The sequence below is a fragment of the Schistocerca nitens genome, chromosome 5 (genome assembly GCF_023898315.1).
Source record: "Schistocerca nitens isolate TAMUIC-IGC-003100 chromosome 5, iqSchNite1.1, whole genome shotgun sequence".
NCBI classification, from domain to species: Eukaryota; Metazoa; Arthropoda; class Insecta; order Orthoptera; family Acrididae; genus Schistocerca; species Schistocerca nitens.
Window position 1 is genome coordinate 670,281,443 of NC_064618.1, and position 72,089 is coordinate 670,353,531.

Consider the following 72,089-nt stretch of genomic DNA (forward strand, 5'->3'; position numbering starts at 1 on the left):
ACCAGGAGTACGGAGCTGGAACTGTTTAAGTATCCCCATCTCAGTGTGTCCCCACGAGTCGAGACAGAAATTACGATACTATCGGATTCAGCCATTTGGTACCACTTATTTGTGTGAATCGTTATTTTCAGCCACGGTGGCCATTAAATCAGAATATCGTGCAGTCCGGCAGAACTTTGAGAGTGCCACGAGAACACAATGAAGGACATTTTAAGCAACACTTTTACATCTACATCAGTACTCTGCAAACCACCGTGAGGCGCATGGCAGAGGGTACGTCCCATTGTACTAGTTTCTTCTTGTTTCATTCACGTGAGGGGAGCGGGAAGAATGATTGTCTGAATGCCTCTGTGTGTGTAGTAATTATTCTGATCTTATCCTCACGATCCCTATGTGAGCGATACGTAAGGAGATGTAGTACATTCCTAGGGTAATCACTTAAACCAACTTTGTTAATAGACTTTCTCGGCATAGTTCACGTCTTTTTTCTAGAGTCTTGCAGTTCAGTTCTTTCAGTATCTCTGTGGCATTCTCCCACGAATTAAACAAACCTGTCACCATTCGTGCTGCCCTTCTCTGTATGCGTTAAATATCCCCTATCCCCTATTAGTCTATCTGGTACGGGTCCCACACACCTGAGCAACATTCTAGAACCGATCGCACGAGTGATTTGTGAGTAAGCAATCTACTTTGTAGACTCATTGCACCGTCCCAGAATTCTACCAATTAACTTAAGTCGCCACCTGCTTTACCCACGACTGAACCTGCGTGATCATTTCATTTCATATCCCTACAAACCGTTATACCCTAGTATTTGAATGAGTTGGTCGATTCCAACAGTGACTCACTGATATTGTGGTCATAGGATACTACTTTTTTTTCGTTTTGTCAAGTGCAAACTTGAAGCAAGTTACCAATCTCTGCACCACGTTCAAATATTATCAAGACTGAATATTTATGCAGCTTCTTTCAGATAGCGCTTCGTTATAGATAACTGCATCATCTGCAAAAAGCCTGATTTTACTATTAATATTGTCGGCAAGGTCATTAATATACAATATGAACAGCAAGGGTCCCACCAAGCTTTCCAACCAAAAAAATTCTCAATCTAGTCACAAATTGCACTTGATATCCCACATGATGGTACTTTTGACAACAAGCGTAGATGCGGTACTGAGACAAATGCTTTTCGGAAATCTAGATTTTACTGCTTCTACCTGGTTGACTTGATCCAAAGTTTTCAGTATGTCACGTGAGAAAAGTGCGAATTGGGTTTCACATGATCAATGTTTTCGAAATGCTGGTTGGCATTGAGGAGGCCGTTCTGTTCCAGATACCTCATTATGTTTGAGCTCAGTATATGTTCTAAGATTCTACAACAAATCGATATCAAGGATACCGGACGGTAGATTTGTGGATCACTTCTACTACCCTTCTTGTAGATGTGTGTGACCTGTGCCTTTTCCAAGAATTGGGTAAGTGTTTTTGTCGAGGGATCTACTAGATTATCGTCAGAAGAGGGGCCATAAATTCAGTGTAGAATCTAACAGGGACTCCATCGGGACCTGAAACTTCGTTCAATTGTAACGATTTCAGCTTTTCAGTGCTACGAGGATTAAATTGAGGCAGTTCTCCTGGGTTTTCCTTTGTAAAGGAACATTTGAATACGGAGTTAAGCAATTCAGCTTTTGCCTTGCTACCCTCAATTTCAGTTCCTGTCTCATTCGCTAGGGACGGAACACTAACTTAGGTGTCACTAAGAGCCTTTACATGCGACCAGAATTTCTTTGACTTCTGTGAAAGGTCATTTGACAATATTTTGTTACGGTAGTCATTGAAGGCATTATGCACTACTGTCTTGACAGTCAAACGCGTTTCATTCAACACCTCTCTCTCTCTCTCTCTCTCTCTCCCTCTATAGCCCCAGCCTTTGTTTTACACCTATTACGTGGTACTATCGGTAATCTCTGTCTTTAAAAATTTCTTTAAGGTGACTGTATACCATGGAAGTTCCCTCCTATAATGATGTGTTCTACTGGGTACACATCTATCCAGTGCTTGGACAACTATTCTTTTACACTTGGGCCAAAGTTCCTCTACATGCTCCTGACCTGTGCTGAAAGTTTCAAGTTCCTCACTGAGACACACAATATTGATTTTTTATCTAGTTTACTGAACATGTATATCTTTCTGCTTGTTTTAGTTGTCCTTTATACCTTGGTAATCATTGTTGCCATATCCATGTCATGGTGACTCATACCAGTTTCGATTTGAACATCCTCAAAGAGGTCAGGTCTGTTTGTTGCCATTAGATTCAGTTATTTCCATCATGAGTGCGGTTCCAAACTATGTTTCACAGAATGTCCTAACGCGCCCACCATTAACAAAATCGTAATTTTCCCCTTATTGACTGTTGCAAGATTAAAGTCTCCATCGATGATTACAGTGGGACTGGGGAACTTATGTACAAGAAACTGAGATTTCCTCTAAAGTTTCGGTTACATCAGGAAATAAGTCTTCTGGGCGATAGAAGGATCCAATTATCATTTTATGCCCACCCCTGATACTGACTCTTGTCCAAGCAGCTTCACATGCGGCTTCAATTTCTACCTCGGTGGGTTTGAGTTTCTTGTCTAATGCGACAAATACACCCCCTCTATTTCCCATTTGCCTATCCTTTCGATATATACTTAAAATTTCCCGAAAAATTGCACTGCTATCAATTTCAGGTTTCAGCCAGCTTTCTGTACCTAGTGTTATGTGAGCTTCACTGTTTCTTCATGAGCACTTCTAACTCTGGCACTTTGTTGGGAATCCTGCAGCAGTTTACCATTACGATTTTAATACTGTCACCTATGGTAGGCATTTCTTTCGATCTTAAGCTGATACTTCTGGGTTTCTTACAGCTATCGTTATTTGGATTGGATGGAGAGTCACCTAATCTAAAAAAAAAAAAAAAAAAAAAAAAAAAAAACTTGTGTGCACGCCACACACAGTCAGCTACCTGAGTAGCAGCCTCTAATAAATAGTGCGCACCTGACCTATTCAGAGGAACCCTACAGTTCTCAACCATATGGCGCAAGTCCAGGAAGTAGCAGCCTAGTCTCTGATTCAGTCCTTCCACTCGAGTCAAAACCAAAGGGCCACGATCAGTTCTCGAGACAACGCTGCAAATTGTGAGCTTCGTCGAAACTCCGCGCGCAAGGCTGGTCTTTTCAACCTTCTCTGCCAGTCGCTGCAATGACCCAAGAGTGACCTCGGAGCCCAGACGACAGGCATCATTTGTTCGAAGGTGCGCCACAATCCGCAGTCGGTTGGACCCTGTTCCCTCAATGGCTGCCGGAATAGCCTCTTCAACATGTGAGCGCGCCTGGTGCCCTTTTCTGTCTCTTGCTGCCATTTTCCTAAGGAGTACCATCATTCGTCATACGTTTGAACTGCCGACGATTAATATACCCCGTCCTTTAGTGTTTGCCTGGTCCTGACACCGGACAAAACAGGTTTCCCCAAAGCAGGTGAAGTGAGTCCCATTGGCTCAGTTTCAGAGAAAGACAGCACCTTAAACCGGTTGGTTAGGGGGATCGGTGCAACACCCTGAGTCCTCTCTGGTCCCCGTCCACCCTGTACAGGACGCCTAGTCTACCACTGACACGTCACTCGCAGTCAAGTGGACGGTTAATAAGAGATACTGTACTTTCTGCAGAGGAGTCAGGATTTACAGGAGAGGGTAGTATTTGAGGTAACTTTGGTACAGATATCACAGGTACACGACTCCCGGGAGCTCTTGCAACACACTGATTCGCAGCAGCAACCAAATTCGAGCTATTGTGTCAGAATAAGCAGCCACATCTATCGCACTGAAGGCAAATTTATGTTTTTTTCAGCTTTCAGTAAAATATCCTTTTATATTCAAATTGTATTTATAAATTAATAGCGTTTTTCTGAAGTTTTAGTAACTCATTCTTTTTGTTCACTCCCTTGGTTGGATCGTAGTATGTTGTAATCATAGTTCTTTAATGATTTACTTATCTGGTTCAAGTATTTTTCATCAAATATTTTCCGCGTGTAGAATTCACTCGGTTAGGATTTCAGTAAAAGAGTGTCATTGTGATAGTGTTCATATAGAAACATACACAGTATATTGGTTCTTTGTGTTCGCCGTCAGCATTGTTTACAATTAACATTTATTACCAAATGCTTTCCCTGAAAACCACCTGGAGCAAACAGTTCGGAACACTACTGAAGACGATAGAGAGATGCGGAATGAAGCGTGTTTTGCCGTCAAGAGAGGAATGCGTGAAGTCTTCAAGGATTCCACAAATCTCAAAGAAATTCTGGTCGTATGTAAAAGCTGTTGGTGGCACCAAAGGGAGCGTCCAGTCACTCATGGGCAAGAAGGAACTGAAATTTAGAGAAGCAAAGCAAATGCAGAAACACTTAATTCTGTTTTCAAATGTTCATTTAAAAAAGGAAGCTCCAGGAGCACTGCTCTGCCCAAATTTAATTCTTAAGCCACTGAAAAAACGAGTGAAATAGATATTAGTGTCAGTGGCGCTGAGAAACAGCTAGAATCGTTAAAACTGAACAAAGCCCCAGGGCCCATGGAATCCACATGAAAGTCTATACCCAGTTAGCCTCTCTGTTCATTATAATCGCTAGTAGATCCCTCTAACAAAAAACCATGCCCAGAAGTTGCAAGAAAGCACAGGTCACATCCATCTACAAAAAGGTAGCACAGGGGAGCCACAAAATTACAGTGCTATATCCTTGACATCTATTTCATGTAAACGTAGAATCTTTGAACATACTCTGAGCTCCAACGTAATGAGATGTCTCGAACAGAAGGACGTCCTCCATGCAACCAGCACGGATTCTGAAAATACGAATTTTGTGAAAACGAACTCGCACTTCTTTTGCATGACATCCTGAAAGCCACGGATCAAGGCAGGTAGATGCTGTATGTCTAAATTTCCGAGAAGCATTTCAACTCAGTACCACACCTATGCTTAACATCAAAAGTACGATCGTACTGGATATAAAACGAAATCTATGACTGATCACAGGTGGAATGTGTCAACTCACACAAATACCTGAGTGCAACACTTTGCAGGGACATGAAATGGGAAGGGGAAGATCACATAGGCTCAGTTGCGGGTAAAGCCGATAGCAGACTCAGTTTATTTCGGGAATACTAGGAAATGCTTTCAGTCTACGCAGGAGATTGCTTACAGTTCATTCGTGCGATCCATCCTAGAATATTGCTCTTGTACAGGGTACTCATACTAAATAGGACTAACAGGGGGTACTGAACGTACACAGAGAAGGACTACACGAATGATCACAAATATGTTTTGACTCACGGGAGAGTTTCACAGATATGTTGAAAGAACTGATCTGGCCGACTCTTGAAGGTAAACGAAGACTATCCCAAGAAACTCTGTTTACAAAGTTCAATAACCAGCCTTAAATGATGACTAGGAATATACTGCAACCACAAATATATCGCTCCCATGTGGATCGTGTGGACAAGATTAGATTAATTACAGCTAGATTCGGCTCCAGGGATTTGGCTGCCTCACGAAAATTTTAAGCGCCCCCCATCCCACCCACCCCGTCTTTCCCCACCCCCACCCCCGCCCATCCCCTCCACCCCTCTCACCCCCACCCCCACTCTCTCTCTCTCTCTGCATGTTCAGACATAGTTAACTTTTTTCACAAAGTCATTTGTCCGTGGCGTCTTATTGTCACATATCACACTTACTCACACGTCTTTTTGATGTGAGTACGTCTTTAAGCCCGGAGCCATCCATGTATGGGACACCATCTGGTGAAACAGGAGCATTTACATTTTGAGTTATAATTCCAAAATAAATTTACGTCACTCGCAGAGTACATAACTAAAATCTGTTTAATTTTTGCCGTTCCTTGGGCAGATGGAAGCCTGCTGTACAGAGGGAGAAGCACCATGACCACCGCAAGGGAGTAACAAGAGGGAAGTAGAAGTGATAGAGTTCTCGCTGTACTTCCAACACTCATGGTATGCACTTCATACCGATTGCCTGCTCTTGTATAAGTGGCGCGCGGGAGAGTCAGATTTCGTGAAAGCGCGAATTTACGTAGAGATTTATCTTCATATGCGGTACATTTTCATAGCACACCACAAAAACAAAGAAATGAACGCACACTTGTTCAGTGAACTCTTAACGATTGTTCACTGCGGCGTAAATCGCAGACTTTGCCAGAAGATGCAAAAGCCACGAAGCGTTCCGAGTTACGTCAACGAGTTCCGAGCAGAACTATGGGTCTCAGGGAACAAGAACTAGTAAACACACCATAGTAGAAGAAATAGGATCTCCAAAAATGGGTTTCCAAAGGCGGATGACATTTGGCAACCTGTATCGCCATTAGACAAAATAGATTTAGGCCTATCCTAAAACAAGTCTTTATTAAGTAAATGAATGAAAAACCACAACACACACAAATAAATAAAAACTAAAATTAATGGTAACGACTGCTCGAACATTTATTCCATAGCAAGAAAAGTGTTTGGTTTAGATACAGTTGCAGAAGTGCAAAGAAGTGATGTGAAACCAAAAAAGAAAGTTCAGATCATACCATTGGGCCTTTATGGCCTGTTCGGGCAGAGTTTAGTTTTTGCATAATAAAAGCATGCGCGAGAACTTATGGAAAATTATTAGAAAAGAAATGTAGATGCCAAAACGAGATTAGGTATCCATTATCTTTACGATTGTTCGATTATAGAAATCTAGAGTTCGAAATCAGATAACGACGGCTTCTGACTGTATTTCCCAACGTCTCAAATACCATATCACGCATTAGTCTGCTTCAACTTTGCATCCGTCGGCGCAACAATTCTCACATCCAGACACGTACCACTCATTTTGGATTATTATCGATTTCGATTATGTTATACATCAAAATAAGGACAGACGCTGCATGAGAACAATCCACGCTGTCTACGAATGGCGAACTGGTGTGTCCACAGTCGACCAAGGGTGAACACAGAACGTGCAACACACAAAAGCGACGAACACGTAGTGGTCTGCCGCAAGCGAACTTCTTACACTATGTGATCAAAAGTATCCGGACACCTGGCTGAAAATGAGTTACAAGTTCGTGGCGCCCTCCATCGGTAATACTGGAATTGGATATGGTGTTGGCCCACCCTTAGCCTTGATGACAGCTTCCACTCTCACAGGCGTATGTCCAATCAGGTGCTGGAAGGTTTCTTGGCGAATGGTAGCCCATTCTTCACGGAGTGCTGCACTGAGGAGAGGTACCGATGTCGATCGGTGAGGCCTGCCACTAAGTCGGCGTTCCAAAACATCCCGAAGGTGTTCTATAGGATTCAGGTCAGGACTCTGTGCGGGCCAGTCCATCACAGGGATGTTATTGTCTTGTAACTACTCCGCCACAGGAAGTGCATTATGAACAGGTGCCCGATCGTGTTGAAAGATTCAGCCGCCATCCCCGAATTGCTCTTCAACAGTGGGAAGCAAGAAGGTGCTTAAAACATCAATGTAGGTCTGTGCTGTGATAGTGCCACGCAAAACAACAGGGGGTGCAAGCCCCCTACAAGAAGAACACGACCACACCATATCACAACCGCCTCCGAATTTCACTGTTGGCACTACACACGCTGGCAGAAGAAGTTCACTGGGCATTCGCCACACCCACACCCCGCCATCGGATCGCCACATTGTGTACCGTGATTCGTCACTCCACACAACGTTTTCCCACTGTTCAGTCGTCCTATGTTTGCGCTCCTTACACCAAGCGAGGCGTCGTGTGGCATTTATCGGCATGATGTGTGGCTTATGAGCAGCCGCTCGACCATGAAATCCAAGTTTTCTCACCTCCCGCCTAACTGTAATACTACTTGCAGTGGATCGTAATACATTTGGAGTTCTTGTGTGATGGTCTGGATAGATGTCTGCCTATTACACATTACGACACTCTTCAACTGTCGGCGGTCTCTGTCAGCCAACAGACGAGGTCGAAACGTACCCTTTTGTGCTGTACGTGTGCCTTCAAGTTTCCACTTCATTATCACCTCGGAAACAGTGGACCTAGGGATGTTTAGGAGTGTGGAAATCTCGCGCACAGACGAATGACACAAGTGACACCCCGTCATCTGACAACGTTCGAGGTCCATGAGTTGCGCGAAGCGCCCCATTCTGCTCTCTCACTATGTCCAATGACTACTGAGGTCGCTGATATGGAGTGCCTAGCAGTAGGTGGCAGCGCAATGCACACCTAATATGAAAAACGTATGTCTTTGGGACTGTCCGTATACTTTTGATCACATAGTGTGCATCTGGAAGCAACGCGCAGTGAATAAGCTGCTTAGGAGTATGTTCCTACGTGTAGAAAGTTTTGGCTCCCTTCTTTTCATATTAGGGACGGATTTCTGACCCAACTAAGAAATATAAGGATCTTCCACCTAAAAAAGAAAAAATACAAAATAAGTAAATAAAATGATGTCTTCTATAAATTCTAACAGCCATCCACATTATCCACTGCTGTAAAATCAATACTCAGTCTCTTACAGCAATGGTAGTTCCCTGGTTTCAGTCCTCGTTTCCATGAGATGAATTGCATTCGCATATTTCATTTAGCACTGTATGGTCATCATCCGGTTAGAATAAAGCAGCAGTATTATGATTCGCCACCGCCGAAGCAGTACTGGAGGAAACAATAATCGCGGCACGAGACCACATTTAGCAACCAGACATGTGAGACCTGTATTGTCGGCAGTATCGCCGGCGCCTCTGCTGTACCAAGTGGAAGGTCACGCGACAGCGATAATTTACGTGTAAATGTTTTATTTGTTGAAAAAAGTGTATAAATCTAGTGTGTAGTTAGTATGTAAAGCAAGCCGGGTATCGAGACAGCGTGCTTTCCGACGTATTACGACCACGATTTATGGCTTAAGACAAGCAATTTTGAAATCATTTTCATTTCTTTTAGCGAAAAGTTAAATCCTCAATGAAGTTGTTGGGACGCAAACGATGTGAAATACGACGGAACTGCATAAACAGTTCGTGTAGTACAATTTAGTTGCTTCAGCTCCAAAATAGAGATTGATAGATTTTTTCCTTATAATTTAATATTATCTACTGATTATGGCTTCAATCTGAGAAATAAAAGGGATTGAGGGAAGACCTAAAATATGTCACAGAGAAAACAGAAGAAATTAATTGAGAGGTGCGTGGCACATTATTAATGGCAGACCCACAGCAGATGGAAGGATATCATGCAGCTTTCCACGTGTAAACGGCACTTAATCACACTGTCTGGGTTCAAACGACTATGGCATGAGTCGGGCAGTGCTTAGTTTACTTATTCTTTATTTACCACAAAGTGTTTTTATCAGCGATATTGTTATAGGAGTTTAAGGCCCTGTCAGCAACTGTATAAATATTAATTTTAATTATGAACAGCCTCAGTTGCACCGGTTACCTAGGTTTCAGTCGGGATAACCCAGCCTTCTTCAGAATAACAGTATCTACTGTTTGTCCATAGTGGACATCGTCAGGCTAAAACTACAAATCCATAAATTATCGTCAAACTGTAAAACTTATCTGGCACTTTCTAGTACAGCACTCGTAGCTGCCGCATCGCGGTCGCGAAGTGGGGCCGAGGCAGTGCCAGTTAAGTTTTACAGTTTGACGATAATTTATGGATTTGTAGTTTTAGCTTGACGATGTCCACTATGGACAAACAGTAGATACTGTTATTCTGAAGAAGGTTGGGTTATCCCGACTGAAACCTAGGTAAATTTTAGGTAAACGGTGCAACTGAGGCTGTTCATAATTAAAATTAAGTTTAAGGTTGCTTTATAGGAACTGTTAGGCCATCATAATACCGACATTTATCTTTATTTTCTTATTAAAAGTTTTTTCACATCAGTAGGGGCTTTCAAGCTGACGTAGGTACATTTCAAGTACTTTGTAGGCGCACATGGTATAAATTAAACTGTCAACACTGCCACTACAATCTTTGCTATTTTGAAGGACGCACCAAAGGGATGTTTCACAATTTTGTAGATCATTTCCAGTACCGTAAGAAACTATAGTTTATCAGGGATTTGTATTTCCAAATTATTTCCACAGTTTCTCATTTAAGGAAAAATTTCATTGAGTTTTATAATTCATCCTTTTGGAACCATTTTAAAATTTAATATTTTTTCGCCTCCCAAAAACTTACCACTCTGGGTCGTGACACGCCCCTCCCCCCCTTTTCTATCCCTAGATCATAGCATCGGCATTTTTTCCCCACGCTCTATAAACGGAAGAAGCCCGCGTAATTGTCACAATGGGATGTACCGTCTGCCATGCACTTAACAGTGGTTCGCAGAGTGTGGATGTAAATGTAGAAACTTAGTGGAGATCGTGAGGAAACGCGCCTGTACGATAGGGGTTGCCGAGGAAAACGTTTGAGAAGCCGTGATCCACAGCGATAGTAACCTACGTACTGAATAACAAAAAACTCTAAAGGGGGTTTAGGAGTCATTCTCATCCGTCGTCAGTGACGGCGAAGACGAAACGTATTTTGAGAATCCTCTTAAATTACAAACAGATTGTGACGCCGTCTTACCTCTACTCCCAAAGAACCGAACCCTGGATCCGCTCCTGACTGCAAAGCACAAAATAATGTTTACCTCCATTGTATACATACTGTGGAAACAACAGCTCATCTGTATACCCTTACAGATCACACAAAATTATGGGGAGTGGAAAAACAGACAATACGGTAACATTGTTACAGAAGATTGCACAATGAAGCATACAGAGTGACTTGCAGTTTTATACAGCGTCACATTAGGACCCAAGGCTGTTAGCGAAGATGGGAAGGTGCGTCTGCCTGATACGGGGAGAGGAAGGAGTGGGGGGCGTGTGAGTAGCGCAGGGGAAGAAGGCGGGTCCAGAATAAATACCGTGTTAAGCTGCCCGCCCTGTCTACATTGTGTCATCTGCTGGAGGCGGCCGGTTGTGGAGAGAAGAGGACCAAATTCTCAGCGTCATGGCGAAAAAAGTGGACATCAAGTACACACAGGTTAGTGCTGGATGTAAGAAGTGTCAAGATCATAGCTGTCGCCAACAGTGCTTTCTTTTAAAGAAGAAAATACTGCAAGAATGGACAACACAGAAATTTGTATTGTCTGTAGGGAACTGTATTAATAATGATGTTATACACTGGAACCCACTGTATGGTGCATGGCCGAGGGTACATCGTAGTAGTATTAGCGACAGTTATATACTATTCTATACGCGTATGGAACTAGGAAAGTTAATTGTCTTTATGCCGCTTTAAGTGCTTGATCTCTTTTCTTTTATTCTATTAGGCTCCACGCGAGGTTGGCGACGGTGGAGTAGAATAAATGATGCCTTCTTCGGGTACTATTTCTCTGAATTCGTCCCTAGACAGTTTCGCAAAAACCTCATCTTTCTTCCAAAAAATTCCACTCACGTTCCCTGGGCATCTGTTAAACTATCACATGGGTTGTACGGACCCGTTACAATTATATAATCACGTCTCTAAATTCGTTTGATGTTTGCTTTGTTGACTCCCAGTGAATAGTGACCACTCCGAATCCGAAAAACGGTTTTTCCAGATCTAGGAGATGTGGAAAAACGACGTCCAGGGGGTTGATAGAGAGGGCTAACTATGATGAAATTAGGAATAACTGCAAACATGTTGGCTGAAACAGAGAAACTGAAATAAGCCGCTGCACTTAGAGCATGACAGATTTCGAACCGTTCCCGTAGGTTTTTAACTAATAAACCATGGTTTGCACTCCTACAGTTGGTCGGATGAAGCGAAATAATTGCAGACTTCAAGCAGTCTGGACATCACTCATAGACACACAGCGTCAGTATGCTGTACGGTAGTACTGATTGTGGAACGAGAAAATGGGGAAGTGTGATACTTGTCATTCCCCATACTAAAAAAAAGCGTGCGCGTGTGTGCAATACCAGAGTGAACCCTTGAACAGTTTTTGATTTTAGTTTTCATATTTTGTTGTTTTCTGTATTTTAGTCTGAAGGCAATGTAACAGACATAATCCTTTTTTTTTCAGATATTCATCAACAATGAATTTGTTGATTCAGTTTCCGGGAAGAAATTTCCTGTTTACAACCCCACAAATGGAGAAAAAATTGCTGATGTTTCAGAGGGTGACAAGGTACAGAAATTTTAATTTTCTCATTCTTACGAAAATGTGCTTACTCAACTCGTAAACACAGCTTTCTTTGATTGGTGATGGAATTGAATTTTACAGGCAGATGTAGACAAAGCAGTTGCTGCAGCCAAAGCAGCATTTAAGAGGGGTTCAGAATGGAGGACAATGGATGCTTCAAAGCGAGCGTTACTGATGCACAAGGTAAACATTACAATTCAGAACTATTGACATTTTCTACAATTCCTCTCCCAAGATCAAGGTTTTGATTGTATAGCTGCCTTCAGCACAGTTCAAAAGCTGGTATTATACTGTGTAGTCCATAACTATGTCATACCGATTCACAAAGTGATAAACAAGTATTGTATAAAGCATTCAGTGAATGAATGAAAAGAGGAAAAGTAATTTTCATTCATCAGTTTTCCCCCTTCTTAATCTTCTTCTTCCCCAGTTCAACAATCAACTCAAATTGGTTGAGCAATTTTGTTTTAGTTGGTTCTCAACTGCACAGGAATAGAATCTTGTCATTAGGCCATTACAGCAATAGACAATGTCACACAGTAGGTACTATAATACAATTGATAAATCCTTTATTTTGTAGGATGGATGTATGAATAACTAGTCATGAAGTGTTTGAATGCTTATTCAGATAAATCTTGTATAGTTTGTGGAAGCTTATTTAATAATTTGTGCCCCATGAGTTTATAGGTAGGGTCGACAGAAGCGTCCGATCCCACGCGTCGGCTTTGACCCGTGACGTAAATGAATAAATCACTCTCAATAACTTGCCACTAACATATTTTATGTGCTGACCCCAAGATAATTCATAAACTAAAAATAACCTCAAAAATTTAACATAACTTAGATAATCTGATGGAAGCCTGTCTTTGAGAGTAGACAACCATCTTCAGAGTTTAGTTTTCTTTCAGCAAGATACCATTTCCTTCAAACCAGTAGAATGTTTGAGTGATGATCTTTTCAAGACAAGTTTTAAGTCTACTGACATTATTACTTACTCCTGCCCCTTCTCGTCACATGCCGATAATGACAATATAAATGAAGTGCAGTGCCTCAGCAGGGTGTACTGCTGTTGGGCTTGCTGATGCCACATTCTCTTGTGTTATGATGCCCGAGGAGATGGTGTATGCAGGGCAGTGAAGGAAATGGCTAACCATCTTCTCATCTTGGTTATCACAGAGTCCCCATTTTAACACGGCAGTTTTACTTCAGCCATTTCCCATTTGAAGACAACTGAGTGACGAGCAGACGTATCCTGGGGGTAGCTACTCGAGCAGTGGTATCCAATCACTTTTAGCTCTGATCTGCTGCAAATACACTGAGCAACAGGGTCAAGCGCATGATGTGAGTGTCCTATCATAAGTGTGGATTTTGCTCCTTTTAGATTTTGCTGTTGCTATGTGTCTAATGTTTGGTGGTGCTCTTCCAGCCAGAATTTGGATCTTCTCAATTGGAACTGGTGACAAGCATCCGGTCAGCTGGTGGCTAGTTTGATGAAGAGCAATGTCAACCTGTTTTGGGTGGCAGGATTGGTATTTTCCAGGGGAAGCCTAGTCTTCTGCCGAGTAACACAAGGCTAGAGCCAACATCTAAAGCACATGTCGGCTTGCTGCCCAACTTGTGCCTTTTATTTTTCTTAAGACATTGTTTTGTGTTGTGTCTTTCATTCTGGTACTGTCACATTGCTCCTTGAATGTCAATCTGCCATCAAGGGTTGAGCTGTGTTTGAGAGGAGTTCCGAGCTGTAAGACTTCTAACTGGTAGTAGGCTTGTTTGTTGCGGACGAGGAAAGTGCTGACTACTGTTTTGGTTGGATTTGGCTTCAGGATGTTGACTTCCTAATACTGCATCAGTTAGTTAAGAGCAGACAAAAGCTGTCTTACGATGCCTCAAATGTCTTAGGTCGCGAGGGGTAGATTGGATGAATAAATGAGATGCAACCCTTATTACGTGGCTGGTTACTGGTATAAAGGCTAAATAATATGGGAGAAAGAACAATTCCTTGGGAAAGACCATTTTTTTGCTTTCTACCACTAAATTTTGATGTTTTGAAAGCTAACATAGAAGTTACTGTTGCTCAGCAGCTCTTCAGTGATCTTCATAAAGCTGTAATCTTTTGCTGTATTGTACACCTTTGGAAGCAGTCTCCCAATATTTACTGTGTCATAGGCTGCACTCAGAACAACTAAGGTGACATCATTAACAAGACCTTTCTCAAAGCCGGGTAAACCCACACTGTGCAAAACCACCCTTGTCAAAAGCCAGCTTGTTCTCTAATGAACTTATCTTTAATGAGTGGTATAAGCCAAGACAAAATAATTTGTTCAAATAGTCTGAATGAATGGCAATGTTAAGATATTGGCCAAAAATTTCTCAGGTCATCTGGTGATTTTATGGGCTTGAGCAATACCCTTTCTTGGATGTAATACGGAAGTTGGGTGAGAGACTAATGAAGAGGATAGGGTCCATTCACAGAGGTGAGGATGTAAGCTGATGATAGATCTCGACTCACTCACAATAGCGAGGAGGCCAGATCCACAGTAAAGAAATTGTCTGATGACCTGCATGAATGTGTGCTGTTGTGCAACAGCATTGCAAAACAAACTGCTAATGGTATCTGAGCTCTGAAATAATGCAAATCTGTTGGGGAACACAATGTACATTTAAAGTTGCTAAAAAACCTGGCACCACCAAATGTCCAACTGCTCAGAAACATTTAACATTCCAGAGCTCTGGAGACAAGCTCATGGTATCATTCTGATCATTACCACTGTGAAGAAAAGTTGTGTCATTGACATCAGAATGTTTGCACCAGTGCATTGTGCAGTGCAAAGTGCAGGAGATGGCTTCACTATCTTCTTTTATCTGCCGTTTTGCTATTAAGATATGGAATAGGGGATTGACTGACAGAAATTCTTGGAGCATTTTTTATATTACTACCAAAAATACTTGCTTGAAATCAAATAAAAAAAAAAAACTTTCACGTACACATGTGGGCACAAAAATAGAAATAATCTTTATTTCACTGTGCAGATTAGGAAATTCGTCCTTCTCCAAATTCTGATAGAATTCGACCAAATCTTTGATACTGTGAAGTAAATTCTTTCTGCTATCATCAGTTTGCAAATTGATTATGTTCAAAATGTAATCAAGAGGTGGTTTTTAAATTGCTATCGAAAAGAGTGTTACAAACACATCAAGTATTGGCTGCAAGTTAGTAATTTCCTGTAACACAAACAAAACCAAATGTTAACAATGAAAGTAATGTATAAAGTTGAAGTACTAAAAGGAGGTACATTCTAAATACACAGGTAATGTGGACTATTGTTTTACATGTATGTTACACATGTAAATTTAACAAAATCGGCTTTATTTTGCTGTTGTCAATATACCGGTACATTATCTGGAATCTGTCATTAAATTAATTTTCAAGGGATTGTAGCACCACAACGTATTTATCAAAGTGTGCTACTTCCCACTTACCTAGCTCAGGAAAGTGTTGTGCACTTTTTTCTGAAAGGTTGTCTTCAAGGAGCTGAAGTTTATATTGCAAAGCTTTTATTTTGCCAACCATATCCTTGATGAGACTATTTTCATTTTGGAGTTTCAGATTTAAATATTTAGAAGAGCTGTAATGTCCGCTAAAAATCCTAAATCAGTTACCCATTCAGGGACAGGCAAAAGTGGCTCCAGACATCCTTTGTCCTCCAAAAATGAGTCATGGTGTAGTAATCGAAAAATTTGGGAAATCTTTTCTTGTTTCCTCAACCAGTGCACCTCAGCATGTTAGGGGATACCTGGATACTCCTCTTCAAATTAAGTAAAAAGATTCTTTGAACTGGTGAATGAGCCTATGAGAATGAATATAGTTCATAATATACACCATTGCATTCATCACATATTGAGGATATACAACTTTTGTACAAAGATCCTCTTGGTGTGCAAAACAATGAACATAAGGTAAATTTGGCATGTTAAGTTTTTTCTGCATTAGACCAATAAACCCTTTTACTTTACTGCACATTGCGGGCACTTCATACGCAGTTACAGAAAACAGTTTTTCCCAAGTGAGTCCTGTTCCTTCAGCTGCCGTTTCGATCACTTCTAAAATATCTGCTCCTGTGGCACTACCCTCATCAAAATCAAAGAAATATCGAAAAGAGGAAAAAAAGCCTACAATATGTGAAAGCCACTTAGGATCTCAACAGCAATCACTGTCTTGGTCATCTGGCCATACTAACAGGAAAACCATAAACTGATGAGAGAGGAGACTAGTGAGAGTGCACACCACATGTGACGCGAAGGTAGTTGTGTGCAGCTGTGGTTGGTGGAAGGTTTAAAACCAGGAGTGGGGAAACCAAATAAGAGTAAGCATACCATTAAACACTAGGAGGAAGAGAACCTGTACATCTAGATATAAAACACAAAAATGTGTAACCAGCACTTTAACAAATTTTGTAGAAAAAAATCAGATCTGTTAACAAAACTACAAATAGAAGAGGATATGTTCCATCACAGGCTAAACATAAGAAACAAAACTTAAGTGTATGTTGTATGAAAGAAAGTGCCCCTTTCATTACATGTAAATGAAAGAGCAATGTTAGGTCCTGTAGGATTTGTGAGACCTCTCAGGAGACGGGAAGAAAAATTTTGATAGCCAATATTGTTTTGATATTTTGTGCCTTGAATTTCAGGCACTAGGTTAATAAATTGTGAAGCATATAAGAAGGATCTGCTGTTTATCATGTTGATTGTAATGCAGGACAAATACAATGGTCATACACGAAGGAACTGTCATATTAGATTTAAAGAAGATGTTGCTAACTCCAGGTCATCTCTGACTATGCATTTGATTGATAGCCAGGATGAATTACAACAGTTTAATGGTGACTTGGTAGTCTTGCAACTGTAGGTATAGGTTCCACACTTAATATACTTGAAGCAGTAACGTGTTGTATCTCCGCTCACAGTCGCTCATGTGCAGTGAACCGGCTTTATCGCCGCGCCCACGCACTATGCTCAAGGGAGAGGCTTTGTGGCAATAAACGACTAGAGCGGTTTCGGGACAGGACACATTTATTTTTCCTACCGTTACAGTAAATGACACATAACATTCTTCGCTAATGTCCGTCTATACGGGTGCGTTGCACTGGCGGCACGGCTCGATCACCGATCCCGGAGGGTGTACACTCCGGTGATGAGCCGTGGCGCGACCGCGTGGACCGAGCGAGACAAAAGGCCGCGTCACAGAATGTTCTGCTCTTGGCGCGACCGGAGGCGCCGTAACGTCCGCGAAGAAGCGAAAGACAGTTTAACGGCGACTGCGTTTACGACCGCGCGTACGCATTTACGGCGGAGTCACGTTGACTCGACGCACGTGTTCCGCGGCGGAAGAACTGGGGAGACGTGTGTCGCGTCCCGTCGACTAGCTCGCACTGGCGGCAGCTTTGTTCCCGTGCGGTCCGGTGTGCGACGCACCGTTGCCCAAATTCCGCGTAACGGTACAGCTGCCCCTACTTGTGTCGGCAGTGCCGTTGTTCAGCCCTTCGTGCGTTGGACGGTGCTGCCGCCACACAGATCCCCCCTTGGAGAGCGGAGCTCCGTAGCTGCGAAAACGCGGCGATCGTTCGGTGGCGCGCGTGTGTTTAAAGTTCGCGCACTGCGTGATGGCAGTGCGGCAGCTTTGGTGGGGGTCGGTCGGCGTCGGAAGGGCGGCGGCCCGTGACGTCAGCGCGCCGGATCGGCGAGCGTGCGGTGGGCGTGTCCTCGCGCTGGCGGCTAGTGACAGCGGCAGCAGGCACTGGCTGCGACTGTCCGTAGCGATGCGCGTGAAGGCGCGCGTTGCAGGTCATTGGTGGTGACGTCTCGAAGGCGCTTGCGCAAGTGCGGTACCGTCGGAACTCGAACGTGGGTCCGGGAGCTGCTACGGACAAGCCGGGCGGTGTGGAGCGCGATGTCCGGAGCTCGACGGCGAAGCGAATGCGGTAAGCTGGCGCGGATGCCGATCCGGCCTCAACGCCCGACGCGGCGGAGGCAAACGACGTGAACGCGGGTCCAGGAGCTGTGACGAACGCAGGAGACGGTGTCCGGGGCTCGACTGGAGTTACCGGCCGAAGGCACTTGCAGCTGGAGGTCGGGTCTCTACAGCGGACGGCGGCTCGTGGGCGCCGAATTCTGACGGCGTTCGGCGGCTCGGGCGCGTGATTGCCGGTTTGGGTGTCGTGGCGCGCTGGCGACGCAGCACGGCCGTTTGAATCGGACGCGGCGGCCGGCGCGCGTGACGTAGTCCGCTGGCGGCTGTGGTGGGGGCGACCGGTGCGCCTGTGGTGGGCGCGGTCCGGGCGGCCGTACCAGCTGCCTGGGCGTGGTGGTGGGAGGCGCACGTGGCGGGCGCGATGACAGCAGGCTGCAGCTGTGCGTCACCGGCGGCTCCGGGTGCGGGTTCCGTCTGACCACTGGCAGAGGGAGTGTCGTCCGTGATCAGATCTTCTGCCGGGTCGAAGAAATGCGTGGCTGATGGAGCGGGCAAGAAGTAGGCTGGTTTGACGCGGTCGACTGACACTGTCGACGGCTTTCCGTTGCACTCGAGGACCAGCGTTTTGTCTCCTCGGGCGATCACGCGGTGCGGTCCACTGTAGGGCGGTCGGAGAGGTGGCCGTACTGCGTCGGTACGCAACATGACGTGAGTGCAGCGCTGCAGGTCGGCGTGGACGAATATCTTCCCTGTGCCGTGCCGCGTCGGTGCGTGCGCTCGGAGGCCGGCCATGTGACTGCGCAGACGTTCCGCCAGAGTGGGTGCCACGGCGTCGCGTGGGAGTCTTACATCTTCGACAAAATCGCTCGGGATTGTCAGAGATTGCCCGTAAACGAGGTCGGCAGGTGACGCGCCGATCTCCTCCGTCGGCGTGACTCGCAGGCCGAGCAGCACCAGTGGAAGCGCCTCTGGCCATGAGGTGTCGTGGCAGGTTAGAGCGGCTTTGAGAGTCCTGTGGAACCGTTCGACCATGCCATTCGACGCCGGATGGTAGCTGGTTGTCCTGTGTAACCGGGTGCCACACAGTCTGGCGACGTGCGTGAACAACGCGCAGTCAAACTGGCGGCCGCGATCAGTTGTCACGCGACTGGGACATCCGAAGCGTACCACCCAGGTGTCGACGAATGCGGTGGCGACGGTCTCGGCTGTGACGTCCGCGACGGGCGTTGCTTCCGGCCAGCTAGTGAAGCGGTCCACCATCGTTAGGAGGTACCGCTTGCCTTGTGAGAGGGGAAGCGGGCCGACGAGGTCCATGTGGACGTGCGCAAATCGGCGTGTCGCGTCCGGGAAGGTGCCCACGGGTGCGTGGGTGTGCCTCCCGACTTTGGCGCGCTGACATGCGGTGCAAGTGCGCGCCCATTCGCGACTGTCCTTCCGAAACCCGGGCCAGACGAAACGCGCAGCCACGAGCGTCGCAGTGGTGTTGGTGCCGGGGTGTGACAGTCTGTGGACACGCTCGAAGGCACTGCGTCGGAATTTCTCCGGGAGGAACGGTCGGTGCGTGCACACCAAATCTTCCGTGCGGGGCCGGGGACAGGCACCAGCTCCAGTTGCAGGCCGCTGGAAGTGTCGTGACGGAAGCGGTGCAGTTGTTCGTCACTCTCCTGTACTTGGACCACGTCCTCAAAGTTCACAGGGGGTGAAATAACGGCACACGCTCGGGACAAACAATCGGCGATGATATTGTCTATCCCCGAAATGTGTCGAATGTCAGTCGTGAATTGCGACACGTACTCTAACTGCTGGAGTTGGCGCGGTGAACACTTAGTGTGGTTGTTCTCGAACGCGTGTGTAATGGGTTTGTGATCGGTAAAAATGATGAACTGTCGGGGTTCTATGGACGGTCGGAAGTATTTCACCGCCGCGTACACCGCAAGCAACTCCCGGTCATAAGCACTCCAAGCACGTTGCGAATCGGAAAGCTTTTTAGAGAAAAAACCGAGAGGCTGCCAACTGCCGCCGACGCGCTGTTGTAACGCCGCGCCGATGGCGGCCTGGCTGGCGTCCACGACTACAGCTAAGTCCGCGTCATGTACCGGATGCGCGAGCAGCGTCGCTTCCACGAGATTCCTTTTTGAGTCCGTGAAGCTCTGCTCCAGTGCGTCTGTCCAATTCACGAGGGTCTTTCCTTTTGAGGTAGGACCTTGTAACGCCTTAGTCAGCGGCTCTTGTACGGCTGCGGCGTTGGGCAGGTGTCGACGATAAAAGTTCAACATGCCGAGGTAACGTCGTAATTCTTTGTGCGTCTGCGGACGCGGCATGTTCAGTATTGCCTTCACTTTCTCCGGTAGCGGTGTCGATCCGGTGGGCGTAATTAAATGGCCGAGGAACTCAATTTCCGTCACGCCGAACTCGCATTTAGCGGGGTTAATGACGATGTCGGCTTCACTCAGGCGCTGAAAGATGGTCGTTAAGTGGCGGCGGTGGAGTTCGGGCGACTTGGAATACACCAGGATATCGTCGAGGTACGCGAAGCAAAATGGCAAGCCTCGCAAGACGCCGTCCAGGAACCGCTGCCAAGTCTGGGCAGCATTCCGAAGACCGAAAGTCATAAACAGGCTTTCGAAAACCCCAAAGGGCGTTACGATGGCTGTTTTTTCTATGTCTTCGGGCGCCAACGGAATTTGGGTGTACGCCTTTGTGCAGTCAATCTTGCTGAACACCGCGCAACCCGCCAAGGCGTAGCTGAAGTCTTGAAGGTGTGGGACTGGGTATCGGTCCGGCACCGTTCGCGAATTAAGGGCGCGATAGTCCCCACCCGGGCGCCACGAATTGTCTTTTTTGGGCACTAAATGCAACGCCGATGACCATGGGCTGCTCGATGGTCGCACGATGCCTTGCCGCAGCATGGCCTGATGCCTTGCCGCAGCATGGCCTCGAACTCTGCCTTTGCTGCTGCGAGTCTGTCCGGCGCGAGTCGACGTGGGCGGCACGATGTGGGGGGTCCGGGTGTGGTTATTATGTGGTGCACTGTCGAATGTTTGATGTCTCTCGGTGCACCGGCTGGGTGGGTGAGGTCGGGGAATTGCTCAAGAATGTCAGCGTACGGTCCGGGGCACTTCACGGGTTTAACACTGTAGTATGCAGCCTGCCGGCGCTGTCCCGCTATCTTTAAATTAGTTGTGGCGTCGATGAGCTGGCCGTTTGCGATGTCGGCTAGTAGCCCGTAGTGGCCGAAGAAGTCTGCGCCCAGGATCGGCTCATTGACGTCGGCCACGGTAAAAGTCCACGAGAACGTGCGCCGTAGGCCTAGATCTATATTGCAGCTGTGTGTGCCGTAAGTTTTAATAGCGGAATTGTTCGCCGCTGTAAGGCAGAGTGCCTCGGCCCGCCTGCGGTCTCGTAACATAGAACGGGGGAATATCGAGAGGTCCGAACCCGTGTCGACGAGGTACCTCACGCCTGCCCCCCGTTCCGGAACAAACAGACGCTTCGATATCATATTGAAGCCGGGTGCGCCTAGGTCCGGTCGCAGCTGGCGTTTGGGTGCGAGCAAGGAGCGCGGCACCTGGTTGCTTCGTTGCCGAAGCGGGCGTGGTACCAGCAGTAGCCGCTTTGTGCGTGCTGTGACGTCGGCGGGGTACCGCTGGAGCGGCTGTTGCTGCGTTGCCGGCTGCGCGAGCCGCGCCGCCTGTCGCCCGGTCTGCTGCCTCTGCGGCGCGTGCTGCCCTCTTGCTGCGAGCGCGCCAACCGGTCGACTTGCGTCGAGAGAGCTGCCACCTGTGCGGTCAAGTTTTGCACTAGCTGGTGCAGGTCGGCATCCGATGCGGGTGCGCGAGGCGCTTGCCGCCACAGAGGTGGGGGGACGGAGTCGTAAGCTGCCGCAGCCGCGGTGCTAGGCGCCGTTGTCAGCGCGTCGTGCACCCTGTCGGCCAAGTTAGCGACGGCGTCCAGCTGCATCTCCGTCTGTGCGGCTATCACTGCCTGCACCTGAGCTGGGAGGCTGCGCACCCAGATAGTGCGTAACAGCGAATCTGGCACCATATCGGACTGCGCGAGGCTCCGCAAGTGGCGCGGGAACTGCGAGGGCCTCCGATCGCCGCATTCCTCTTGCCGCAGCAGTTGGTGCACTCGCTGTTCCTCTGACGACGAAATCCGCCGGATCAGCTCTTCCTTGAGCCGTTTGTAGCTCGACTGCGTCGGCGGGGCGGTGATTATATCCCGCACTACGGCCGCATAGTTCTGGTCCAGCTGGCTCACGACGTGCCCAAATTTCGCCAGGTCGCAGGTCACGTGGTTGCTCATAAATACCGCCTCAACCTGGCTGAACCACATCACAGGGTCGCGCGGCCAAAAGGGAGGCAGCCTGATCAATGCCCGTCCAGCGCTTGTCGGCGTTCCGGCGGTCGTAGGAGGCGTCGGTGTGGCGGGGATTTGCGCGCCAACATTGTCCTGAGCTGTCTGTGGCTGCGCGGCGTCCGCGCGTGTAGTCCGTGCCTGTAGCTCACTCTCTAGCCTCGTGTTGCGTGCGAGCAGTTCTTCGACGGTCTTTTGCAACTCCTCTAGTGTCGCCATCTTAGTTCAGAGTCGAATCCTCGTACAAGAGGAAAGTACACAGTGAAAATAACACAAGGGAAACACACGAAAAAAAATAACACTAAGCAGTCTGCGATCAAAACATACGCGCACAAAAAAATGCAAAAAAAGTTAGTTAAAAAAATTTACTACGGAGCACTGTTCGGCGCGGGCGTATACGCGCTAGCCTACTCGCGGTTCCACGTCTCTCCTACCAACGAACGTTCGTCACCACGTGTTTTTTTTTTTTTAGCCTCAGATCACGTCGGGGTCACCAGTGAAGCGGGAACGTGTTGTATCTCCGCTTACAGTCGCTCATGTGCAGTGAACCGGCTTTATCGCCGCGCCCACGCACTATGCTCAAGGGAGAGGCTTTGTGGCAATAAACGACTAGAGCGGTTTCGGGACAGGACACATTTATTTTTCCTACCGTTACAGTAAATGACACATAACATTCTTCGCTAATGTCCGTCTATACGGGTGCGTTGCACTGGCGGCACGGCTCGATCACCGATCCCGGAGGGTGTACACTCCGGTGATGAGCCGTGGCGCGACCGCGTGGACCGAGCGAGACAAAAGGCCGCGTCACAGAATGTTCTGCTCTTGGCGCGACCGGAGGCGCCGTAACGTCCGCGAAGAAGCGAAAGACAGTTTAACGGCGACTGCGTTTACGACCGCGCGTACGCATTTACGGCGGAGTCACGTTGACTCGACGCACGTGTTCCGCGGCGGAAGAACTGGGGAGACGTGTGTCGCGTCCCGTCGACTAGCTCGCACTGGCGGCAGCTTTGTTCCCGTGCGGTCCGGTGTGCGACGCACCGTTGCCGAAATTCCGCGTAACGGTACAGCTGCCCCTACTTGTGTCGGCAGTGCCGTAGTTCAGCCCCTCGTGCGTTGGACGGTGCTGCCGCCACATACTTACAGAGTCAGATATTCTAAGAAGCCTCCACTCTCACCCCTGTCAAACTATTAATAAGTGTACGTATTTGTGACATAAAAAATGTTTTAGCTAATTACAACTTACATCAAGTTAATGGTTAGGTTTGGTTTTTTTAAACATAATTTTGTTAACTGGCCTGATTTTTTTTCCTATAAAACTGGTTAAAATGGTGGTCACACAACTTTGTGTTTTATATCTAGCTGTAGAGGTTCTTCCTGCCTAGTGTTTTTGAGTCTCCAAACTCTTGTATTTTGTTTCTCCACTTGCAGTTTTAAATCTTTCACCTACCTTAGCACATGCAACAGCTTTGTTGTGTAACATGAGGCACATGCTCCTCACTGGTCTATCCCATCAGCTGTTCACAGTTTTCCTGTTAGTAAGCAAGACAAGCATGGGTGTGTTTGCTGTTGGGATCCTGTGTAAGTTTGTCTCCCATATTGTGTGGTCCTTTTTCTACTCTTAATATTTCTTAGGTGTTTCATCATTCTGCAGATTGTGGCTTTTCAATGTTTGTTTTGGCAACTTATTAGGAACATTGTTTTATACAGCAGGACACAGAATTTTTGTTTTACAACTGCTTATCCAGAATTGTAATACATTGTTTCTAACATTACATTGTATGTCAGAAGATGGAATTATTTTGAAACCATCATAAACAACAAAATATTATTGGTTCAGCAACTATTGTGGTTTTTAATTGTTGTCCTGATACAATCTTCTAACCCTTCCACATTTGGAATTAGCTAACTCGTGCAAGTAACTGGGTGTAACACTTTGTGGGGATATGAAATTGAATGAATGCATGGGCTCCTTCATGGATAAAGCAGGTGGTAGACTTCAGTTTATTGGTAGAATAATGGAGAAGTGCAATCAGTCTACAAAGGAGATTGATTACAAATCACTCGTGCGACCAGTTCTAGAATACTGCTCAAGTGTGTGGAACCCATGCCAAATAGGACTAACTGGGGATATTTCCGGTTTTTTATCTAAAAAAACCACCTGCGGTTTAGAATCGAGTGCAAAGTAAGCGGAAGTTCTGAAAAATTTTGGTAGGTGCCGCCACAACTAACTTCTGCCGTCGAATATATGTAGCGCTACACAGGCATGCTTCGCGGACACAAAGATAAATACTGGCGCCAAAACCTCTGCGTCAGTAAATAAATTTAAAAAAAGGTGGATGACGTGCTTTTTTTTCCTCCACCCCGAATTTCGACCACTGCATTTTCATACATTATCCATCGAAGTAAATACAAATTCCATATTGTTCATCTTCGAATGTTGCAGTGTTTCAATGTACTATGAAAATCCGACTGGCAAGACTGTGAGGGATGTTTGTCAAATGGCCAACTCTACATTCTTAATTTTTTCCTACCTGTGAGAAGAGATGGTTGCTAATAGGAACTTTTATGAATTGTGAATCACATGCAGTATTCTCTTCACCTTAAGAATAATACGAATATAAACATTTTGTCACGTATTCTTTCGTGTTTGCTTGTGTCTCATTTAAATCCTGTCTGTGTAATAAACTACAAAACTAGAGTGAGACAACAGCAAATGCGGAAGAAAATACATATCATGTCATGTTTATATTCGTATTATTCTTATGCCTAATAGTGATACAGTCAGAAATGAAGCACGGCAATTGACTAGACTTTTAAATCTAAGATGACGCTAATTTCTGTGCAGAATGTAATGTACTAAAGAGGCGTCTGCAAAGATTTTCAAACGGAGAAAAATTTTCGCTAAACTTTCGTTCAGAACATCTTCTATCATACGCAGTCTATTATTTGGTTCTTGTTAATTATTATCAAAGGAAACAGCAGTGTAAGTAACTACAAATAGCAGTCTCTTGCCATTGTTTCGCTAATGCGACGATTCCTCTCTCTCTCTCTCTTTTTTTTTTTTTTTGAAGAAAAAAAGCAGCGGTAGCGCGCACAAAAGCAAGCCATGCCGCGAGCAGCGACAGGCCGTAAACACTCATTATTAGAATGCGAAAAACAATGCATGACACAGTACAGTAATGCATCTTCAGCTTAGAGTGACGTAAACACCTATAACAAAGAGAACGGTACTTATCGGATCAAAGAAAAATATGCAATCAATTCAAACCAGGCGAAGCACGTGAAAAAGGAAGGGTACCCGTATAAATACGGATGGAGCGCCTGACACATAGCAATGGCTACCTGGTAATGCTTAACTGCTAAGCTTACGACTCGAACCAAACTACTGTAGCTGTATCGTCATTCATTCGACCTAAATTGTGTCTCATATTACAATGGACCAACTTTGTTTCGATTTGGAGGTGCGGCCTAAAACTTTTCTCTCCCCTTCAATTTCGAGTCTCAAATTTCAGGTGCGGCTTAGATTCGGGAATTTTTTTTTCCTTGATTTCGAGTCTCATTTTTTAGGTGCGGCTTAGATTCGAGTAAATACGGTATACATAGAAGGGCAGCACAAATGGTTACAGGTTTGTTTGATCCATGTGAGTGTCACAGAGATACAGAAGAGATTGAACTGGCAGACTCTTGAAAACAGATGTAAACTATCCTGAGAAAGTTTACTAAGAAAGTTTACATCAACTGCTTTTAAATGATGATTGTAGGAATATGTTACAACCCCCTATGTATCGTTCACATCAGCTGCTTCGGGTGGCTACTTTGTCAGGCATAGGATTGGTTCCTGTTCATGGTATTGGTAGGTGGGACTTCACAAGACATGGCCTGCATCTCAATAGGAAAGGGAAGGGTAAACTGGCTGGGATGATAGCAAAATCTTTGAGGGGGGGGGGGGGAGCACTGAAACTCATGGGAGTACTTTTATAGGCTAAGATCAGTATCCAATCTTCCTACACTGATTGAAATTAAGCTTAATGAAAAGTTCAGACAAGCAGGTACTAGAGATGTGAAAATATCACAAAATTCTCCTAACAGTACAGTGAAAAATAATGTTAATATGTCACAAGATTCACATAAAAGCACAGTAAAAAAATAATGTTAGTATATTGCATCAAAATATCAGGGGATTAAAAAACAAAGTAGATGAGCTTCTTCTTTGTATAGAAGATTTAGAAACTGAGGGTGGAATAGATGTACTATGCCTGTCTGAACATAATATAGTCATAGGTATGGAAATGGTAAATGTAGGTAGATATAAGCATTCAGCTCATGTAAGTAGAGACGCTATTGAGAGAGGAGGAGTTGCCATAAAATCTGTCCTAGTGTGAAAAATTTGGAAACTAAAAAACATTGTGTAGAGCAACACATAGAAGCATGTGCATGTGAGCTTAAATCAAATAAAGGCACTTTTATAATTGCAGCCTTGTATAGGTCACCATTGGGAAATTTTCAACTAGTTTTGAACAAAACTTGGATGCTTTGTTGTGCTACCTGTCAGACAAAGGAAAACAAATTATTGTTTATGGGGATTTCAATGTAGATGTTCTGAGAGTCAGATAGAAAGCTTGACCTTGAAGTATTACTTGGTTCTTTCAATTTGACACCAGTTATTCATTTTCCTACTCAGGTGGTACAGGAAAGCAGCACACCGATAGATAACGTTTTCATAGACCAAGATAAATTTAATCAAATGAAAACTGTTCCTGTTAAGAATGGTCTGTCTGATCATGCTGCACAGCTAGTTACAGTATATGATATAGCTCCATACAGTAATGCAAAACAGTCCTCCAATATAGTGCATTCCATTAACAATTTAACACTTCATAATTTTAGGGAAAGCTTGCAACAGTTGCACTGGGATGAGGTGTACAGGGAACATGATGCTAATTTAAAATTTAACCTATTTCATGATACCTTTGTGAGTATATTTGAAAACAGTGAAATATAATTGTAAGAAACCATGTAAAAAGCCATGGCTTACTAAAGGGATAAAAAATCTTGTAAACAGAAAAGGGAAACATATCTTATAGCTAGGAGAACTAATGATCGCGAAACAATGAAACATTATAAAAACTACTGCACTGTATTAAGAAAATTTATTAAAAAGTCCAGAAGTATGTGCATTATGTCTGAGATTAGCGCATCTGATAATAAAATTTCAACAATTTGGAATATTGTGAAAAGGGAAACAGGACAACCGAGAGCGCAGGAAGATTTTCTATCAGACACAATGAAAAGTTTGTTAACAAGAAGTCAGAAGTAGAAAACATTTTTAATAATCATTTGTAAGTGTTGTAGAGAAAATAGGTTCCAGATATTCATTAGAAAATGCTAGGCAGTATATGGAAGAGGCATTACCTACACAATTTGATAAAACTGAAATTCAACCCACCTCTCCTACTCAAATTACGAAAATAATAAATTCACTCAAATGTAAAAGCTCACATGGAATTTATGGCATTTCCGACAGAGTACTAAAAGCTTGTTCGCAACAAATAAGTAGGATTCTCAGTCGCATACGTAGTAACTCTCGATTGCCCTGTTTCCAGATAGACTGAAATATGCTATTGTTAAACCATTGCATAAGAAAGGGGATAGATCTGATGCTGCCGGCCGGTGTGGCCGTGCGGTTCTAAGCGCTTCAGTCTGGAACCACGTGACCGCTATGGTGGCAGTTTTGAATCCTGCCTCGGACATGGATGTGTGTGATGTCCTTAGGTTAGTTAGGTTTAAGTAGTTCTAAGTTCTAGGAGACTGATGACCACAGATGTTAAGTCCCATAGTGCTGAGAGCCATTTGAACCCATTTTTAGATCTGATGCTAACAACTACAGCCCAATCTCACTTCTGACAGCTTTATCCAAAATTCTTGAAAAAGTAATGTATTCAAGAGTAGCGTCATTTATTTGTAAAAGTGAAGTACTAACAAAATGTCAATTTGGTTTTTGGAAAGGCCTTTCAACAGAAAATGATATATATGCTTTCACCGATCTAACTTTCAAAGGCTTTTGCTTGTGTGAATCATGAAATTGTTCTAGATAAGCTTAAGTATTGTGGTATGAGTGGGACAGTGCACAAATGGTTTAATTCCTACTTAACTGGAAGAATGCACAAGGTTGAAATTACCAGGACACATAGTCTACAAAAACCAGCAGAGTCCTCTAACTGGGGAGGGATCAAGAATGGTGTCCCACAGGGTTTGGTCTTGGGTCCCTTTTGTTCTTAATATATCATATTTACTCAAATCTAAGCCGCACTTCTTTTCCGGTTTTTGTAATCCAAAAAACCGTCTGCGGCTTAGAATCGAGTGCAAAGTAAGCGGAAGTTATGAAAAATGTTGGTAGGTGCCGCCACAACTAACTTCTGCTGTCAAATATACGTAACGCTACACAGCCATGCTTTGCAGGCACAAAGATAAATACTGGCGCCAAAACCTCTGCATCAGTAAATAAATTTAAAAAAAAGGTGGAAGACGAGCTTTTTTCTCCGCCTCAAGTTTCGACACTGCATTTCCATACATTATCCGACTTATCAGATCAAAGAAAAATATGCAATCAATTCAAACCAGGCGAAGCACGTGAAAAAGGAAGGGTACCCATATAAATAGGGACGGAGTGCCTGACATATAGCAATGGCTACCTGGTAAAGTTTAACTGCTAAGCTTACAACTCAAACCAAACTACTGTAGCTGTATCGACATTCATTCGACCTAAAGTGTGTCTCATATTACAATGGACCAATTTTGTTTCGATTTGGAGGTGCGGCCTAAAACTTTTCTCCCCCCTTGAATTTCGAGTCTCAAATTTCAGGTGCGGCTTAGATTCGAGTAAATATGGTATATTAACGACTAGCCTCTTATATTCATGAAGATGCAAAGTTAGTTCTTTTTGCTGATGATACAACTCTAGTAATCACATCCAAGAATCAAGAATCAGCTGAGAAAATTGCAAATAATGTCTTTCAGAAAATTATTAAATGGTTCTCTGCAAATGGGCGCTCACCAAATTTTGAGAAAACACAGTTTACACAATTCTGTGCAGTAAATGGCATAACACCACTGATAAATATAGACTATGAATGGAACTCTGTTGCTAAGGTAGTAATACTCAAAATTTCTGGGTGTGTGCATTGATGAGAAATTGAATTGGAAGAAACACATCAATGATCTGCTGAAATGGTTCAGTTCAACTACTTATGCTATTAGGGTTATTGCAAATTTTGGTGATAAACATATCAGTAAATTAGCCTACTATGCCTATTTTCATTCACTGTTTTCATACGGCATCATATTTTGGGGAAATTTGTCATTAAGAGAGAAAGTATTCGTTGCACAAAAGTGTGTAATCAGAATAATAGCTGGAGCCCACTTAAGATCACCTTTATTTAAGGAACTTGGGGTATTCACAGTACCTTCACAATACATATATTCACTTATGAAATTTGTCGTTAATAACCCATCCCAATTCAAAAACGACAGTGAAGTGCATAGCTACAACACTAGAAGAAAGGATGATATTCACTATTCTGGATTAAATCTCACTTTGGCACAGAAAGGGGTGAATTATGCTGCCACAAAAATCTTTTGTCATTTGCCAAATAGTATGAAAAGTCTGACAGATAGCCAACCAATATTTAAAAGCAAATTAAAAGAATTTCTGAATGACAACTCTTTCTGCTCAATGGATGAATTCTTAGATATGAAGTAGTAACTATAAAAAAAATTAATTATTTTGTGTAAAGAAAACTTACGTTAAAGTGACATGTTCCACATTATTACGAATGTCGTATTTACGATCTATGGAACAAAGATTAATGTATGTATGTATGTATGCAGAGGTATTTTGATGATAAGATAGAATAATTACAGCATACACAGCGGCATTCAGACATTCACTCTTCCCACGCTCCAAACATGAATGGAATGGGAAGAAACCCTGACAATTGGTACAATGGGACATATCTCTGACATGCACTTTACAGTGGTTTGCAGAGTATAGATGTAGATGCAGATTTAGCATTTTCTTAAGTGCTGTAAGGTGAACACACTCCAACCACTCAAAACACTTCCATACCAACTGTAATGTTACATCCTCCATACTTCTTTGTTGGCACTACACATGGTCGCAAGTAACAATGTCCGTGCATTTGCCAAACACAAACCCTTTCATCAGATTGCCTCAAGGTATAGTGTGATTCATCACTCATTTCCAAATAGTCATGGTGCACTGGTGTCACAGAGTGAAGTGGCACAGTGGGTATCATGTTGGACTTGCATTCAGGAGGATGACAGTTCAGATCAGTGTCCAGCTGTCATGCTTTAGGTTTTCAGTGATTTCCCTAGGAAAATGCTGGGATTGTTCCTTTCAAAGGGCTATGGCCAATTTCTTTCCCCATCCTTTCATAACCTGAGCTCGTGTTCCATCTGTACTGACTTTGCTGTCTGATGGGACAATAAACTCCAGTCTAGTCTTTCTTTTTCCTTCCTCCTTCTCAGTGGCATTGCTCTTTACTCCATCTCAAGTGTCGGTTAGTAATGACTACACAAATGTGTCGCTTATTGCTCAATCATTCTACCCCATTTTGCTAATTGAGCTACTGGTAACACTTTGGAACTCATGATGGATTCCTTCTGCTGATTTCATGCAATTTTTTAAAACCACCTTCTGCAATTCTCAATGCTCCCTATCTATTAGTACATAAGATCTGCCTGATCTTTGTTTAGCTGTTTGGATAACAATGTAGCCTTGTTTTGCAAATCAATAAGATGTTTAGTATTCCATGGACTTTGTCTGTTTGGAAACTTACCGTATTTACTCGAATCTAAGCCGCACTCGAATCTAAGCCGCACCTGAAAAATGAGACTCGAAATCAAGGAAAAAAAAATTTCCCAAATCTAAGCCGCACATGACATTTGAGACTCGAAATTCAAGGGGAAAGAAAAGTTTTAGGCCGCACCTCCAAATCGAAACAGAGTAGGTCCATCATAATATGAGACACAATTTAGGTCGAATGAATGACGATACAGCTACAGTAGTTTGGTTCGAGTCGTAAGCTTAGCAGTTAAGGTTTACCAGGTAGCCATTGCTATACGTCAGGTGCTCCATCCGTATTTATACGGGTACCCTACCTTTTTCACGTGCTTCGTCTGGTTTGAATTGATTGCTTATTTTTCTTTGATCCGATAAGTGCCGTTCTCTTTGTTATAGGTGTTTACGTCACTCTAAGCTGAAAATGCATTACTGTATTGTGTCATGCATTGTTTTTCGCTTTCTGATAATGAGTGTTTACGGCCTGTCGCCGCTCGCCGCATGACTTGCTTTTGTGCACGGTACCGCCGCTTACAATTTTTTTTTTTAAGGAAAAAGTGGAATCGTCTCATTAGCGAAACAATGGGAAGAGACAGCTATTTGTTTTACTTACACTGCTGTTTTCTTAGATAATAATCAACAAGAACCAAATAATAGACTGCGTATGACAGAAGATGTTCTTAACAAGAGTTTAGCGAAAATTTTTCTCCATTTGAAAATCTTTGCAGACACCTCTTTAGTACATTAAATTCTGCACAGAAATTAGCGTCATCTTAGATTTAAAAATCTAGTCAATTGCCGTGCTTCATTTCTGACTGTATCAGTATTAGGCATAAGAATAATACGAATATAAACATTACATGATATGTATATTCTTCCGCGTTTGCTGTTGTCTCACTCTAGTTTCGTAGTTTATTAGGCAGACAGGACTGAAATGAGATAGCTGCAAACACGAAAGAATACATGACAAAATGTTTATATTCGTATTATTCTTATGGTGAAGAGAATACTGCATGTGATTCACAATATATGAAAGTTCCTATTAGCAACCATCTCTTCTCAATGTAGGAAAAAATTCAGAATGTAGAGTTGGCCATATTGACAAACATCCCAAACAGTCTTTCCAATCGGATTTTCGTAGTACATTGAAATGCTGCTACATTCGAAGATGAACAATATGAAATTTGTATTTATTTCGTTGGATAATGTATGAAAATGCAGTGGTCGAAACTCGGGGCGGAGAAAAAAAGCTCGTCTTCCACCTTTTTTTTTAATTTATTTACTGACGCAGAGGTTTTGGCGCCAGTATTTATCTTTGTGCCTGCAAAGCGCGCCTGTGTAGCGTTACATATATTCGACGGCAGAAGTTAGTTGTGGCGGCACCTACCAACATTTTTCAGAACTTCTGCTTACTTTGCACTCGATTCTAAGCTGCAGGCAGTTTTTTGGATTAAATGAACCGGAAAAAAAGTGCGGCTTAGATTCGAGTAAATACGGTAGTTTTGAACCATTTGTTATTACTTTGCATTTCTTTATGGGAATACTATCATTAAATTCACACACACACACACACACACACACACAGGAGAAATGAACTACCGAAGTAGGAAAAAAAAAAAAATTGTGCCATGTGGCAGCCTTCCTGTTTTGGTGGTTAGTGAGAGGGTCCTACCATTCTTAGATGTGTATTATTAGGCTTTGTATGTAACAGCTCTTCTTACTGAGGTGCCATGTACCATGTAATGCAATATAATATCTAATAACACCAACTAACTGAAGATAGTGTGTTTCTTGTCATTGTTGCAAAAGATTACAGTTTTTGTTTTTCTTCAGAGTACTATGTTCCCTTCACTGGGCCATTAAAAGATGCAAGTTTATGATTCACACTTAATCTAGTTTTTTTGTTTTTTATTCTGTTTATAGCTAGCAGACTTGATAGAAAGAGATATTCACGATTTGGCTGTACTGCAGTGCGTGGAAGGAGGGAAGATATTCCCAGCTTCATATGGTGAAATCATATTTTCTCTCAACTGTTTGCGTTACCTTGCTGGCTGGGCTGACAAAATCCATGGTCACACCATACCTACAGGTAATGAGAGTTCATATCTTTAACTAGAGTAGTGAATGATAACTACATACCATTGTAATAGGTCAAATGCAACATTTAATTGCTGTGTTTTGTCCATAAAAGATAATAAACTTTAGTAGTACCCGCCCTACACACACACACACAGAGAGAGAGAGAGAGAGAGAGAGAGAGAGAGAGAACACCTTTGTTATGTGCAAATGACTAATTATTTCAGAAGAAGGGAGAAAGAGAATTGGGAGGGGGTAGCTCAGATACACTGCATGTGTGACCGTGCCAGTGCAGACTTAACTGGGGCATTGTCATGAGCCAAAAAGACTCCCTTGGCAATCTCCTATAAGTAGCCTGGAAATTATGGTAGTAACAAGCATACTCAGTTAACATCACAGCATGGCAATCCCAAAAAACTCATTATAGACTACTCTGGAGATGATTGGTTGTTCACCATTTTCAGTGGTGATGAATCCATGTGCAACATGCTTTACTCCTTTTCCTTAAGGTTGTAATGATACACCCAGTAATCACCCATGGTGATCAGGAAGCTAAAGAAGTAATCTTGAGTGGCCTAACACAGCTGCAACATTTCTGCTGCTGCCACAATTAGGTGGGTTTTCGAATGGGATTGGGCAGTCACAGAACATGGTGTTCAGTGATCTTTGTCATGCTCATAATGTTGTACCAGACACTGAAGTCTAAACTAGGACACAAGACTCCTCTATACCACCAACAGGCTGCGCAATTTTTAATTCCTCTGGCAACATGTTGCAGTACTGGCACAACATGATGGAAGAAGGTTAACTGTCTCCATACCTGGAAAGAGGAAACAGACATGGAAAAAGAGTCAGAAGTAAAAATGACTGTCGCTCCTGAGGCTAAAAATATTCCAGGGCCTTAGTATTGCTGTTTCTACAACAGCTTTTATGTACCATGAAGTTATCTCAGCCCAAGGCATAGAACAACTTTCCTAACTCAACATCTATAAATCATTCCTTTTACCCTCCTTCCTCTTTCTTATCTACTGCTTCTTTCTAAAAGATGAACTTTTGAAAAAAGTCTCTGAAATCTGTAGATTTAGCATAATTATGTTTCTTTCCTGTATTTTTTAGCCATATATCAGCTGATATTGTCCCAACAAGAAAGAAAGAAATTTTTGACATGTTGCCTTTGGCACTCATCCTAGGATCTTTCACTGATGGTCATTTAGTGTTTTTTGTCATTGTTCCAGAATTAGTGGTTAGCATTGACAAATAATCATCCAGAATTGTTGGTGGTAGACTAGAAGGTGAACCTTTAACAATACTACCCAGTCATGCTGGAGAAATTGAGACCCCAAGATAAGTGCCAACAGGCTGTACATCAAGAAATGGCCATGAAAGTTTAAGCAGTTGCATAAGTGAATGTTTATCTTCTGCCTAGGCATTGTTAACACTTGTAATAGTGTTTCTTATATCAATTAGTACTATATTTCAGTTGATCAAAGGATAAAGATAAAATAAGACAGTTACGGTCTTTTAAATTTCAGATGGCCCTTACTTCACCTACACACGGAAAGAGCCTGTTGGAGTAGTTGGGCAGATAATACCATGGAATGCTCCTGTAGCGATGGCTGTATGGAAATTAGCTCCAGCTTTTGCTACTGGGTGCACTGTAGTACTGAAGCCTGCTGAAGATACGCCTATCAGTGCTTTATACATTGCAGCTCTGTGCAAAGAAGTGAGTCTGGTTGCTTCTTTGTCTTTCTTTGAGACACAGACAGTGTTTGAAACTATCTGGATACTATTACAGCAGATACTAATAGAGACATTGGTGTCACTTGGTGAGCAAAATTCCCAGTAATATCTGCAGTCACAATGAAGCAATAGCTTACCAAACTCAGGGACTCCCAATTAGATTAGGAGATGGCTTCTCACAGACAAAATACATCAGTTTGAGGTATTTAAGTGCCACTAATCACAACCAGGTGAAATATTTCTGATGTTATAGCAAACAGAAATTATGATATAATGTTTGTGACCAAACCACTGACCAACCTCACATTTTAGTATAGAGTGAGTGAAAAAAATGAAATTGACTGACAGGGTACAGTGATTTGAACACTTGATTTCTAATCAGAAGACTGAAGTTCACATCTGGAGATAGCTGTTCATGATTTCTTAAACCACTTATTGACTGCAGAAAAGACTGCAGACTCCATTTCTTGCAAAACCATGGCTAGTGTTAGTATCAAGCAGTGGAAAGTCCAGGATGGAATAACAATATTATGACAAGGACAAATTGTTACTAACCACGTAGAGGAGACACTGAGTCACAGACAGGCTCAGTGAAAACACTGCTAAACATTTAAACTTTCGGACAAAACAGTTGTAGTACATGCACATATTCACACAAGCTCAACTTTTACACACACACACACACACACACACACACACACACACACACACACACACACACATGACCACCATCTCTGGCTGCTGTGGCTGGAGATAGTGGCTATGTGTGTGCATGTTTTCTATTTTTGAATTAGGACTTTTTAGCAGTCTTTTCATTGGGCCTGCCTGTGACTCAATGCCTCCTCTATGTGGTGAACAGCAATCTATCTCTTTGGTAATGTGTAATATTGCTAGTGCTAGTAATTTATTCACACAAGGATAATTCTACGATGAATTAGTGTTTGGCAGGTTGATGCAAAAGAAAAACATTAGTCATAAACACAGATGTATGAATGTATATACAAGTTTTTAATGACGAGAGTAGAGTTGGTCAGCCCAGTCCTTGAAGGCAACATCTTGGTATTTCTTGAAGTGATTTAGGAGCACCATGGAAAACCATCAGAATGGCTGCACAGAGCATGAGCCTCCATCCTTGTAAATCTGAGGCCAGTATTATAAAAAATGCAGTACCTGATTCATTTAAGTCTAGCTTATAATGATGGCTTTCATATATACCTGGAACAAGTTATTTTGATAACAGAAAAATATAATTGTAAGCTGTTCATTCAGTCACTTGGCCCTTATCAGCAGCACACACCACACAGACTTGCAGCTGACTTTAGGGCCATGATCATGTTGTCATGTCTATGTAACATCTTTGTCTTTCTTTCTATCTTTCTGAAAAGCTAAACAACTTGAGTGAAACTTTAAGTTCGGAAGAATGATGGGACATTAGCATTATGTACTGCCTAACTTGTGTGTGTGGTTTTCCTGCAAAAAGCATTAAGTTTTAGATGTGTAATATGGTGTGAAAGATATTATTTAGTTATTACTATTTTTTGTGAACCCATACTCACAGTTCTGTAGCTAATCTTAAATTGTGTAGTGTGCATTATTTAAGTCCTACACTCTTCCTTTCTAAATACAAGTATTTTAGTTATCTCTTTTGTTTCCTGGGGCAATCTCTGATAGAAAATACTATTAAAGAGTTCTTGTGTTTGATTTTACTTAGTAAATGGTTCTTGCACCACGAGCAAGGGTAGAACTATTTATGACATAATTACTAATTTTTCTTCTCATGTGACAAGACTGGTAGATTAACTCACTTGGCACCATAAGACACCCAAAAAAAAAGGCATTTCCTTACAGTGAGCCTGACTACTACTTTTTCATTATTTGTATAGCCTACTTTAGCAGATTTTCCCATTTTGCATGCATTTGATACCCAGAAAAGAATTCCATAACTAAGAATTTAGTGTACATAGGAACAGTATGTTGCCATAAGTCAGTTCCTGTTAACAGTGGTGATAGGATCCTATGGACGGAACATTCTGTAGTATTCTCTTTGGCAATATCTTCATACATTCATTCCATGTCAGATGACAATCAATATAAAAACATTGTTTTTGCTACACAATCTATAGATTTTCATGCTTGTTTAATGTGATAGAACAGTTTTCTGTCTTTACACTGAAGTTCATGCTGTTTGTTTGCTATGATCGGAGTTAATTTATTACATGCTACCCCAACTGTAAACATCCTGAAGGGTTTCATGTACCTTCTAAACTAAGAGTTATGATGTTTTATCAACAACTATAATCTTGCTATCACGAGCAAGGAGATTTTTCTTTCATGTCTTGTCTTGTCTAGATATTCATTTATACACATTAAGAGCAGACTTTTCCTAATATAATATCCTGAGGAACAGCTGGGTTTGATGCTTGCTTCACAAAAAAAATTGATATCTGAAGTGTGGGTTAGTTCTATCTTTTGCAGTCTAATTTTCCGGGTTAAAGTGGCACCACTCATTAGCCTTATACCTACTGTTGTAACATCTTATACCTAGAACTAACACTTCATTTAGTAGTCTTTTATAGGCAACAGTGTTAAACACCTTGGACAGCTATAGAAATGTGTCTGTACACAGTTATCCCTGTTGAGACCTTCAAGACTACTTTTGTAAAATCTGTTATGGCCTACATTGTACTTACTTGCTTTGGATGCCAAAGAGGGCTTTGTTGAAAAGATTGTATTTATTCAGACAGATCATTACTCTTCTTTCATAATTGATTGTATTACTTTTGAAAGTGATTCCTCTTTTTTCTGTAAATGGGGTGGTATTCTCACTCCATTAACTTTCTGTAAATGACATGAAGAACTAACTGTGTTTTCAAAAACTATCAAGAGTTATTTTGAAAAACTAATAATTATTCTTCCCATCTTACACTCATGGATTTGCACACTGTATTGGGATTTATTCGTAATGCTAATTATTGTTAGACAAAATCGGTTCACAAGGCTGAATAACAATTAATATGCCACACATATGGAAAAAAATAAAAAAAAATTGTCCCAAGCTGAATACTAATTACCTGTGTTAGAGTATGGATTTATAAAGACATCTAGTGTGGTTGCACATCATGATACATGCTGTGACATTCTATGTAAGAGTATGGGTGTAGAAAATATTTACTGCATGTAACTACAGGGGTGCATTGTCAATTGACATTTTTCTGCTACTCATATATTATATACGGAAGAAGGGGAAAAAAATAAGTAAGACTCTCTGTAAATACCAGTGGCTTGCTTGAGTTCTTGAATACTCATGATGTGCCTTTGGAATGCATGGTTAGAAACACCCACAGACCAAGCAAGTTCACCGAAATGAGAGAACAGTTCCAAACATTTTACACACTACAGACGTATTGTATTATGTGATGTAGGCTGTTGCTCATCCTGCTGGAAATATAGGTTTTTAGGATCACTGCCACGCTGCCTTACCCTTATTTCAACAAAGCCTTCCAATATAGTCATGTACCTTCTGAATCAATGGTCACTGTCTGTTCATTTTCAAAGAAATAGAGGTGTACAATTCCAAAAGCACCAACTCCACATCAGTCACTTTAGGAGAGTGCAAGTGCTTTTTGTGCAGTTTGTTATGGTTCGCTGTAGTGTACCCAGCCAGAAACATGAAAATTTGCTTCTTTGACCATGAGGACAGAGAATTTCATAAAGTCAGATGGCTATAAAGTTTATATTACCCAGCTGTAAAGGAAATAGACCTCCATCTCATTTTGACAGCAAGTTTCAGGTCAGATTCAGATATGCTCATCATCTTTTGTATGTAAAAATGTCTGCTTGTGTCTATGTATGTGCGGATGGATATATGTGTGTGTGCAAGTGTATACCTGTCCTTTTTTCCCCCTAAGGTAAGTCTTTCCACTCCCGGGATTGGAATGACTCCTTACCCTCTCCCTTAAAACCCACATCCTTTCGTCTTTCCCTCTCCTTACCTCTTTCCTGATGAAGCAACCGTTTGTTGCGAAAGCTTGAATTTCGTGTGTATGTTTGTGTTTGTTTGTGTGTCTATCGACCTGCCAGCACTTTCGTTCGGTAAGTCACATCATCTTTGTTTTTAGATATATTTTTCCCACGTGGAATGTTTCCCTCTATTATATTCATATCATTAAAAATGTATCTAGATTGATAGCTTTATTTTCTTTGGTCTCAGACTTTTTTCTTTCAGTACTGTATTGAACAGCATGTTGAATGCTGTGCTGTCAAATTAAAACTGGAAAAGCCATCCCTCATAATAGTAACAGTTTACAGGACACCTGTGGGAAACATTCATAAGTGTCTTTCCCCGCTAGAATCAGTTTTTACAAAACTATAAAATAATAACAGCAATTTTATGGTATGCAGTAATTCTAACATAAATTTTCTTTCAAATAATAACAATCATAAGCAATTTGAATCATTGTCTACTTTCAACATACTCTGTAGGGCAACATTTCCAACAAGAATATATGGATATAGCAAGATCATGATTGATGATGTGTTCCTGAACCCCACAGATTAAAGTGAAGTAAAAACACAGACTGTAATAAGTGATTGTCTGACCACAATGTTAAAATGAGAGCTTCGAAACTTGCCTGCGGAAAAACAGTGCATGGTCGTACCCAAGTTAAACATGTTAGAACAATAAATTTTGAATCTACTTGATTGTTTATAAATAGTTTACATCAGGAACAACAGGATGAAATATATCAGGCAGACACAGTGTATGAGAAATTGAATTCATTCTAGAACGTATTCATCAAACACTTTGAAACTTACTTCCCCCAAGGACAAATTAAAATCAAAGCAACCTGTATTGGAAGCAGAAAGTGGTTAACAAATGACATTAAAATAGCATTTGCGAGGATCTGTATATAGAATACAGGACTAGTACAAACCAAGTGATTAACAAATCACAAGAAGTACTGCAAAATACTTTATACATGTGTAATCAGGATGATTGCAATATTCACAAAAAAGAAAGCCAAACAATAAAGTAAAAATCATAAAAAGTGAGACAAATAAGAACATGAAATCGGAACAAATAGGAAGACCACAGTTGTGTGATAATGGCACTCATTAGAATAAACAAAAAGTTCCAAACTCAGAATCCAATAAATTTCTTCTCACTGTAACTGAAAAACAGGGAACCATAATAATGTTTCCCACAGAACCCATAGAACTGCTTAAACACATGGAAAACACGCCAGACATAGGACTTCATTTCAAAAAAGCAGAACTTCTAAAGAAATTGTAAAAATCATAAAATTACTTAAAAGCACTCAATCCTCTGTGTGTGATGGTATATTAAATGGGATTTTCAAATTATGTGCAGGCTTAATCAGTTACATGTTGTGCTACTGTGCAATGAAAAGCATGGTATTTTCAGATGGACTAAAACATGCAGTAGTGACGCCTGAGGCATGTAATATTTAACTGTCAGCCCAGTTCTCTGCTGTATGTTCTCAAAGGTATTCGAGGGAATCGTATATGATAGGGTTTATGACCACACTACATAATATGGCTTACTGACACTTACACAGTTTAGCTTACATACAGGATTCTTCACCGAGTAAGCCATATTTAGTCTCAACAGATGAAATTCTAGGTGAACAACATTTCATAAGGTATCCAATGTGGATCTTCTGTGACCTTGCTAAGACAGTAGGCTGTGTACATTAACACAAACTTTGAAAGCTTCCACACTAGGCATCAACAACAAACCTTTGGCTTGGCTAGAGTCTCACTCACACAACAAGAAACAGAGTTTTGTTAATGGAGACGGGTGTAACAATAAATTCAGATTGGAGCCACTGATTTTCTTAATCTACATTGATTATCTACCAATAACAATTAATAAAAGAGCAGACAGCCACATCTGCTGATGATACAAGTATTCTGATCAGAGGGCCTATCTCCAAAGTGCAGTATACAGCATAGTCAGTCACTAATAAAGTGTAAAATGGTTCCAACAAATAGCTTAACCTGTTTTTTTCCAAATACTAATATATACAGTTTCAGACAATAAATATAAACTTAAAGTTCCTGCAATGGGTATTAACAATCACAAAATTAATGAAACACACACACAAAAATTCCTAGGCACCCAGAGGGACATTCAGTTAAGATGGAATGTGCAAATTGATCAGCTGCTCAAGAAACTCAACTCAGCATGCTTTGCACTGCAAATAATTTCTTACTTTGGTGACACTGAAATAATGTTATTGTCACATCTTGCTTTTTTTCCATTCTATAATTGCCTGAGGTATAATCTTCTGGGGAATGAAGTCTAAATTGAAAAAATTTTAAAAATTAAAAATGAGCGGTGAGATGAACATATAGGGGTCTCGTCAAGTATCTCAGTATATATACTCACTGATTGTCTTTGCAGCCAATAACAAGGAACTGTTTTAGATAAAGTGTGACATTGACAACCATGTCACAAGACAGGTGAAAAACTTCCACCGGGGGCTCCTCAACTCTCACGAAAGTACACAAGGGAGTTCGTGAGCCAGGTATAGAAGTAGGCAATAAGCTCTCCATCGATATAGAAAAGGAATTAATAATGTACAGGTATCCAGAAGAAAACTAACAAATATTCCTCATAGATGAACCTGCTATAAAATGAAGTAATTCTTCAAGTTACAAGGCATCCCTTAGAGTAAGAATAGAGAAAAACCACGTAGGTAAAAACACTCTTAAAAGAAAAAGATATGATACTTCCACTCATCCCATAAAAACAAAAGTATTGTATTTTAATTTGAATTATGATGTTAAAAATGTAATTTTATTATTTATTTATTTATTTACGTCATTAGAATAAGGTTCTGTTCTTTCATTGCATCTTACTTTTTAAGAACTCATTTAAATGTATGTGAATAAACTGCAAGTTGCAATGTTAAATGCAACTAATTCCTCTTATAAAAATAAGGAAAATATTGTGTATATGATATGTAAAATGCTCATTAAATACTGCATTGTTTCATTTGATGTGGCATGTATTATTGGCACAGTACTTGTATAACATGTAATCAATAGGACTAAAAAGAAATCGGATCAGCAGGTGCTAACCATAATTTCTTTTGTAGGCTGGATTTCCTGCTGGAGTTGTCAATGTTGTCCCAGGATATGGGCCAACTGCAGGGGCTGCCATTGCATCACACCCTGAAATTTCAAAAGTGGCATTCACTGGTTCTGTTGCAGTAAGAAAGTTATTTCTAGAATATAATTTAATATATGAGTGCTAATATTCGAGTGGAAGTCTGATTAAAATATCATAATAAGTTTTTTCTAAGAGTTTGGAAAATCATTGAAACACTGACACTGTTGTTGAAAACATACATGAACACTTAAAGCAACAGCCTGGATATGATACAGCCTTGTACCATTGCCCTACACAGCTTTGATGTGCTGGAACTGCAAACAGCTGAAAGCTAGGGGAAACTACTGCCATGATCTTTTTCCTGAGGGCATGCAGCTCTAATTTATGGCTTAATGACAATGGCACCTTCTTGTGTAAAATATTTCGGAGTTAAAAATAGTCCCCCATTCACATCACTGGGTGAGGATTACTCAGGAGGATGTGTTCATCAGGAAAATAAAGACTGACATACCACAAGTTTGGAGTGTGGAATGTTACATCCCTCCATAGATTAGAGAATTTAAAAAGGGAAATAGATAGGTTGAAGTCGGATACAGTGGGAATTAGCATAGTGTGCTGGCAAAAAGAAAGACTTTTGATTGGGTCAGTATAGCGTTATCATCACAAAATAAAATAGGAGTACTGTAAGAGTAAGCCTAATTATGAGTAAGAAAACAGCAGTGCAGGTAAGCAACTATGAACAGCATAGCAAATGCATTATCGAAGCCAAATAGATGCGAAGCCAACAACCACAACAGCAGTGGAAGTTTATAAGCCTAATGGCCTCACAGAGAATGAATGAGAAGTATGGAAAAGGAATTAAAGTTCATGGAGAACAAATAAAAACTTTGATATTTGCCAATGACATTGTAATTGGCGGAGAAAGCAAAGGACTGAAAAACAGTTGAATGGAACAGATAACATCCTGCAAAGAGATTGTAACATGAAAATCGATAAGAAAAAAATAAGGGTAATGGTATGTGGTCAAAGTACACCAGGCAATGCCAAAGTAATTACCATAAATTAAGAAATGGCACATTGAAAGTAGTAGAAGAGTTTTATTATTTAGGCAGCAAAAAGACTTATGATGACTGACTTAGGGAAGATATAAAATGCAGACTGGCATTAGCAACCAAAGAATGTCAGAAAAAGGGGAATTTGTGAACATCTGATACAAATTTGCGCCCAACAGTCTTCTCTGAAGGTATTTGTGTGAAATGTTGTATGGAAGTGAAATATGGGCAATATGCAATTCAGTCAAGAAGAAAATAGAAGCTTTTGACATGTGGTGTTACATAATAATACTAAACGTATTAGATGAATAGATTGAATAACTGATGAGGTAATGAGTCAAATTGGAGAGAAAGAAATTTATGGCCCAACTTGACTAAGTGAACAGATTGAATGATAGGGCACATACTGAGGCATCACCAAATTTTCAATTCGGTAGTGAAAGGAAGCCTTTGTGTGTGTGTGTGTGTGTGTGTGTGTGTGTGTGTGTGTGTGTGTGTGTGTGTGAGAGAGAGAGAGAGAGAGAGAGAGAGAGAGAGAGAGAGAGAGAAGGGAAGGAAGGGGGTTTAAAGGGAGACTAAGGTTTGAAAACCAGTTTTCAGATTGAAGACATGACAACAATGAGATGATGTGTGAACATATGGCACCACCTAAGTATTGGAGTGCATGGTGTACAGGAATCTAAAGGTATACATAACAACTCCTTTAGAGCTGGTGAGCTCATTCCATTTCTGAAAAGAACCTCCCCACCCCCACCCCACCAAAAAAAAGTACCATTTACTGCACTCATAATTATGTCTGGGCAACAATACAGGAGAGATGAAAGCTGTTTCACTGGTGGATCTTTTTGTTTAGTTATTAGACTTGAATAATTTGACTAACAACTGTTTGTTGCTGTGACAGATTAGTCATAATGAACATTTGACACAAAATAATGCACGCATAACAGGCAACATTGATAAGATATGTTGATAATACACCTCATCTAGAAATAAAACTTTAGAGCAAAAGCTCTCTCAAAAGAGGAAATAAAATCTTACAAATTATTTTAAAAATATTAAAAATCACACTACTGAAACTTCCTGGTAGATTAAAGCTGTGTGCCCAACCGAGACTCGAACTCGGGACCTTTGCCTTTCGCGGGCTAGTGCTCTACCATCTGAGCTACCGAAGCACGACTCATGCCCAGTCCTCACAGCTTTACTTCTGCCAGTATCTCGTCTCCTACCTTCCAAACTTCACAGAAGCTCTCCTGCGAAACTTGCAGAACTAGCACTCCTGAAAGAAAGGATACTGCGGAGACATGGCTTAGCCACAGCCTGGGGGATGTTTCCAGAAGGTAGGAGTTTGGAAGGTAGGAGACGAGATAATGGCAGAAGTAAAGCTGTGAGGACAGGGCGTGAGTCGTGCTTCGGTAGCTCAGATGGTAGAGCACTTGCCCGCGAAAGGCAAAGGTCCCGTGTTCGAGTCTCGGTTGGGCACACAGTTTTAATCTGCCAGGAAGTTTCATATCAGCGCACACTCCACTGCATAGTGATAATCTCATTCTGGGATCACACTACTGCTTTCACTCCATCAGCAAATACAGAAATTCTGAGCAAACTTCATTAATGTTAACGGTGAATAAATAATGGCTTACACAGTATTTAGGAGCATGTTGATAATATGCCAGTATTATATGAGCATTTATGCAGTTACATAAAATTTTATCAAAAATCCACTAAACATGAGAACTATTTGTAACCATATTGGACTATGTACCTCCAAATAGCTCACAGCAATAGCCTACTCCTAAATTTTTCAAAACCAATTATTTTGCAGTTCTACAGAACAAATAAACTTCATGTACCTGAAATGAATATTAACAATCAGAAAATTAATGAAACCACACATAATAAAATTCCTAGGCATCCAGATGGGCAGTCAGTTAAAATTGAATGAGGAAATTGATCAGCTGCTCAAGAAACAGCTCAGCATGCTTTGCACTGTGACAAATTTCTTACTTTGGTGACAGGGTCCACCAGTCCATCAACATGAACTTCTGATCACCCTTCACACTGGAAAATAAAGCAAATATTTCTTTTATGCCTGATATGTTGTAGTAATAACTGAGTATTAGGAAGTATTAAAATTGTGTCCAGGTTGGAAAAGCAATTATGGCAGCAGCTGCACAGTCAAACTTGAAGAAAGTTTCACTGGAGCTGGGTGGGAAGAGTCCGCTGATAATACTTCCTGATGCTGACAGTAAGTAAACTATTTAATTCAAATAGAAATATCTAAATACAAATGATACAAGTAGTTTAAAGACATTTATTGTGAGCATTGCATCATTGAAATTTAATAAGGAAAGACCTCCTACTACCTTGCAAAGAGCGCTGCAGAGGAAACATGATTTTCAGATAAGTTTCCGGCTTTCTCTCTTAAAATAGTTAGTGTAGAGAAGCCAAAAATAGATTAGTTTACATACATAGATGTTTTATCTTGCATAAAAATTAAGCTGTGTGCTGCAAAAGCATATATTTTTCTACCCCCATCCAATAGTAGGGAAATAACTTTGTCTCCGAAATGATGTGTGGCTGCCCCCATTTTCTGTAAAATAAGAAACATTAATAGATGAATGTAACTTCTGTTTGTATGAAGTTTGCATATCAGGTTCCAAGTATGTACTTATCAATGGCCAATGAGATATCATTAAGTGAAGTTGACTGTTACTGCATTATTTGCAACTTTTATCTTTGTGTATTCTATCACAGTTTTATGTTTTGACAAACAGTAAGTTTGGCTACTGAAGAAATTCTCTCCCAGTTGTGGTAAAGCTAATTGTTTGCAAAACCCAGTTGCGATTTCATTTATGTCTTTAGTAATATGACTTCAGGTATACTGTTACATTTTCCAGATTGCCTTTTGCTGATAAAACTTAGACTTGGAATGTAAAAAATAAATAAAATAAAAACTGTAATAGTAGTAGTAATAACACAATAACCATATGTTTCAGTTGATGAAGCAGTGCAGATAGCACATGATGCACTGTTCATCAACCACGGACAAGCCTGCTGTGCAGCATCAAGAACTTTTGTGCATGAAGATATATATGATGAATTTGTTAAGAAAGCAAAAGCAAAAGCTGAAGAAAAGAAAGTTGGTGATCCTCTGGCAGATGGCATTCTTCAAGGTCCTCAGGTAACAAATAATTGTATAACATGAACAATGATATAGAATAAGTGTAGCATTACATTCTGGAACTCCCTGTGAATTTCATCCACCTTTTGGACAGCAAATACATATTTTTGCAATGAGGAACATTAAGTTCTAATAAATAATAAAATAAAATTGCAAGAACAATGAATAGCTGACCAATACTTATCTTCCATGTAAGTTAACAGTTTCATCAGTGAATTGTGCCTTCGATGCAAATATTAAAATTATCAATACTTGAAACTACTGTATGATATGGACAGATAAAAAATCTGATCATCAACTTGCAGCAGGACAAAACACACAAAAAATGTGGAAATGTGTGAGCTTTCAGAGCATCGCTTCTTCTTCTGGCAGCAGGGTGGAAGGGAAAAGAATAGGGATGCAGGAAAAGCTTTAGTGAGGTTTAGGAAATGGGAGGAGTGATGGAAATTTTACTGGAACCTCATTTCAGGGGAAACTTTCTACACGCATCAAAAAAAGTTTTGCATCACCTCACTTCCAAGAGTTCCAGAACCTGTACAGAAAATTGGAATAGAGTTCAACCTAAACAGTATTTCTGCCCTTTTTATTGCTCATGAAAACCACACATTGCATGTTGTACCACCATACAGTGAGACCTTCAGAGGCAGAGGTCCAGATTGCTGTACACACTGGTACCTCTAATACCCAGTAGTACATCCTCTTGCACTGATGCATGCCTGTATTCATTGTGGCATACTATCCACAAGTTCATCGAGGCACTGTTGGTCGAGAATGTCCCCCTCCTCAATGGCAATTCAGCGTAGATCCCTCAGAGTTGTTGGTGGTTCACATCATCCATAAACAGCCCTTTTCAAGCTATGCCAAGCATGTTCAATAAGGTTCATGTCTGGAGAACATGCTGGCCACTCTACTCGAGTGATGTCATCATCCTGAAGGAAGTCATGTTCAAGATGTGCATGATGGGGGCGCGAATTGTCATCCATGAAGACAAAGGCCTCACCAATATGCTGCTAATATGGTTGCACTGTCAGTTGGAGGCTGACATTCACGTATCATATCCCACATAATGCCACCCCAAAACATCGGGGAATCTCCACCTTGCTGCACTTGCTGGACAGTGCGTCTTAGGCATTGAGCCTGACTGGGTCGCCTCCAAACACATCTACCACAATTGTCTGGTTGAAGGCATATGCGACACTCATTGGTGAAGAGAACGTGATGCCAATCCTGAGCGGTCTGTTCGGCATGTTGTTGGACCCATCTCTACCACGCTGCATGGTGTTGTGGTTGCAAAGATGGACCTCACCATGGACGTCGAGAGTGAAGTTGTGCATCATGCAGCCTGTTGCACAAAGTTTGAGTCATAACATGACATCCTGTGGCTGCACAAAAGGCATTATTCAACATGATGACATTGTTGCCAGGGTTCCTCTGAGCCATTATCCGTAGGTAGCGGTTATCCACTGCAGTAGTAGCCCTTGGGTGGCCTGAGTGAGGCATGTCATCGACAGTTCCTGTCCCTCTGTATCTCCTCCATGTCCGAAAAACATCGCTTTGGTTCAGTCTAAGACACCTGGACACTTACCTTGTTGAGAGCCCTTCCTGGCACAAAGTAACAACGTGGATGTGATCGAGCCGTGGTACTGACCATCTAGGCATGGTTGAACTACAGACAACATGAGCCATGTGCCTCCTTCCGGGTGGAATGACTGGAACTGATCGGCTGTCAGACCCCCTCCATCATGCATGGTTGTTTACATCTTTCAGCAGGTTTAGTGACGTCCTTGAACAGTCAGAGGGATTGTGTCTGTGATACAATATCCACAGTCAATGTCTATCATCAGGAGTAGTTCTGGGAACTGGGGTGATGCAAAACTTTTTCGATGTGTGCAGATGGGATCCTTCCACATCATCATCATCTTATTCTATGGCATTTTCATTATCTCTGTGTGAATGTTACACTGAATGTTATTATAATTTCTGACACATACATATCTTTTTAGCTCTTTCCAGAGAAAAGTTAACTACTGCTGCAAGTAGTGAAGTAATTCAGAAAACACAAACAATGGAAATTTCAGCTACGAATACCAACAATGTAGGGAAAGACAGATTGCTACTCGTTGTAAAGAAGACATGTTAAGTTGCAGACAGGCGCAATTAAAAGACACTTACATAAAGCTTTTGGCCACATCCTTCAACAGTAAAACACACACACACACACACACACACACACACACACACACACACACACACACACACACACACACCATTTACACATACAAGCAAGCACACCTCACGCACACGACTCCCAACTCCAGCATGTAGGACCAAAATGCCAAGATGCTGGAGTTGGCGGTTGTGTGTGCATGATGCTTTTGTGTGTAACTGTACCTGTCTGCAATTTGATGTGTCTTCATTATGGTAAGTAGCGATTCAGAAAATACTTTTAACTTTGAAGTAAATGTTGATGTATTTTTGAATAGACCATTTCACTTTATTTGACTTGCATATATTGTGAGATACGTAAATCACGTTTCTTATGATGATGTGATGCACGCTTTTAGTTAAATAAATCTGGGTTTTACCACTGTAATAATCACTTAGTGTTGCCAAATACTGTAGAGTGTATCATAATTAGGCATAATATTTGTGCCGTTTCAGTACAGTGCAATGTATTTTTAAAATATCAAGAAAAATTATCACAACTTGTAATATGGAAACTGAGAAAAAAACACAATTTAAGGTGAACTTTTTTGATAGAAAATTATGTTTGATAGAAACATTGTTTCCTAAAAAATAAAATTCTTTTCAGATTAATGAAAAGATGATGAATAAAGTTCTGAGCTACATTAAGGCAGGAAAGGAAGAAGGAGCTCGTGTTGAATGTGGTGGAGAACGTATAGGTACAGCTGGCTATTTTATCAAGCCAACAGTGTTCTCAAATGTTACTGATGACATGAAAATTGCGAAAGAGGAGGTAAGAACTTTATAACATTATCCTTTTTACTAGATGAAATTTGCTTATAGAGGACTGCTAAAATATGTTCTGTTTATTATTGCCAATTTTTCCCTTTTCAAACAATTAATCTATAGGTTTTCATAAATTCTAACACATGAATATTTACAAGACACTATAGGAAGTTCAACAAAAATATTAAATGTTTTACATTTGATCTTTGTATCTTTTATGTTTGAGTACAGTGCTTTACAAAAAATGTTTCAGATATTTGGCCCAGTACAAAGTATTCTAAAATTCAAAACTCTGGAAGAAGCTATTGAAAGAGCTAACAATACGACTTATGGATTGGCATGTGGAATTGTGACTAAAAATATTAATAATGCCCTGGTGTATGCAAATGCTTTGGAAGCTGGCAATGTCTGGTTAGTCTTATTATCACTATCAATATCTGTTGATATAATGAATGAATGCTGTTCTTGTCAACAATGGTGATGTTGATTATGTTATTTATTAATATTATCATGACAGGCAGTTTTATTCGCTTCTTTCTGCGTGACCTTGAGTGATAAACAGGTTGTTATGAGATTGAGATCTACCCAGTGTTTATTTGTTTTTGACAAGTCTTGTCCCTGACTAACTGGTCTTGCTGATAACAACAGGCCTCTACTTTAGAAGTTAGTTATTTATACGTTCCATGGCTCATTTGCACAATGAATCGTAATGACAAGTCATTTTACATACATATCACAACTTAATTTTTAAATATGGCTACATGCTGAACATTTATAAAGTTTTTTTATTTTTTTAATTAACGTGGTCTAGATTATTTTGTGTATTAAATAATAAAACAGATAACTGCAATATTATGAAAAGAATATATTGTTACTCATCATAAGGATGACACATTGAGTTACACATAGGCAAAATGAAAAGACTGTTACATATTGAACTTTTGGTAGCTAAAACCTTCTTCAGAAAATCACACACACACAATTCGCTGCTCTGGCCAGAATGCAACTGTTGCATTGTTGGAAAGCAGCAATCCTAAGTACGGTGGGGAAGATGGTTGGGACAGCAGGGTACTGACACCAGGAGAGAACAACATTTGTCTGGTGTAGCCTGCAGGGATTAAATGTCAGCAGGACAAGGGACAAAACCGCCAGGCACAGTGTTGGGAGGCTGTGTGGGAGTGGGAAACTGGGAGCAGAAAATAAGAGGAGTAGAGAAAGAGAAATGACCGGTGGGTGCGTTGACAGGTTGCGGCACACAATGAGGATGAGGGGTCATACAATGGGAGAAGGTGATATGACACAGGGGGAAGAAACTGTTGGGTGGAGGGTGTGGGGGTAATAGTGGAGGCCGGGATGATTTTGGGAATGGAGAATGGATTGTAAGAACTCACATCTGTGCAGTTCAGAAAGTTGGTGGTGGAGGGGAGGATCCAGATGGCCCAGTTTCTAAAGCAGCCATTGAAACAGGGATGTTATGACAACTACATGTTGTGTCACAGGGTGGTCCACTTTGCTCTTGGTCACAATTTGGCAGTGGCTGTTACTCCAAGTGGACAGTTGCTTGGTAGTTATACCAATATAAAAAGCTGTGCGATGTTTGCAGCAGAGCAGGTATTACATGGCTGCTTTCACAAGTGGCCCGACCTCTGATTGGATAAGCTTGTGACAGGATTGGAATAGGAAGCACAGCGTGGCCTGGATAGGTCTTGAACCTGGTCTTCCACAGAGATACGATTGCCGTGGCAAGGAGATTGGATTGGGAGTATCATAAGGATGGACTAGGATGTTATGTTTGGGTGAGTGAACACCACTTTAAGAGCAATGAGAAGTGTGATGGTACTTAATGGTTACTGCTAGTATCATTGCTCTTCCAAACAGCATCCCTTACGAGCAAACCAGTGGCATCTTTACCTGCAGTTACGTGTACTTTAGGTACTGGGCTGTGCAAGGCTTTCTTGAAAAAGAATAGTTCAATTTAGTCATAGGGTTGAGCCACACATGTCTGCTTTCAGGCCCTACAACTAATTCACTGCAAATAATCTGTAGCTGTGATCCTGCAATCAAATAGTCTATGAATTGGCTAGAATTGAGATTCAATAAAAAACACAGAAACAAAAAAAGAAAAGTTAAATGAATAATTTAATAACAAGAGTTCTATTCTAATGTCTGAATTGATGTATTGAACTAAGTGTGTAGAATCAATGAGACTGGAGACACACTAACAGACTTCTTGAAAAATATCATCCACACATTTCTGAGGATAACAAGGGCAGATTAGTGCAGGAACTAGTACACAATCACCTTAACAGCTCATGCATCCAAGTTGCTGGCAAGAATAATATACAGAAGAATGAAAAAGATAATTGAGGATAACTTCGATGTTGATTAGTTCTATGTGAGGAAAGGTAATGGCACATGAGAGGCAGTTCTGATGTTATGCTTGAAAATGAAAGCAAGACTTCACAAATATCAAGACTCATTCATAGAATTTGTTGACCTAGAAAAAGCATTTGTCAATTTAAAATAGTGCAATAGGCTCAAAATTCTGTGAAAAATAAGAGCAAGCTTCGAGGAAAGATGGATGATATACAATATGTGTACACAAGAATCAAGCTGGAAGAATATGAATGGAGGATCAAGAACAAAGAGCACAGATAGGATCTATGATGGGGGTGCAATGTTTCTCTCCTAATGTTCACTCTATACATTGAAGAAGAAATGATGGAAATAAAAGAAAGTTTTAAGCGTGGGTTTAAAAATCTGGGTGAAAGGATATGAGCGATAAGATTTACTGATGACATCACCATTCTTAGTACAGGTGAAGAATTACTATGGGATCTGGTTATTGCAATGAACAGTCTTAGAGTCAAGAAAATGAATTCAGAGTAAATGGAATTGTTGACCATAAAGTAGATGAAGTTAAAGAACTCTGCCACCTTGGGAGCAAAATAACACATGGTGGATGAAGCAAGGAAGACAGGAAAAGTAGACTAGAACAGGCAATGAGTGCATTTCTTGCCAAAAAAAGTTTACTTGTTTCAAACATCAGCCTTCATTTGAGGAAATAATTTCTGAAAACATACATTTGGTGCACAGCATTGTATGCTAGTGAAACATGGACTGTGGGAAAACTGGAAAAGAAAATAATTGAAGTGTTTGAGATGCGATGCTATAGAAAGTTGTTAAAAATTAGATGGACTGATAAAGAATGAAGAGGTTCTCAACAAAATGGCAAAGAAAGGAATGTATGAAAAACACTGATAAGAGGAAGTAACAAGATAATAGGACGTGATTAGACATCAGGGAATTCTTACGTGGCACTAGGAGGAGGTGCTGAAGGTAAAAACGATATGACAAGAATAACTGGTGACATATGGTGCGAGTGCTAATCTCAGATGAAGAGGGTGGCACAAAAGAAGAATTCATGGCTGGCTGCACAATACCCATCAGAAGACTGATGACTCAAAAATAAATAAATAAATAAGAGCTGGCTGTGATAGACTTAAAGAGATGAAATACTAAGGTGTTCCCATCACTTCTTAAAATTGTAATAGCACAAACTGTTTGTAAAATAGTTGATTAGCATTAGAGATACTACTTTCTTGACATACCATCATTGCTCTGTTCATCCACTGTAGTGTATTAAATCAGTAAGATACTTACCTGCTATATGATAGGTGTTGTACTACACTACCCACTTTCTTCATTTAGTTGTGTAATTAATTTAGCTTCAATAATTGAAGGTTTACTTACTCCCTTTTTTTTTATAGGATTAACTGTTACCTCATCATTTCACCACAAGCACCATTTGGTGGCTACAAGCAGTCTGGAATTGGCAGGGAACTGTAAGTAAATAGTATAGATTAAAAAGAAAAATGGCATAACTAGTAAAACAATTTCTGATTATGCTACAATGCCTAATATTTTTCAGGGGAGAAGACACACTGCAGGAATATCTGGAGGTAAAGACTGTGTCTGTGAAACTTCCAAGCAAATCGTAAGATCTTTCAGCCATCAAATAAGAATTTTGTTCTGTTAAACAAATCATTATTGTGAAGCTTTAACAAACTTTTGTGCTGATCATATTGTAAAACCAGTAATATGGAAATAAATTTATATAATTTTTTTATCAGAGTATTTACTTTCTTCGTAATTGACACCTTTTGCTCATTTTGGCAATAAAACTATAACTATCATACGACTTTTGTAGATCAGTTTATAAAAATAATGGTAATTGTTAATATGTACGGAAGAGATGGATAAACTTGGGGTAGAATAAAGCTAACCTAGTACAACACAACAATTAAAAAAACTGAGTGTTCACCCATTAAAACTGTAGTAAATAATGCAGAATACATTATCATTTTTCATTAATATGCACAGTTCAGCTAGCAGCACTCATGCAACATTTCTTAATAATTTAGATCTTGCATTAAATAGTTTAATAAATGTAAATATAATTACAAAATAATATTGTTACAGGGAGACAAAATGGCTGACAAGTACTTGCCTTCAGGAGGAAAAATTTTAAGTACTGTGTGTGTTTGTGTATGTGTGTCAGGTTGAGAGGCACCCCCCCCTTCCCCATATGGGGAGAACGATCTGAGTTGAAAAATGGGAGGTATCAGAGAAAATCTGGGATAGAAAAATGGGAGGCATCAGAGAAAATCTGGGATAGAAAAATGGGAGGCATCAGAGAAAATCTGGGATAGTTTTTCGTATTTTTGGGCATCTATCGACAGTATTTAAATTTCGTCCCCAAAGAATAAGTTCTGGCCAGGCATTCTGTCTCCTTGTAATTTTATATGGTTCTCTCCCTTGAATTTGTTTATACAAATAATATTGTGTTTTCATTTTAACAGTGATTGCCTTAAAGAATAAAAATTGAAAGATTTTCCTCATTTAATCCATATACCAAGCAAGTAATACATGTACATTACTGTCCATTTTCCATACAACAATTATTGCAAATGCTACAACTGCTGTAGATTATATATCATCAACATACAGGCAGATAAATAAACAGTAAAAGTGGTTGAAAATAATCTTACTGTAACAGACCAAATTAGCTTCATAGACAGTGGGAAGCTCAATGTTAAGTGCCAACTGTTCCGTAATAATATATTGAAGTATAATCTTGCTAATGAAGGCTGGACATAAATCCTCAATGGGGAAGGCAGTATGAATAAACAACCATATTATGTGAGTGTATACATAACGTGTAAAGTAAGACATGAGAACAGAATTGCATAGGGAATCATTGTAACTAGCAAAGGTTTAAAGTCCTGACAGAATTAGTAAATATAAAACTCACGTTCAGCACAGTATTTAAATGGTTCTGTGATGAATAGAGAAAAATCTACAATAGTCATAAAATGTTCAAAGGAAATAACCACTGTAACTTATCTTCATAAACAGAGCTAAGACTGTGTTACCTCATTATTCTCCTGGAATCCTCTAAACTCTCCATTGTTTATGGTATACAGGAGAAAAGTAAACCTTTGTCCAAAACCATCATCTACCAAGACAACAGAGCATCTCATTCATAGGACACATGGCCTTTTTATACAGTAGCTAGCTCTGTCTTCTCCACTGGCGATGGTGGCAATCAGTTGTAATTACTGAATAACAAATGACACTGGAAGACATTCCAACTATAGTTTGTCAGTGTACAAAGTCATGTTTGCTGCCAAAGGAATGGCCTAGTGGCAGGAGCTAGTGCCAATAACTTCCACACTTGGAAGAGTCATTGGATGACATTTCTGTATACAGGCTCCCTCTACAACTCCTTGACATTTGTCGCAACATTTCTTGGGACACCCTCTATATATCTGAATAGAGTTAATACTTGTAAAATGTTTGTGACATCCAATGTTTCATCTAGTAATGATAATTATGAGCGTATGGCATTGGTGGCCGGGAGACCCCTCGCGGGGCAGTTTGGCCGCCGCTCCACAAGTTCTTTAATGCCACTACGGCGACTTGCGGGTGAATGAGAATGAGAATGAGAATGAGATGATGATGAAAGACACACAACACCCAGTCATCTCGAGGCAGAGAAAATCCCTGACCCCGCTGGGAATCAAACCCGGGACCTCGTGCGCGGGAAGCGAGAACGCTACCACAAGACCACGAGCCGCGGACTTTCGTCTAGTGAAATAGCAACAGATGTCGCTTCTTTGATTGGAGTTTATATATTGGAAGGTTTGAAAGGAGATAATCTGGTGAACACAAAGGCTGTAGATAAGTGCGTTGTCAGTGTGTCGTCAAACTCTCTTGGTGTCCTAAGATTCAGGTGGCCGCTGTCAATCTCTTTAGTATTTCCCAATTCTGTTTCACTGCTTCATTGTGTTTTAAAATGTTTGCACACTTTTGTTAATCTAATCGCAAATCATTCCTACTTTTCCCAGTGTACGTAGGGCAATCCATGCATGAATACGTGATTATGACTTTTCTCACATTGAAACTGCAGTGTGCAGATTATTAAGTTCCAAATAACCAAAATCTTCACTGTTCCAAGGAGTTTTGTCCTTTCTGAGCAATAAACATGGTCAACAGTAGAGTTTCGACACTATTTCATTGTCTCATAACCAAATTATTTTGTCATAAATAAAAGAATTAAATGTTCATATGAAATTTCTGGATTTGTTCTCTGCATTTTAATTGCTGACATGAGGAGTAGATCGATCATTTTTAATAAGTACTAGCTTTTCAGTTAATGGTTGTGAGTGAAAACATTTATTAAAAATGGTTACTATAACACTACTATTCAATCATTCAGTTTGCAAAACTACTGGTGAAAATATTATTTTGACACAGAAAGAATGATGCACTCATCTATCACTAAATTCACTAATGCACGCTTAATTCAGGCCAGCAGAAGAGAAAATGTGGTGAATGCAATCTTCCTATTGCATGCATCCACCTATGTTACATGTGAGTTCGGTGTGACGTCACAAACAGCCTAATGTTAGTTGAGAGTACCACCAGTTTCTTGCTTGTAACTGTTAAGAACTATTACAAGGAAGTGCCTAAGCAGGTGCACCATCTCTTGTGCAGCACAGAAACTAGCTGTTGGTTGAAAAGAAAGAAAATACGAACTGTGAAATATGTATCATAATATGATTTAATTATTATGCATGGACTTTTAATGAAAATTTGTGCCTTAATGATTCATATATTTAGCATGCAATGCGAGCATTGCATTTGTAGAGAATAAACCCATGGATGATGCAACTATTTCGACTACAGAAACAAATCTGGAAGAAGTGACTAAATAAGCAGAAAAAATATTATTTACACTAGAAAAATGGTTTGTATAACAAATTTATACTACAAAATGAAGAACAAGAAAACACAAATTTCATGAGATTTGAAAACAATGAAACTAGGCACTCAGACTTTAATAAAAAGAAACTAGTTTGATATGAAAATGTCAATACTAATGACCTTCACGTGGATTATAAATGGACACAGGAAGAACACATCAGTAACATAAGCCATCAATTAAAGTTAGTCTACTATTTATTGTGGAAGCTAGCCCAGATAGTTAGTACTCAAATACTAAAATCATTCTACTTTACACACTTCATCTCCACCAAAGGAGGTGGTACAGTGGTAAGGTAGGAGCCTTGTATTCAGGAAGATGGTGGCTCAAATCTCTGTAAGACCACAGAATTTAGGTGTCCTGTGATAAACCTGAATCACTTAAGGTAAATGCTATGGTGTTGTGTTTTTCTTTTATTTTTTTTTTTTTCAAAGCTCGCGGTCAATTTCCTTTCCCATCTTTTCGTAGTCTGAGCTTGTACTTCATTGCTAATGACCTCTTTATTGATGAGACATTAAATCCTAATCTTGCCTCTGCTTGTGCTACTGCTGTGTTACATTGTGTGGAATAGAGGTATGTGTGATCTCAATGAATATGAAAAAAAAAAAAATCATTATGCAGAAAACGACTATCTTCATGGTGACCAGCAAGTTGCAGACTAAAATTCAATATAACTTGATCCCTGGTTACTGTTTATTCAAAATGGCAGTAATCTGAACCCCACTAATAACATAACTTCCCAAAATCCACAACACTCATAGGAATACTTATCCTGTAGCCATTTGTTGTCCAGGGTTCAGTTCCATGGCTTTTATGTATGTTTGACGTGATATTTTTAACATTACATAAATCAAAAACAAAAGTTTTGTATAATCTTGGTTTATTATTCTTCTGTGCATAAACAACAGCACAGTGGTTAACACACTGCACTCTCATTCAGGAGGATGACTATTCAAACCTGTGTCCAGACATCCTGAGTTAGGTTTTCTGTGATTTCCCCACATCTCTTAAGGCAAATGCCGGGATGGTTCTGTCGCCTATCCCCATGCACTTTGATTTTATATACAGTTTATGTTGCATGGCACTTTTAAGTGAACTATATGTTGATTATTGTTGATGATCATGATCATGTCCCATACACTGAGGAGCGTAGGGGACGATGCGGGACACCCGCACCGCTGACTAGGCACGGTCCTAGCAGAGGTGGTTTGCCATTGCCTTCCTCCAACCGCAATGGGGATGAATGATGATGATGAAGACAACACAATATCCAGTCATCTCGAGGCAGAGAAAATCCCTGACCCCACCGGGAATCGAACCCGGAACCCTGTGTGCGGGAAGCGAGAACGCTACCGCAAGACCACGAGCTGTGGACTGCGAATGCAAAAAATAAAATTCCCTCTGATCTTTTATGTGGGGATACGCACAACAATAAAAGATTTCCTGCTGTGAATGTATGACCTTTAATTTGTAGGACTATGTACTTATAATTCTGATCTGGCTTGTTAGAAATGGAACACTGTATCATTACTGTAACTGATTACGAAATTAAACATGTCTTCCTTTGCTTTCGTATCTGAAATGCACTGAAAATTACTCTTATTATATGCACAGAAGTTACAGTATGCAGTGTTTGACAGACATAAAAGCTGCAGTGGATTTTTTAATATTTGAACACTATTGATTGCCACAGCTAACATGAGAACATGGAACTAAAAATGAGAATTGATTTTAATGTTATTAGCCAGACCAGATTTCAACACAGCGGTCTTTGATATCACACAAGTAAAGTTTTAACACTCTGATTTACATAAATTATTTATGTCACTGATATTGTACTAGTAGTTGCCCATGTCGATCTGAAAATAACTTAACAAAATCTACAGTACTCCTCTGGGGTCACCAGGAAGCTGAAAGAAATATTTTAGTGTAACATCACCTGCCCGCTTAGTTGGGGGAAAACTGCTTTCCTTCAATTATAGTTTGAATTTGCCGCAGCAGCGGCTCCTGCGATCATGGCGCAGCATTGCATCACAGAAAATTCTAAATTCGCTGAAAACGGCTAAAAATGTGGAATGAAATACTGGGCAAGCTAGCTACAAATTATTACAAGCATTTTTAACAATTTCTATATTCAAAATCAACATAGAATTCAAAGTACACCCCTTTTTTACACATTAGTATCAAATCGCATCTCTCTCGATAAAAGACCAAAAGAAAGGTAACTAACCATTCAAGAGAGCATCACAGGCTCTTACAACATTCACAACTACAAGAACACACAGACATTAATGTATAAGGCTTCACTATTTATAAGCAATTTAATATGCTAATATATATCCTTGTTATATTTTTAATTATCATCGTCTGCTTTGGTTTCCACACTTGCCTACCGCAAACGTGATTTGCAAAATGGGCATACGTAATATTACACAAACATAAAAATGAAAAATAATTATTTCCTTTTTTACAGAATCCGTATAGTCAATAACTGTTCATACAGAAATGAATTATAACAACACATATAAATTTGTTTTCACATATATTACACTGATTTTACAAATGCCCTCTGGCAGTATATGACTGACATTGCCAAATGTTTGTTAATATGATGCCATTGTTGTCAACACAGTCACTGTATATCACTTTACATTTTGTACATAATGCTTACTTTGTTCACTTTGTCACACGGTAGTCTATTTACATTGTCCAATGCTTTCCCAAGGAGTATATGTGTCTCCTTCACTTACTGAGCTGACCATATGCCTAGTCCCAGGATCATTGCAGTTTTGGCTCCACCATCCAGGCTATGTGCGTTCAGGAAACCTGGGAAAACTGCCCTGGAGCTGTAGTCATCTCACTTGCTTCACAGTTTAACACAGTTCTATTGGTTCCCAAATGAAGTTCGACCCTTGTCAAGTGTTCAAAATCGAACACAAAACATGAGAGTTATTCGTCAAAAAGTTAAAGTCCAGTCCTTTTCGAAAATGTATGCTTATGAAAGTCCACATCAGTGGTAATGTTCAAGTGTATGTTTTGGGGAAAGCTAATATTAATCATTAAATAATTTAACAGTAGTGTTACGACTTTGTCTTGCAATTGTTCATTATAGACATTCTACAGTGGCAATGTACTCATGCAAGTTTGTGTTGCTAATATGAAGAAAACATCTAACATATAGTGTCTAACAGGTTCATAGTTTGAGTTCATGATTTGAATGAATTAAAGTGTTTGTATTACAGAAATCATTCTGATGTTTAGTTCATCGACATTGAAGTTTTGTTGTTGTTGTTGTGGTCTTCAGTCCTGAGACTGGTTTGATGCAGCTCTCCATGCTACTCTATCCTGTGCAAGCTTCTTCATCTCCCAGTACCTACTGGAACCTACATCCTTATGAATCTGCTTGGTGTATTCATCTCTTGGTCTCCCTCTACGATTTTTACCCTCCACGCTGCCCTCCAATGCTAAATTTGTGATCCCTTGATGCCTCAGGACATGTCCTACCAACCGATCCCTTCTTCTCGTCAAGTTGTGCCACAAACTTCTCTTCTCCCCAATCCTATTCAATACCTCCTCATTAGTTACGTGATCTACCCACCTAATCTTCAACATTCTTCTCTAGCACCACATTTCGAAAGCTTCTATTCTCTTCTTGTCCAAACTATTTATTGTCCATGTTTCACTTCCATATATGGCTACACTCCATACAAATACTTTCAGAAACGACTTCCTGACACTTAAATCTATACTCGATGTTTACAAATTTCTCTTCTTCAGAAACGCTTTCCTTGCCATTGCTAGTCTACATTTTATATCCTCTCTACTTTGACCAACATCAGTTATTTTGCTCCCCAAATAGCAAAACTCCTTTATTACTTTAAGTGTCTCATTTCCTAATCTAATTCCCTCAGCATCACCCGACTTAATTCGACTACATTCCATTATCCTTGTTTTGCTTTTGATGATGTTCATCTTATATCCTCCTTTCAACACACTGTCCATTCCGTTCAACTGCTCTTCCAAGTCCTTTTCTTTCTCTGACAGAATTACATTACGTTAGACGAAATGTTGACGATGACGTTAGACGGTGCGTGCGATGGGGTGAGGTAAATGTTGTGTCCCGGAGCATCGGCTGGAACACGATATATTAGCGACTGTCGGGATCGACACCTCGTATCCACAGTAGCAATGACGGTGCAGTGGTTGGTGGCACCTGCGCTATTGCGGACTGTTCAGCTGTTCTGGCGTGTCGCGGATGTTTCACCCGCGATCAGCAGACTGGAGGCGGCACTGCACCCCATTGCTGCTTCTCCGCATGGATCTCAATCGCAATACATGTAACAAACTTTCCACCACAGTGTACTATCTTTAAGGATACACATTATAAGCTGTGAGAATAGAATGCAATTTGATTAATCAGCGTTTGTTGTCCAGTAAGCCGTCATTTCACTGGTTTGCACAGAATATGTTGGGGTGATAACGGTTTTCATGGCTTGACGACTGAACTGCACTGTGACACTGCTATTAAGAGTTTATCACGCTCAAGTTGCACTGCACACTTTTACTTCGTTCTCACAGTCGATGTGCTGCCAGAGCATCTCTTCAACACAGGAAATCATTTCGGTTCACACACACTAATTGTTTCCGCCGAGCGATTGTTTATTGTTATCGTCTCTGGACGGATTACTAATTACTCACTTACAAACGGTAAGTTTATTATTATTTGAGAACTGTGTTATGACAGGTTGTAACTTGGCATTCAGTTTACTTCAATGTATATATTGGTGCAGTTCCAACAGTCACTCTCTGTCCCTTCTACACAGAATATTCTGTCTGCAAGATTGCGTATACACACACAGTCTATCTGGAATGCATGTTAACTCTTCCTTACACTATTACTTTAACTTATGATGAGTCTGTTACATTTACAATGTTCATTGCACTTTTCTTAACATTGTTACAATGCATAAATGACCTTTTTCACAATTACTTGAAGGTGTATGACTTTGTGCATTAGTTTTTTCGGTGTAGCTTGCCCAGTTCTCACTCCTCCAATAAACAGATCTCATCATGTGCATATCAGATGGACTTGGGCATATTGTTCAATAAATACTTTATTTGGTGACAGAATTCACATGAATAATCTGTCCTACGGGACTACAGTGTAGTTTCCACGTAGAATGAATTAATTCGCATACTGCGCAGTTAATGCTCAAAGATGTGTACAAAATACATAGGCTTCAATTGAAGCATTGGTACATGCAAAGTGTATGTCAAATAAAAAGGGCTTGATTCTGACTGAATTTATTCCAGTGTCACTCTCAAATCACTATTGGTGGTAATACTGGTATACATAATTATTCTATGACTCAAAGTTACTTTCATTTAAATAGAGACCCTCTAAGGCTTTACTTTAACCTAACACACTTAAATGTATTATAGTACTATATGAAACTGAATCATCAATTATCTATGTACACTGTAATGAAAAATGACTCAAGAAATTGTTCAATGCTTTTGAAACAAGAAATTGTTTACTGCTTGATGAGCATGAAATATTTTTACTGACACTAATCTGGCTGTAAGCAAGTCTTCATCTTGCACATTATTGCACTTTCTATTGAGTCTACGCTCACACCATAAATATTCCTTAACTCTCTCGGTTTTTCAAAACTGAATATACAAAAATTCTTACTTAAAACTAAACACCCTTATATTCTAAGATACAAATATGAAATTTTCTTACAGCTGCTATTTACAAATTATTGTAAAAATAGTTTTACGGCTTTGCTTGGGTATAGTCCTTTGATTTTTCCAGTTTGAGGATGTGCCAACAGCTATCTACATCTATGTGGCACCTTAACCACTTCAAACATTGCTCCATTCTTATCCGTCATCTATCAGAGATCATTCGAACGGCGAAAAGCTCCACGGGACTGGAAGAAGGCCCAGATCATAGCAATCTATAAAAAGGGTAGAAAATCGGATGCACATAGTTACCGGCCAATTTCACTAACATCGATTTATTGTAGAATCATGGAACATATTTTGTGTTCAGACTTAATGACCTTTCTATACTCTGAGAAGCTCATCTGCAGAAACCAGCACGGTTTTAGGAAACAGCGGTCATGCGAGACACAACTGGCCCTCTTGGTGCATGATATACAACAGGCTCTAGATACAATCTCCTAGGTTGATGCCATATTTCTCGACTTTAGAAAGGCGTCAGACTCAGTTCCGCACTGTCGCTTGCCGGAAAAAGTGCGCGCTTACGGTCTATCCAATCACATATGCGGTTGGATATAAAGTTTTCTAACGGACAGGGAGTGGTATGTCATCCTGAACGGGGTAACTTCAACAAAACAAGAGTAACTTCAGGTGTGCCCCAGGGCAGCGTAATATGTTCTCTGCTTTTTACGATTTATACACTCCTGGAAATGGAAAAAAGAACACATTGACACCGGTGTGTCAGACCCACCATACTTGCTCCGGACACTGCGAGAGGGCTGTACAAGCAATGATCACATGCACGGCACAGCGGACACACCAGGAACCGCGGTGTTGGCCGTCGAATGGCGCTAGCTGCGCAGCATTTGTGCACCGCCGCCGTCAGTGTCAGCCAGTTTGCCGTGGCATACGGAGCTCCATCGCAGTCTTTAACACTGGTAGCATGCCGCGACAGCGTGGACGTGAACCGTATGTGCAGTTGACGGACTTTGAGCGAGGGCGTATAGTGGGCATGCGGGAGGCCGGGTGGACGTACCGCCGAATTGCTCAACACGTGGGGCGTGAGGTCTCCACAGTACATCGATGTTGTCGCCAGTGGTCGGCGGAAGGTGCACGTGCCCGTCGACCTGGGACCGGACCGAAGCGACGCACGGATGCACGCCAAGCCCGTAGGATCCTACGCAGTGCCGTAGGGGACCGCACCGCCACCTCCCAGCAAATTAGGGACACTGTTGCTCCTGGGGTATCGGCGAGGACCATTCGCAACCGTCTCCATGAAGCTGGGCTACGGTCCCGCACACCGTTAGGCCGTCTTCCGCTCACGCCCCAACATCGTGCAGCCCGCCTCCAGTGGTGTCGCGACAGGCGTGAATGGAGGGACGAATGGAGACGTGTCGTCTTCAGCGATGAGAGTCGCTTCTGCCTTGGTGCCAATGATGGTCGTATGCGTGTTTGGCGCCGTGCAGGTGAGCGCCACAATCAGGACTGCATACGACCGAGGCACACAGGGCCAACACCCGGCATCATGGTGTGGGGAGCGATCTCCTACACTGGCCGTACACCACTGGTGGTCGTCGAGGGGACACTGAATAGTGCACGGTACATCCAAACCGTCATCGAACCCATCGTTCTACCATTCCTAGACCGGCAAGGGAACTTGCTGTTCCAACAGGACAATGCACGTCCGCATGTATCCCGTGCCACCCAACGTGCTCTAGAAGGTGTAAGTCAACTACCCTGGCCAGCAAGATCTCCGGATCTGTCCCCCATTGAGCATGTTTGGGACTGGATGAAGCGTCGTCTCACGCGGTCTGCACGTCCAGCACGAACGCTGGTCCAACTGAGGCGCCAGGTGGAAATGGCATGGCAAGCCGTTCCACAGGACTACATCCAGCATCTCTACGATCGTCTCCATGGGAGAATAGCAGCCTGCATTGCTGCGAAAGGTGGATATACACTGTACTAGTGCCGACATTGTGCATGCTCTGTTGCCTGTGTCTATGTGCCTGTGGTTCTGTGAGTGTGATCATGTGATGTATCTGACCCCAGGAATGTGTCAATAAAGTTTCCCCTTCCTGGGACAATGAATTCACGGTGTTCTTATTTCAATTTCCGGGAGTGTATAAACGATCTGGTTGATGGTATTGACAGCGGCCTTAGACTGTTTGCCGATGATGCTGTATTCTATAGGAAAGTAGTATCACACGAAAGTTGTGAACAAATCAATGAGGATTTGCGGAAAATAAATGCATGGTGTAATGACTGGGAGTTATCTCTCAATATAAGTAAGTGTAACCTACTGCGTATAACAAGGCGAAAATCCCCATTAATGTATGAGTACAAAATAAATGATTAGTCTTTGGAAGCGGTAACATCCGTCAAATATCTGGGTGTGACTATTCGAAATGATCTCAAATGGAATAATCAGATTACACAAGTAACGGCTAAGGCGAACTCTAGACTGCGGTTTATTGGTAGAACCCTGAAGTGATGCAGTCCTTCAACAAAGGAAATAGCTTACAATACGTTAGTTCGTCCAGTCTTAGAGTATTGTTCGTCTGTATGGTACCCTTACCAGTTGGGTCTGATTCAAGAGATTGAGAAGGTCCAAAGGAGAGCGGTAAGATTCGTGACTGGTACATTTAGCCATCGCGAGAGCGTTACAAATCTGATAGAAATTTTGAAGTGGGACAGACTTGCAGATAGACGACGCGCAAAATAGAAGGGGCTGCTCACTAAATTCCGAAATCCAGTCTTCACCGAGGATGTTGAGCATATTACCACCAACTTTCAAATCGCGTAATGATCATCATTCAAAGATAAGGTAAATAAGAGCTCGTAATGAGGCGTTGAGATAGTCGTTTTTCCCTCGCGCAACCCGTGAGTGGAACAGGGGGGGGGGGGGGATATGACTTAGGCGCGAATTGTGCCCTCTGCCACACACCGCTTGGTGGCTAGCGGAGTATATATGTAGATGTAGATGTAGAAAGGGTCCTGAATATATTAATTGCCACTTACTGTTTTGTTTCAGCGTGGCTGACGATTTGGGATGGTTACGAATTAGTACCAAGTTTCCTATATCGTATTTCTGTATGTTCCTCACACCCCGATCGTACTTTTGCTTTCTTCTGGCGGCATCTAGATTTTCCGGGCGTGTTCTTACGGGTACAATAAATTCGTTGAGGTCCCGTGCGTCTAATACCAGACGAATTTTTCCATTGGCTTTCGCCACTGCTACAAGAGGGCTGCTATACAATGAGAGAGAGAAAGGGTTCGATGATATCCCACTCTAACATCTTTCGGATCTCTTTCGCCACTTTCTCCCTTCTCAACCATGGGATGGAGTAACGCTCGGCAGTAAGTTTTTGGGGTTGTCACCTCTATATGATATTTGTAACCGTTGTGAATTCTGAGAGCAGCTGCGTTAGCTGTTGTTTTTGCATGGGACTTAGACATTCAGATTCCTGAACTTTAATCTGGAATGCATCTACATTTACTTCAAAATAATTACTTTCCTTGTTGGGATAGTAAAGATCCGTTGTTGGTGAATTATTATCCAAGTGTAGTACACACGGGTTCCGACATCTGATAGTTATTCTGTTACAGCATGGAACAAGTACCTCATTCGATCGCATCAATGACAGTTCCACTCTTCTGCCTTTATTAATTATGCTTAGCTTTCCTGCGGAGGGGTCGAACACTGCGTCCCTCTCACGGAGAAAATCTACTCTCAGTATGCAGGCCACCATTAACCCCTTAACTACGAGGAACGAGGTCACTATGGCTTCGCCCTCTTTACAAATTTCTACCTGCACCTGGTGCTTAATTATCTGGCTCTGTGCACTTATGGCTCCAGACACCTTGCAGTTGTTCAATGGGAAAGTCAGTATACTTCGTCCCTTCCCAAGTGCTTTAAACAGTTCTACACTCATCACACTGACCGAGGCACGTGTGTCAATGATTATATTTACAGTAACATCATGTATTTTTGCTTCTATGCCTTCATTATTATTCTTTGCACATTTGTGCGGTTCTGTATGGAGATAATGCTCCATACTAATTCCGTCATTGTAACGCAGCATGTTGATTCCAGGTATACCATCATTTGTGGTGCTCTCACTCCACTCCACAGCCATCGACGGAGAGTATATCGTGGCCGATTCTAATTTGTTGAACTATTTTCTTGCGAGGTTCTCGGACGGTTGTTGTCCGTGACCTCTATAATATGCACATTTTGATTTGCAAGCCGCCACGGCTACGCTATAGGCGCGTTTTGCTGCGGTGGTCTGCTGTTATCAAACGCCTCATACTTTTGCCGGTCTTGGCTCGGTCAGGGATTATAATTCCAGTTACGATTATTTTCATTGTAATTACCGTTCCACTGGCCTCGCACAGTTTCCAGCCCCGGCTGGTCCGGAATCATATAGATCGTCAAATCTTGTTTTTTTTTATTATTTGACGGCTGACCTTAACCATTTTGATTTATGTTGTTGCTACTACTCGCCGGAATTCATGCCATTAGCCACCGCCCCCACCATTTCCATGGTTTCGGTTCGGTGCGTTACTATTTCTATCATTTTTGCATCCTGGGCCATTATTTCTCGTGTGTTCCCTCGCTGACTTCACGACTTCCTGGATTAGGTCGATCGAATCTAGTACTGACAGGAAACGTTCCATGTAGGGTGACCAGATGCAGTTGTTTAAAAAGGACAAGCAGCTTCAAAAAGGAGGACAAAGGAAGAAAAAAGAGGACACATCAAACGGTTCAACTGCAGATGAGGATACCACTCATCAGCTTTGGACAAGTCACGTGACTGCCGGGAATTACCGGTAAAACTAGTAGTTAATTGTTACTGATGGTCAGGTGGTGGTTAAGTGAGCAGTATAAAAAAAAGTTAAAAACATTGATTGCGATGACAGTGTGGCGTCAATTGTTTTGTTATGCCAACAAGGCGTAAGACCATTCACCTCCCTTCATTCGACGCACCGCTACCAACAGCTACAATTCAAGAGGCAGCTGACGACATGTAAACTGTACTTTAACCTTCCGAATACAAATAAATTGAATGACTATGAAACAATGAAATAAAACCATGACAGTTAATCTGTCGAGTGATTTCTTACCTGTATTGGCCACTGAGACGTACGTTCCAGTTCCACATATCTTACATTCCGCTTCAAATTCATTTCTCCCTTTCTTGAAAGCCGGATATTTGCAGGAAAGGACATTAGAAAATGTATACTTTCGTTTATGCATAGCCAAATATTTTACGTAACTCACTCGGTTAAAAATTACGCTCATAAATCACACGTGCACTACAGGAAGCCAAGCCAATACAAAGCGAAGATACGAAACGAAAATTTTAAGTAATCCATATTTGCATTCGTTTATAGGTCGATCAACGATCACGTCGACGATCCTGGTGCCACATACTAACACCACCTTCGTGCGTGTTTATCACGAAGGCTGTGCCAATTGTTAAAGTATTTAAAAAAAGAGCAATAGAACGGGACGAATTGTAAATTTAACTGTATTACGCTCAAGTTTGCGAAAAAGCCGGACACTGTAAAAATCCGCCCGGGCCTCGGATAAAGATCTAAAAAGGAGGACATGTCCGGATTAATCCGGACGTCTGGTCACCCTAGTTCCATGTCATTTTCGGGAACGTGCTTTTTCTTAATGCGGGTAGGTACATGAGATTTAAGTAGCCTAATAATGTCTCTCGACGATATAGACCTTTCCCAATAGCGCGTCCTGGTGATGTATTTTTCAAAATGTCGTCTTAGGTTCCCAAGACGAGCTGAATAAGGTTCAGGATTATACATCTCTTTCCTAAGCCTCTCTTGGATGTAAGGCGACCAATATTTTGCTAAAAAGTCTTCTCAGATTGCGCATTTGTCTTGCAACTTTCTGCTATTTCAGTAGCCCATAATGCTGCGTCACCCTGACTATAGGACATGACGTACTGTGTTTTCCGCGCTTAATTCCATGCACTTGGCAAGATGTTTCTGAAACGTTTGATAAACCCTACCGGATGTACGGACTCTCGTTAGGTAGTGAAAGTCTGGAATTGTCCATTTTTAATTAAACTTTCCTCAACTAATATTTTTGAGCTGTACGCTTTTGCGCCTGGTGCATAGGCTGCCTGCTCTGACCTGGAGCTGCAGCTTTTCGCATTATCGCACGAAGATTCCTCATTATTACGTCGCGCATATGTCTGTGCGTTACCAAATACATTGGTTACAGGTGACACACTTTCATTTTCTACACGTTTGCTGCTACCAGCTAAGCCCTTTTCCAAGTCTGATATCCGCTTAGCTATGTTCATCTGTCAATGCGGAATATCATCACTTAGTATTTGTTTGATAGTCTGAACATCACCCTGTACCTGGCTGCTTTCACGTTTGAATCAATCATTTTCTCAATGTCACTGTCTTTCGATTCTAACCAAGAATTAAACTCAGCCTCAATTATAGTCGCTTGTTCGTTCAGTTTGTGTTCGACAAGCTGTTTACAATCTAGTTCTAATTTTTCGATTCGGTTAGCAAAAATGCCCATTTCATCTACAATGGTAGTGTTCGCTACCTGCAGATTATTTACTTGCGCAGTCAACTCCTGTACAGCTTTAGGTATTGACTCATATGTTAGTTTCATGTTTGCCATATCCTTTTGCACGGATTCCAAGGACTGTTCTACTTGTTGATCACGCTCAGATTGCTGGCGGTCCCGCTCAGCTTGCTGTGCAGGAAAACTTTCGATTTTTTCATCCTTTTCCGATTGCTGGCAAAAAAAGGCTTCCCACTGCTTGCCTTTTTCCGCTTGCTGGCGGTCCCGCTCAGCCTGGTGTTGCGCTAACTTCGCCTGATAATTCAGCATGTGCTCTTATATGGTCTGAATCGAATATCCACCAGCCAAATTACCAATATCTGGTTCCTGCTCTGCTGGTGGTTGTACTACTTCTTTTTCTACTTCTGCTTGGGCACTGGTGGACGGTGGCACCACTTCCTGTGCCCCCGCCCCCACAGTTTCACAGGGTATTTCCTCAAACAGATTGCTTGTGCTGTCTAAAGCACTCGCTTCTACGTTTACTGCACTGGTTAGTTGCTGTTCCTCAGTATCCTTATTGCCTACACGTTGCCTATGCAGTTTGACCATATTTATGGTTTACGAACTTGGATACAGTATCTATGAACTTACTCGTTGCACATAAAATATATGAACTTGTATACAATGGACCACACAATGAAAACTTCTATCTACACTCGAACTCTGTTCTGTCACAAACAACTATCCTTGAACTACACACATTCCACTAGTGACATGAAATGACTCTACTGACCGGACAACTACACTGTAGTCTTACCATTAATTTGTATGGTTCTGAGTTCGGCTGCCCCAGGACTATGTTGTTGTTACAATTTCTCTGTAGCATCGAGTTCTACTCGTTCGGTTTGCTAGCAGTGGTGTAGTTTTCATGAAAGAATTTTACATGCATTAACACATGGCATTTGTTACAACATGCACATGTACATTTATCAGTAAACATACATACACTATCTATTCTGAAACACAAAGTTGTTAGGACACTTTCGTGGCCACTGCTCATTCGGGCCCCACGCTTCTGGGCGCCAAATTGTCGCGTATCCCCGTGCACTTTGATTTTATATACAGTTTATGTTGCATGGCGCTTTTAAGTAAACTATGTGTTGATCATTGTTAGAAACACAAAAGATAAAATGCGGTTCTCTCTACTGGTTTCTGTAGTTGAAAATTTTAACTTTGTGCCCTCCGATCTTTTATGTGGGGATACGCACAACACTAAAAGATTTCCTGCTGCGAATGTATGATCTTTAATGATGTGTCGGCAGCTGGGCCAACACCTTGTAGAATGAAGTGGCTGAAAGTGCACGCTAAACTAACGCAGACGGGCGCGAAGTACTGGAACATGAGACTTATTAATGAATAAGAAGAAAAGTACGTAGCTGGAATAAGATACTTAACTTTATTCTCTTGTTGGAATACATCTCTTGAATAGTAGTAAGCTATAAGCACTGATACAAATGGCGCCTTGCTAGGTAGTAGCTATGGAATAAGCTGAAGGCTATTCTATCAGTCTCTCGGCAAATGAGAGGAAGACTTGGTAGGTCTGTTCGCAAGCTATGTCGTCCGTACAACTGGGGCGAGGTCTAGTCCGTGTCTTGTGACCTGCCATGTGGTGGCGCTAGGATTGCGATTACACAGTGGCGACACGCGGGTCCGACATGTACTACAGGACCGCGGCCGATTTAAGTTACCACCTAGCAAGTGTGGTGTCTAGCGGTGACACCACATTTAATTTGTAAGACTATGTTCTCATAATTCTGATCTGGCTTGTTAGAAATGGATCACTGTATCATTACTGTAATTGATTACGAAATTAAACATGTCTCTCTCTATTTTCGTCCCTGAAATGCACTGAAAATTACTCTTATTATACGCACAGAAGTTACAGTATGCAGGGTTTGTCAAACATAAAAGCTGAAGTGGATTTTTTAATATTTGAACATTATTGATTGCCACGGCTAACACGAGAGCATAAAACTAAAACAGGAAAATTGATTTTAATATTATTAGCCACACCAGATTTCAACACAGCAGTCTTTGATATCACACAAGTAAAGGTTTAACACTCTGATTTACATAAATTATTTACTACACGGATATTGTACTAGCAGTTGCCCATGTCCATCTGAAAAAACATTATAAAATCTACAGTTCTCCTCTGGGGTCTCCGCAAGCTGAAAGAAATAATTTTAATCTACCATTACCCGCCCGCTTAGTTACGGGAAAACTGCTTTCATTCAATTATAGTTTGAATTTGCCGCGGCAGCGGCTTCAGTGATAAAGGCGTCTTTCTGGATAAAAGAACAAAAGAAAGCTAAGTGTTCAAGAGAGCGTCACAGGCTCTTACAACATTCACGGCTACAAGAAGACAGAGGCAGTAATGCTCAAGCCTCCACTATTTATAAGGAATTTATTATGCTAGTATATATCTTTTTTATATTTTTAATTATTATTGTCTGCTTCGGTTTCCATACTCGCCGACCACATACGTTATTTACAAAATGGGCATACATAATATTACACAAACACAAAAATGAAAAAAAAAATTTTCCTTTTTTTTTACAGAATCCACATGGTCAATAATTGTTCATACAGAAATGAAATATAATAACACAGATAAATTTTGTTTCACATATATTACAACAGTTTTACAAATGTCTTGCCAGGAGACGTCACAGTTCCTTCTCCATCCTTCCCTAATTGGAGCTTGTGCTCTGTCTGCAATGACCTCGTTGTCGAGGGGACGTTAAATACTAATCTCCTCCTCCCTCCTCCTCCATAAACAACAACATTAAACTGATGCACTGAAATATCTAGCTGGTTCCGTGAGTAACCTTCATCCTCTTGGAAACATACGCATTTTTGTC

General features: G+C 41.3%; 1 protein-coding gene across 1 annotated transcript; it reads left to right on the forward strand.

Annotated features, from left to right (window-relative positions):
* The first annotated feature begins 10,923 nt into the window (after positions 1-10,923).
* On the forward strand, positions 10,924-53,693 carry LOC126260914 (aldehyde dehydrogenase 1A1-like). Its single transcript, XM_049958373.1, has 12 exons — positions 10,924-11,079; positions 12,104-12,208; positions 12,305-12,406; positions 33,334-33,499; positions 35,019-35,209; positions 42,351-42,464; positions 45,556-45,658; positions 46,410-46,594; positions 49,407-49,571; positions 49,818-49,975; positions 53,335-53,409; positions 53,496-53,693. Exons 1-12 carry the CDS (start codon positions 11,047-11,049, stop codon positions 53,563-53,565), a joined length of 1,467 nt encoding a protein of 488 aa, XP_049814330.1. The 5' UTR covers positions 10,924-11,046; the 3' UTR covers positions 53,566-53,693.
* The last annotated feature ends 18,396 nt before the right edge of the window (positions 53,694-72,089 follow it).

Bases quoted from the DNA above. Each gene is read 5' to 3' on its own strand.
- LOC126260914 (XM_049958373.1), top strand. From the start codon at position 11,047: ATGGCGAAAAAAGTGGACATCAAGTACACACAG. The intron at 42,465-45,555 runs GTAAGAAAGTTA...AATTGTGTCCAG, and splicing joins CATTCACTGGTTCTGTTGCA to GTTGGAAAAGCAATTATGGC. The intron at 53,410-53,495 runs GTAAGTAAATAG...AATATTTTTCAG, and splicing joins TCTGGAATTGGCAGGGAACT to GGGAGAAGACACACTGCAGG.